The sequence below is a fragment of the Myodes glareolus genome, chromosome 8, assembly GCF_982192425.1.
Source record: "Myodes glareolus chromosome 8, mMyoGla1.1, whole genome shotgun sequence".
Taxonomy (NCBI): Eukaryota; Metazoa; Chordata; class Mammalia; order Rodentia; family Cricetidae; genus Myodes; species Myodes glareolus.
This window is the reverse complement of record NC_142033.1, coordinates 19,155,079-19,227,167: the sequence shown is the minus strand read 5'-3', so window position 1 is coordinate 19,227,167 and position 72,089 is coordinate 19,155,079. Positions and strand designations below refer to the sequence as shown.

At 34.9% G+C, this 72,089-nt stretch overlaps 1 protein-coding gene across 1 annotated transcript; it reads left to right on the top strand.

The window, feature by feature from the left end:
* Positions 1-53,425: 53,425 nt before the first annotated feature.
* Positions 53,426-66,251, top strand: LOC148121104 (alpha-S2-casein-like A). Its single transcript, XM_087909478.1, has 7 exons — positions 53,426-53,467; positions 54,579-54,641; positions 59,432-59,476; positions 60,830-60,952; positions 63,142-63,165; positions 64,228-64,254; positions 66,117-66,251. The coding sequence occupies exons 1-7, from the start codon at positions 53,426-53,428 to the stop codon at positions 66,249-66,251; spliced, it is 459 nt and encodes a 152-aa protein (XP_087765604.1).
* Positions 66,252-72,089: the final 5,838 nt, after the last annotated feature.

Below are 72,089 nucleotides of genomic sequence, written 5' to 3'. Positions count from 1 at the left end.
ATTTTGTCTTATAGCAGTCTGGGCATTTTTTCATCCTTATGAGCATTTGCTTATATATTATGCTTTCTGAATTTTGTGACATTAATCAATATATCTGTATGTGAAAGTGTGTCTTAGCATCTATATGTATCTCTTGTGCTTTTCTTTGGTTATTTTTCTGTTCATTTGTTTGTTTCATTATTTTCACGTGATTGTTTTTATTTTACCATTACTTGGTTGTCTTTTATTTCTATCTTTTCACCTTTTTTCGGTGTTTGTTTGCTTTCTTTCTTTCTTTCCTTTTCTCATTCTTTCTTTCTTTCTTTGGTTTTTAGAGACAGGGTTTCTCAGTAGCTTTGGAGCCTATCCTGAAACTGGCTCTTAAGACCAGGTTGGCCTCAAACTCACAGAGATTCACCTGCCTCTGCCTCCTGTGTGTTGGGATTAAAGGCATGCACCACCACCACCTGCTTTCTAAAGAGAAAGATAAGAAAGGGTGTGAATTTTGAAGGGTGGGAGAAGTGGAGAGTCTTTGGGAGGAGTCTGAGAAGGGGAAATGATAGAATATATGATATAAAAGTATTTTACCTAAAAATTAGACATATTTAATTAATTTCTATACACTGTGCAATGTTACGATCCTGAGAAAGTTCTAGAGATGTGTTGCCTGTGGAAAAGAAAAAAGTGTCTGTGATACTCAGAAATAAGAACAGTAGCCAGCAAGTGGATTTTAAAGTTTCCTAAGAATATAATACACAGTATTTTCCTTCTTTTTCTCTACTGTGTAAATATATGGCTCCCATTTAGACGCATGAGTGCATAAAAACTCAAAGGCAGTGGGTTAAATACCCAATTGTCAGGGCAACATTATGTTTGAAATATATAGTACCAAGCTCCTAGAAGATAATTTTTGTACAAGGTCAACAAAAGAATAATGAATTGGGACAAAACTGGTACCTAAAATAGGCAGAAAAGTACTCAGGTGCTCTAAACTATTTAAAGGTATAATTTGAATGGTTTTCTGCAGGAAACACATTAGAAATAAATAATGGGTTACAACTCTGTCAAATTCATCAAAATTTTTACTGAGGAGGAATAAAAGATGCTATGTCACTACGCAAAAGTTCCAGAAAGACCTCCCTGATTTGTGTTACATGACACAGAGATAATGCTAGTGATTTACAGAAACTTGACTTTAATATTTCCATTATTTCTGCACTCTTTCCTTCAGGGTGAAGTTTCCTGATTATTCACAACTGCCTGGAAGGGTTAACAGTGGAGGTCCCTTTCCTGTTATTTCCTGGTCATCTGCTCTTCACAAACTCCTATTGTAAAATCACCTTTTCAAATTGATTACTGGTGTTTTACAGAGACAGATTCTGGACATTATTTTCTGGTTCCTTAACATGACCTTTTTATTGGCAGTATTTGAATAGTAGGCTGGGTATGTCGGTATGTTTAAATGCGAAGCCTTCCAGGCAGGCTCATCATCTGGAGGCTGCACTTGTGCTGCTCAGACACTAGGCTCAACCTAGGTAAAGGTAACATGATTGTTTGCCTTCTATGCTGCTGTCTTTTCTAAATTCTTTCTTTGTTACAACTTATAAACTAGGGTTCATCCTATCAACTTCTGTAAATTTTTATTCAGAAAGAATTTAAAATGTGGTTGTTCTATCAGCATCTATATGAGTTCCTAAGAACAGACTTCAGAAATCTTTCAAAGAATGATATGGAGTTAGGATTGGTGTATTACTTCTCCCCTGTTTCCTAAAAATCACTGTGTCTTTCTTATTGTCATTCTTCAGTAGCCAATATTCACTTTCTCAGTAATAATTTTTCTATTAACCTGAAACATTAGCCTAAAATTCATAGGTAAACTGCACAAGTCCCATTGGGAAAAGGTTTATGTTTGTAAAAGTCCATGACAGAAGGACACTGGGTGATGTTTCTGAGAGACATAATAACAAATGGCTGCTCATACAAGGTACTGCACTAATCACAGATCACAGAGAAAAGGAGAGAATCCCCACATGCCTCTTTGGTACTGATATGAACACACTAGAATTACATACCAGAACTTTTGTGGGGATTCTCACAAGAGCATGTTGGAGGGTGTGTCAAAGGCAACTGTGCTGCTGTAAATCCCATCTCTGTATGGCTGAGAACTCACCACATCTGCATTTCTGTAGCCCTCTGTCCAATAAACGAACTCCATCTAGGAGCATCATATTCTCTGGCACTTACTTGCTGCTCCTTAAACTAGGGGAGTTCCAGCTCCTTCTATATTTCTGAGATTCTGGTCTTAAGATGTATTAGGACCGGCGATCTGCAATCCAGGCTTGCTCATCAATCACGAGGGATATTTCCAATATGGATGAAATTGGTGCACAAATAACGACTTCTCTAAGTTATTCAATTCTATACAATCAACTTTCTTTTGTTGCCATTTCTCTAAATTCATACTAATTTTTAGCATGGAAAACACACCCTTCATTCTTCACTTATATTATTAATGATGCACAAAATACATGCACCATAAATCATTTTCATTTAGCTAATTACTTTTCATAAAAGAAAAATATTTTGGTATTTCAAATATTCTATTTCTGTTTGGTAAGTATTTCTTCAACAATATGTCAATTAATGTGCGTATTGGTATCAGACTGTGTGTGTTTGTGTTTCTTTGTGATTGCTTATCTGTCTGTGTGCTCATCTGTCTGTCTGACTTCTATCCTATTATTGAAACACTTCTCATTTTATCTTCCCTCAATGGTCTCATTTCATAATTTATGGTAAATAACTGGTTAAAAGTAAATTTTCCAATGTAACTATGAATGTATTTTATTTCATTCCCTTTCAAACTAACTTTTATTATTCACTATTGTTAATATCAAAATTCTAAGTAAGCATCCTTGAATCAGTTTAATTGGCAATATTATTAGTCTGTATCTAATATTTTTATTTAAATTTCTAGAAAATCCTAAATGATTCATCATGCTGCAATTAGTGTGTCTACACTTAACTTTAGCGTTCTCTTCTCAGCTCACATCTAATTAATCTACTCCTCTTTGAGTCATTGCGAACACTGAGGCTAATAACTTAGTCCCACTGACTAAGAGCACAGCATGGTCATCAATGTCATTGTATTGAAGCTAAAAAGGAGATGATGATTAAATTTTGCCTGTGCTTTTACAGGGTTCCGTAAGCATGAGGTTCCTTGTCTTTGCCTTGATCATGGCTCTCATGGTCTCCATGCTGGTAAGTACATCCAGAAAGTGTAAAGAATGTGTGTTTAGCAGTTTTAGCCAACAACCTGCTCTGGTTCCACACACTCTGAGTGATGTTTACTTACTTTTGAAGGAAACTTTACTACTTTGAATGTTTTCATGGGCTCACTTTTTCTTGAATCAATTTTTGTAACTTTATACTTATTTAGAAGTTCTTAGTAACTTGTCGCAGACATATAAGTATACATTCACATACACAAAATGTAAAAATAAGAAGAGCACAAATAATGGATATATTAAAAGCTGCTCGAATTATACTTGAAAAAGAACCTTTGACACATATAAAATAAGGAGACTGAGCAGGGAATGAGGCTACTAAAATAATGAACCACAACCAGTGACCTACAATGCAATGGGAGTTTTGTCTTGTACCTTCTACAGCTGATGAATTTCTGTTAATAAATTTTTTTCTTGAAGTTATGGGCCAGTTTTATACATTCATGAAAGTGAAGACCTGTTCAGTGTAGATATCATAGCTTGTATCTTCCTGCTTTGCCAATAATTAGATCCTGCATTTCTATGGCACCCCACACTTTTGTAATTCTTCCATTGCTTCTACCTGCTCATTTTCTTTTATAATACCTAGGAAGGGAAACTTGGGAAATAAAAATGTGATAATCCTTCCACAAATAATTTGATCATAATTATTTGTAAAATAATCATTTATCACATTTTGCTACAAAATACACATGTAGAAAAAAATCAACTCTAAAAAAATAGGAGAAAGAATAAGAATGTATTTAATGATACATTATTTCAGTATTAGGCAATTTTAACTATTTTCTATTTATCCAAATAAAAGAAAACTCAATTTTTTCCATTTTCATTCTATCATCTGTATGTATTAAATATTACAACACTGCATCCTTTAAAGTTACCTGGACCAAAGTAAATAATTACTAAATAGAATAAATTATTATTAGAAAATTATTTTAATACTTTAAAATAGTATTATATTAAAATGGTAAATATAGAGTCAAAATGTAAAAGTGACATGTATAAACTAATTCCTGTTTCTCATACTTCCCACTAGACTGCTGATCATTCTGGAGAGGTAAGAATTTCTCATTCACTGAAAAATTTCATACTCATACGTGACCTGAAGTGTTTTGTGGATTTTTGAGATAGTGTTTCTCTTTGTAACAGTCCTAGTTGTTCGGGCATCTGCTTTGTAGATCAGGCTGGTCAAACTAACAGATATCCACCTGCCTCTGCCTTCTGATAGCTGGTATTAAAGTTGTGGGCCACCAATGTCCATCCATGAACTGTATTTTTAATGTTTCTTTTTCATTTTTGCAGAAACATCATAGGCATGGTAGGAGAGGTCATGTAAGTACTGTTTTGATTATGTTGTTTAATGCAAAGATGATTCTCAAGAATCTATTCCCTAGGAACAAGAGATACTACTGTGTGAAGAAGCATGTGTATTATTACTTTAGCACAATGTCTTCAGAGATTTCAATGGTTTTTGTTTCACCATGAAACTCCTTAATCTCCTTGAAGTAATTTAGAGAAAAGTTCTATAATGTTACTCTAATGAAGCCAATTTATTGTTAAGAGTAAATTGGCTTTCTCTTGAGTTAAAAGAGTAGGTTGTTTCACAGTAAAAGACTCCAGGCAGAGAGTGGACCTATAGATGAGAAAGAGAAGGTAGAAGATAAAGAAGTCTTACACAAGCTGTATCTTGTGGCAAGCAAGTTTATAACAAAGTTCAGCATCCCCTATCTGCATAGAGGAAACATTGAAGCTTAGCAGAGAGACTCTGTCTCCAGCCAAAGACTATCCTTGCCAGGTCTTCTCCTTGACCAGGACATGGAGTTAAAGCTCCTTTCGTCCTTTTATTGGGGCCTCTGGGAAGTACTGGGTTGTTCAGGGTCTTCACATTTTCTCACTAGTATTTGCTTCACCTAAGTGGTTATATTTATTATTGAACTTTCAGTTCGTTGTTGAACTTAAGATATAGAGAGGACATTGTGATTGTGTTCAACAGAAAGCTGTCATATATCTCCAATATTTCAACTTGACATTACTTTTAGTGTTGTTGATGTTCTTCCCCAAACCCTCTCCTGAAGGACACTCCATTTTCTCTATTGAAGGATATGTTATTTTCTCTTTTTCCAGTCCTTTGCAAAAAGTGACATATACCAGTTGAGGCTAGCTTGTCTTTTTATATGCTGAATTAAATTGTGTCATATCAATGTGATATTTGCAAAATTTCTTCTCTGACACACAACGTACAAAACTTAAAATGATTCAAATAACCATGACAGACAAGGGGTAGAATGCAGTGCGTTCATGGGAATAATAAGAAGCTAGGCTGCATTAAAGACCAACAACTGATAGAACTCCAGTGTTGTGGAGAAGCTCCATCTAAGTTTGAAGTCACCTCCCTACAGATTCAAGGATTGTGAGGTGTCCAGACGAAGATATCATAAAGGAGATTTAATGCTCATTTTCTATGTTTGTCTTTCATCGATAGTCTAATATGTAAATGAAAACCCTAATAAGATATAAATATACTTTTTATCCTTATTTTATTTTCTCTGTACAATTTAAAATCTCATGAACCTACACAGATAGCATCATGTAGTTCACAGTCAAAACTACAGTGACCCCATGATATGGAGTCCATTAATGACAGATATAGTAGTTAAAGTCATATGGTCTCAAATCTTTCTAACTTTCTCTTTTTGTCTTTACAGAGACATCGTGATCGCCGATATGTGCCAACTGAAACAGTAGACAATGATTCTGATCTTCCACCTTATGATGTTAGAATACAACCTTACCCTTATCCTGAACCTTCTGATTACTAACAACAGGAAATTTGCAAGAGGTAAGATGGAACTGGATATGCATTTAGTTTGAAAAATTACTGGTTAACATCAGTTGAAAATGAAAAGAGAACAAACCCAGATCAAATCAGATCAAATTCAAGTTCAATTTAAAATTTCTAGAAATAAAATGGCATTTTGAAATGCTCATACCAAAATATTATGATTAAGCTCTATCAAGAGGTATGTCTGTGAAGGTTATATCAGTTTTTGTCTCCTGGCCTAACAACCATTATTCCTAATACTCAGCTATCCTCAACTCTGTACTATATGTGATATAATCAATAATATATTCAAAGCATATACTGTAATCCTTCAACATTTTCCATAGTGTCATACGGTTCAATTGTGAATGTTTATGACTGAAGTCTCTATAGGCAATAGAGTGGCCTGTGGTTGCGTTGAAAGTTCTACCTCCCAAAACACAAGCTTACAGAAGCTGAAGAGGGAGAACTTCAGAGGAGGAAGTTCTATGCAAACCATGTGTCTTGATATGCATTTTAATAACATATCAATGTGATCTGTAAGACAGTGAGGTTGAGATATTAGATTATAACAATTTACATGAACAATATAAATTTAAATCAGTAACAAAATTACATCATAAAGAAGCATAAATATTAGCAAACTTAATTTTAGAAGGTCAAGTTTTTAGGCATAACATTAAATATAACAAATATTGTAAAATATCAAATATTTATGTACTATTAAAAACTAAATTATCATGCAGGTGAAAGAGGAGTAGTCTTTGTATCAAATAAAAACTATGAGTTCTTTCAAGTTTTAAAATATATTTTGGCATTTCGTTAAAATTAATTATCTGGTTATAATAGGGAATTAAAAACCTCAGATAATATCCTTGAAGCATTAGAGTACAACGTAGATTCTTTTTAATATAGCATGTATTAAAATATCATTAAAAAGCACCACATGAGACTGAAAATAGAGGTTAAACACAGTAAATTAATCACAGATTAATTTGATAGAATTTTAAGTTGTAGAAGTCAGAGGGTGATATTGTTTGATCTAATTCTTATTTCATTCTCTATGTTGTCTTTGGTGTTCATTCAGACAATTGATCAGATTCATTCATACATCAAGTTTTTCTTTATCAGACATACATCTAGAGTATTTTAAGTTTTTGAGATAACTCTTTTGCTTTCTTTTTCAGGATGCTATCAAGTTACGTCTTTGGCTTTCCCATCACTCATGATAGCTTATCTTTCCTCGATGCTTCCACATAATGCTGATAAAGACTACGGCAAATGAGGAAAGACTCTCACCTAAAATTTCTGTATGATTTTAGATTTTCCATTTCATATTTGAACCCAATAGCACTAATGATCCTGATAGAAATACATTTAATTACGCAAGAAAATAAATAGCAATTGCATCATCCCTTGTGTGGTCTTCTTTTTGTAATTTACATCAGAAATGCAAATACACACACTCATTCAGTCACTGTACCTTCCTCAATTTGATTCAGTGAAATTTCTTTAACAGTTTTGGAAATCAGTTAATTAAAATCTACTGCCATAGCCATATAATCTCTTATGCAATGTTCTTAGTAGCTATAATTTTGATTTATTTAGTAAATCGCTGTTGTGCTACAGTATTTCTTCCTGTGAAGGAGACCTCCTGGAGAGGAGCTGTGTCTACAGAGCCCGATTGGCTGACAAGAAATTTAGAAGAACAGAAATGTTAGAATGTTGCACATCCAAGATCTGGTCACCTTACCTTGGCTTGTTCTTACCCAAGAACAATTCTGTGTCAGACTAATATCCCATGGAATAGATAAAAAATCTTTTATCATCTATTAGTTCAGTTAACATCTTGGGCCCCTTAAAGATTTATATCAGTGTAACTATTTCACATGTACCCAGTAATTTATTTCAAATTTTTGACTTGATTTATGAATTTTTTTGTTCTATGAAACTATAAAATGCCATGAAACTACTTCCACAGTGAAATATGGAATTTGGGTTTACCAAACTACATGGTTTTGACTATTACCACTCAGAAAGACTTCAGAATGCGATAAGTATATTTCTCTTTAGGAGGAGAACTGTGGTTTTGTCTGATATACCCACAGTTTTCTATTTTCTACCTATTTATGTCTCACTCCTTTTAGATAGGAAAGTAACAGTTCTTGTCACTCTATCTGAGAATCAAAGTGACTCCCCAAAGTTGCTTCTGATCTTTATATGAGTGCCGCAGCATTCATACACCCATATATACACAGATATCATAAATACAATGGAGAAAGACAATCATGTCAACATATGGTTTGGAAAAACTAAATATTGGAGTCCAGAAGAATTAAATAGAATCTCCATCTCCAAGGTTGTTCATAAACAGATGTAAAATGGATGAAATGCCTTCTTTTAACAACTGGCATGTTCATCTGAGCATGTTTGTGCTAGACTTTCATCTCAGCACTTGGGAGGCAACATGATGTTGTTCTCTGAATTTGGGGCCAGGCAGGTCTAAAGGGCAAGTTCTAGAACAGCTAGGACTACACAGAGAAATTCTGCATCAAACAAACAAACAAGAACCCAAAATCATGGTAACGAAACTTCTAGAGAAATACAGGTAATGCACTGTAAGGAAAGAGGTGTTTGGACAGAACTCTAACCAAATGGGAAATAGTTCCAAACGTAAACAAATATGACTATATTAATTTATATGTTCTAAATAACGAGAAAAATATCAGCAAGACCAACAGACAGAGCATAGAATGTGAGAAAGTCTGGGATTTTTTTTCTTGTCTTGTTTAGGTTCGGTTTTTCAAGACAGGGTTTTGCTGTAGCTTTGCATCCCATCCTGGAACTTGTTCTGCAGACCAACCAGGCCTCAATCTCACAGAAATCCACCTGTCTCTGCCTCCGGAGTGCTAGAGTTAAAAGAATGTGCTACCATCCAACTGGAAGAAATTCTTAACCAGCTGAATCTTCGACTATACAAACTATTAAGACATGCAGTAATTAAAACACAAAAACCTATCAGTCAAAGAATTAGATAACCCAATACCAAATTGTCAGACCACAAAACATAGACATAAGGAATACTATATAATCATAACTGGCTATGTATATATATATATATATATATATATATATATATATATATATATGAAACAAATAAACCCATACAAATTGGGGTCCAAGAACTCTTCCTTCTTGGTGGCCAAGTGCTTACATAAGAGGTACTCCTCTGATAAAGGCAGGTGATGAGAATAATGATAGGTGTCCGACTGCACATTGATCCCTGACCTTGGGGAAAGGATATTTAACATACAGATGTTCTACAACTAGGGCTGAGAATTCTGCACTCTCTTATCCACTGCACTGTGGCAAGTACTGGGTCTCTGTGTTAATTTCTTTCTACTCCAATAGTAGGTTACCTGATTAGAGTTGAGAGATGGATTAATCTATGGATATAATAATTCATTAAGTGTTTATATAATGTCATATCCTACTAATAGAATAATAGTAATAAGTTCTTTCTTTGGGCCTATGACCTGTTTTGTCACACAGATTCCAGGCAAAACAATCACACCAGGAATGTATTTTTTTCTGTATAATAGTACTTACATCCAAGTAAAATGTGATCATTTGCTTCCATGATGATGATGTAACTGTTGTACCAATGACCATGTCATGGCAGTCTACATGTTATTGTAGCTGTCGGCATTAAAACCTAAAAAATATGAGATATATTTACACTATGAAATATTGCTCAGATACTGAGAGAAATTAAATTATGAAATGCAGAGACAAATAGATGCAACTTGAAACACTCATTCTGGGTTAGTTATCACAGACTCAGTAGGAAGATTGCTGGATATTTCATCCCATTACAAGATATTATTATTTATCTTTAAATCTCCTGAAACACTTTTTTTATTTGAAATTTCCATGGAGGTCAGGTAATTGGTAAAAGGCCATGGTGGGGCGGGCTCTCACACAAAGATAGATAGAAAGCATTCATATAAAGGTTTGGAGAGTATTAATGGAACTAGACCCATTAAACTGAAATGGGGAAGAGCTGGCAGGATAGAGGAAGGAGCACAAACAGGAAGAAATAGCACTAAAGACTTCTCTAAAATGTCATAGAAAACTAAGCTGCTGCTTTTGAAGTGCTCTCCCTGTCTGTCAGTCTATCAGATTTTAATCACCATCAATGTAGAAAACAAGATATTCCATGACAAAACCAGATTTAAACAATACCTACCCACAAATCCAGCCCTACAGAAGGTACTAGAAGGAAAACTTCAGCCCAAGGAAGGTACCTGTACCCACAAAAACAAGGAAAAAGATAACCTCACATCAGCAAACCCCAAAGAGGGGAAGCCCACAAACACTACCACTGCAAAATAACAGGAATTAACAATCACTTGTAGTGAGGGGCTGCAGGCAGGCCTGCTTTTCATCCTGCCAAGCTCCCACACGGCTAGCTTAGCCCCAGAAATAATAACACATAAGTTGTATTCATTTAAATACTGCCTGGCGCATTATCTCTAGAGAGTTAGTTACTGGCTAACTCTCACATCTTGATTAACCCATTTCTAATAATCTGTATAGCACCACGAGGTGTGGCTTACCGGGAAAGATTCAGCATGTCTGACCTGGTGGCTGGCTCCATGGCGTTTGCCTCACTTCCCTTCTTCCCAGCATTGTGTTCTGTTTACTCCGCCTACCTTATTTTCTGTCCTATCAAAGGGCCAAGGCAGTCTCTTTATTAACCAATGAGAATAACACATAGAAGGCCTGCCTACATCATTTCCCCTTTTTCTATTTAAACAAAAAAGTCTTTCACTTTAACATAGTAAAATTATATATAACAAAACAGTTATCAAGTAAGAATTATAGTTACAATATTTATATCTATTTTATCTTTTATCATAACTAAGGAAAACTATAACTATAACTAACCATTCTCCAACTCCATCAAAGACTCCAGAAGGATATAATAATACCAAAGTAAACAAGAAGTAAACAACTTCCAAAACTCAAGAAATGACAGGGACATCTTGCTGTCTGGACAGTCACCCAAAGTTCCTCTGTACCGTTGGGGCATCCATCTTCAGCCTAAAAGCCCATAGTATCCAGAGACATTTCCATGAAGCAGGAAATTTCAAAGGCAGTTCAGTCACTATCTGCTGTGTCCTGCAGAATGTCTCGCAGACTCTTACATGAATCAAGAACCTCGAAAGATCATCTCACCTTTAGGCAAGTTCAGCAGTCCTCTCTCTGCGGGTTCTCTGTGTCCAGTTTATACAACAGTCCAGGCAAGAGCAGTTTCTTGCCCATATGGCTAACCAACTCGATAAGGAGCCTCTTCGATGCCCATCTTCCTCTTGATGTAGATTGGTGCTGCCAGGAGCAGACATATCTCATTGTCCTAAGTTATTAAAACATTAAATGCCAAGTTCTGTAGTCTTTGAAAGATATGAAGAATGTCTCTCTGAAATATATCTATGTACATCTAGAAAATCAAACTAACATTACTACAAGCTTGACTATTATCGATGATTATCCATTAACAACCTATATTTTTAATTATACATTGCATTTTTAAATGAACTATACAATCACAATACATCAATCAAGATCAGAAATATATATACATATAACAAAATTGACCTTAAATCCATAACAAAGAAAATTATTCATATCTATACCATATCCCCCTTTAAATGTAAAAGAACATTTATAAACAATATATGGGAATATGGACGTAGTTATTTCTCTCCAAACTTTTTCCTGATGAATAGGGGCGCTGTTAATCAGGTCTTTCACAGTAAACCTGTTTGATAGCTTCATCTCAGTTGACAGTTGAATGAAGTAATTTTTTTGAGGGTGTTCACAGCAACTTTTCAGGAGGGCGTGGTCTATCATACCATATTGTGATAGAAGCAATCCACAGGATCTCATCCTCTGTGAAAAGAAAAGAAGAACTTCCTTTCCAAAGTATCATATCCTTAGATCCAAATTTTGAAGTTAAGGCATTTTTAAAATATCTATCTTGGATTAGTTCAGCAGCCTTTATAAACAAATATCTTTTAGCAGCTGTTGCTCCTTCCTCAGCATTCAAACAATTCAAAGAGAGCATAATAGCATACAGTATCAAGATTCTCTGTATATTTTCCATCTTTATTTTAACCTCTACTTTTTCTATTTTTACTTTTACTTTTTGAGACGAGTTCTCTGTATATCTTTGTCCTGGAATAACTCTGTAGACCAGGCTGTCCTTGAACTCACAGAGATCCTCCTGTCTCTGCCTCCCCAGTGCTGGGATTAAAGGTGTATGCTACCACACCTTGAACTCACAGAGATCTGCCTGTCCCTGCCCCCCAGGCATTGGGATTAAAGGTGTGCACTACCACACCTTGAAGTCACAGAGGTCAATATGCCTCTGCCTCCCAGGCATTGGGAGTAAAGGTGTGTACCACCACCCCCAACTACTCTCTTTCTTTCCTTTTAACTTTAAGAACTTTAACTTTTAGCCTGCATATATTTTTAACACATTTTAAACCATTTAGATGTTTTCTTCATCTTTGACTCTCTCGTTACTGTATATCTCTCCTTTTTTCTGACCACATGAGTCTTTAATTTACTAAGCAATATGGAGAGCTGTGGCTTTGACGGCTAGATCCAGCTCATTCCTTAGCTTTTCAGCCTCAAGGCTGAGGTACCAGCCAGAGCTGTGTTCACTGCCACAACTCTATGGCGTTTCAAGGTCCTTGCCAGCAAGCTGTAGCATTCTGCTCACAGACCACAATCAGTAGGACTGCCTGCCGGAAAGAGTCAGAGTTTGCCCAGGCAGGACAGCCCAGAAAGCCGGCATTTTAAAACAGTGCAGCTTTTTTCCTGCTACGACTGAAAACCGAAAAGCATGCATTCAGTTTTTCACCAACACCATTTAAGTCTTTCGTGGCAGGACCTCTTAATGAGCTACAAAGTTTTGCAGCTAAAGCTGAGTCTGGAAGCCTCTCTTAGATGAGAGTGCTTGCTTGCCTCTAGCAAACAGAGCAGACCCGAGAAATTGCTGCTACCAAGAAAAGATGCTTTACTCTATTCTTTCCCGAGCTTTCTCAGACTTTCTGTGGATTCAGTTATACACATCTGGGCGCCATATGTAGTGAAGAGCTGAGGGCAGGCCTGCTTTTCGCCTCACCTGGCTCCCGCACGGCTAGCTTAGCCCCAGAAATAATAACACATAAGTTGTATTCATTTAAATACTGCCTGGCACATTATCTCTAGAGAGTTAGTTACTGGCTAACTCTCACATCTTGATTAACCCATTTCTAATAATCTGTATAGCACCATGAGGTGTGGCTTACCGGGAAAGATTCAGCATGTCTGACCTGATGGCTGGCTCCATGGCGTCTGCCTCACTTCCCTTCTTCCCAGCATTGTGTTCTGTTTACTCCGCCTACCTTATTTTCTGTCCTATCAAAGGGCCAAGGCAGTCTCTTTATTAACCAATGAGAATAACACATAGAAGGCCCACCTCCATCAGTCACTGGTCATTAATATCTCTTTATATTGATGGACTCGATTCACCTATAAAAAGACACAGGATAGAGAATGGATATGAAAGCAGGATCCATCATTCTTCTATATACAAGAAACACACCTCAACCTCAAAGACAGAGATTACCTAAGTAAAGAATTGGGAAAAGATTTGTCAATCAAAGGGATCTACGAATCAAGTGGGTATAGCTACCCTAATATCTAACGAAATAGACTTCAAATTAAAATCAATCAGAAAAGATGATGAAGAAGACACTTTATATTCATAACAGGAACAATCCATCAAGATGAAGTCTCAATCCAAACATCTATGCACCAAATACAAGAATACCCACATATGTAAAAGAAACATTACTAAAGCTTAAATAACACATCAAACCCCATACACTAATAGTAGCAGATTTCAACATTCCACTCTCCACAATGAACAGGTCAACCAGACAGAAACTTAACAAAACTCAAGTCCAAAAATATTGAATATATTAACATAAATCTGACCACACAGTACCATATAGTAGAGAGAGAAGGAAGTAGCCCACAATGCATAGGCACAGGAAACCACTTTCTAAACATAACCCCAGTAGCATAGACACTGAGAACAACAATAAATAAATTGGACCTCCTGAAACTGAGAAGCTTCAGGAAAGCAAAGAATGTAGTCAATAAACAAAATGACAGCCTATTGAATGGGAAAAGATTTTCACCAACCCAACATCAGACAGAGGACTGAAATCGAAAACATATAAAATACTCAAAAAATTATACATCAAAATTCCAAATAGCCCAATGAAAACTGGAGTACAAAACTAAACAGAGAATTCTCAACAGAAGATACTCAAATGAATGAAAGACTTAAGGAAATATTTAACATCCTTAGCCATCAGGGAAATGCAAATCAAAATGTCTCTAATATACTATCTTATACAAGTCAGAATGGCTAAGATTAAAAACACAAATGATAGCTTATGCTGGAGAGGATGTAAAGTAAGGGCAATGCTCCTTCATGGCTGGTGGGAATGTAATCTTGTATAAACACTCTGGAAATTAGTATGGTAGTTTCTCATAAAATTGCAAATCAACCACCTCAGAACCCAGTTATACCACTCTTGGGCATATATCTTAAAGGATACTCAATCTACTAAAAGTATATTTGTTAAACTATTTTCATAGTAGCATTGTTTATAGTAGCCAGAACCTGGAAACAACCTAGAAGCCCCTCAACCAAAGAATAAATAAAGAAAATGTGGTACATTTACACAATCGAGTACTACTATGAGTAGTAAAAAAAAAAAAAAAAAAAAAGAATGACCCCTTGACATTTATATGCAACTGGATGGAACTAGAAAAAGACATCCTGAGTGAGGTAACCCAGACCCAGAAAGATGAACATGGTATGTACTCACTGTGAATACTAGCTGTAAAGCAAAGAATAATGAGCTTATAGTTCGTAACCCTAGAGAAACTAAGTAACAAGGTGAACTCTAAGAAAAATATTTGTAGTTCCACCTGCAAAGGGGAAAATAGACAAGATTACCTGACAAAATTGGTATCATGGAGGTGGAGTGTAGAATGGGGGGGCAGAAGAGGAGGAAGAAGGGAAGAGGGGAGAAGAACTTAGGGAATGGGACAGTAAAGATGGAGGAAGGTCAGAGATGAGAGCTAGGAAAGAAATACTTTGATTGAGAGATCAATTATAGGGCTAGCAAGAAACCTGACACTAAAGAGATTCCCAGAAATCTGCAAGAATGATACTACCTAAGAACCTAAGCAATAAAGGAGAAGGTGACCAAACTGGCCTTGCCCTGTAGTCAGATTGATGAATATCTTAAATGTCACTACAGAACCTTCATCCAGCAATGAGAAAACAGAGGCAGAGACCCGCATCAGAGCACTGGGCTAGGCTCCCAAAGTCCAGTTGATGAGTGGGAGGAGTAAAATATGAATTAAGAAGTCAAGACCATGATGGGGACACCCACTGAAACAATTTGCTTAAGCTAATGGGAGCTTACCAACTCCAGCCATAGAGGGAAGGAACCAGCATAGACTATCATTGGAGTTTTTGATTTTAGCTATTCTGACTGGTGTAAGATGGTATCTCATAGTTGTTTTGATTTGCATTTCCCTGATCACTAAGGAAGTTGAGCATGACCTTAAGTGTCTTTTGGTCATTTAAACTTCTTCTGTTGAAAATTCTCTGTTCAGTTCAGTATCCCACTTTTTAATTGGGTTAATTAGAGTTTTAATGTCTAGTTTCTTGAGTTCTTTGCATATTTTGGAGATCAGACCTTTGTCTGATGAGGGGTTGGTGAAGATCTTCTCCCAGTCGGAAGGTAGCCTTTATGTCTTACTGACAGTGTCCTTTGCTTTACAGAAGCTTCTCAGTTTCAGGAGGTCCCATTTATTCATTGTTGATCTTATTGACTGTGCTACTGGGGTTATACGTAGAAAGTGGTCTCTTGTGCCCATGTGTTGCAGACTACTTCCCACTTTCTCTTCTATCAGGTTCAGTGTGGTCAGATTAATATTGAGGTCTTTAATCCATTTGGACTTGAGTTTTGTGCATAGTGATAGATATGGATCGATTTTCATTCTTCTACAGGTTGACATATAGTTATACCAACACCACTTGTTAAAGATGCTTGCTTTCTTCCATTGCATAATTTTAGCTCCTTTGTTGAAAATCAGGTGTTCATAGGTTTGTGGATTAATATCCGGGTCTTCGATTCGATTCCACTGGTAAACATCTCTGTTTTTGTGTCAGTACCAAGCTGCTTTCATTACTGTAGTTCTGTAATAGAGTTTGAAGTCAGAGATAGTAATGCCTCCAGAAGTACTTTTATTGTATAGGATTGTCTTGGCTATCCTGGGTTTTTTGTTTTTCCATATAAAGTTGATTATTGTTCTCTCAAGATCTGTGAAGAGTTTTGTTGGGATTTTAATGGGGATTGCATTGAATCTATAGATTGCTTTTGGTAGAATTGCCATTTTTACTATGTTGATCCTCCCAATCCAAGAGCATGGGAGATCCTTCCATTTTCTAGTATCTTCTTCAATTTCTTTCTTCAAAGACTTAAAGTTCTTTTCAAATAGATATTTCACTTCCTTGGTTAGAGTTACCCCAAGATACTTTATGCTAACTGTGGCTATCACGGAAGTTGATGTTTCTATGATGTCCCACTCTGCTTCTTTGTTCTTTGTATATAGGAGGGCGACTGAATTTTTGGAGTTGATCTTGTATCCTGCCACATTACTAAAGGTGTTTATCAGCTGTCATAGTTCTTTGGTAGAGTTTTGGGGGTTGCTTATGTACACTATCATATCATCTGCAAATAACGAAAGTTTGACTTCGTCCTTTCCAATTCGAATCCACTTGATCTCCTTATGCTGTCTTATTGCTATTGCTAGAACTTCAAGCACTATATTGAAGAGGTATGGAGAGAGTGGACAGTCTTGTGTTGACCCTGATTTCAGTGGAATGGCTTTGAGTTTTTCTCCATTCAATTTGATGTTAGCTGTCGGCTAGCTGTATATTGCTTTTAGTATATTTAGGAATGAACCTTGTATTTCTAATTTCTCCAAGACCTTTATCATAAAGGGGTGTTGAATTTTGTCCAATGCTTTTTCAGCATCTAATGAAATGGTCATACGTTTTTTTCTTTCAGTTTATTTATATGATGGATTGCATTGATAGACTTTCGTATGTTGAACCAGCCCTGCCTCTCTGGGATGAAGCCTACTTGGTCACAATGTATAATTTTTTGAATGTGTTCTTGGATTCAGTTTGCCAGGATTTTATTGAGAATTTTTGCATCGATGTTCATGACTGAGATTGGTCTGTAATTCTCTTTTTTGGTTGAGTCTTTGAGTGGTTTTGCTATCAGGTAATTGTAGCTTCATAAAGAGTTTGGCAATGACTCTTCTGTTTCTATTATGTGAAACACATTAAGGAATATAGGTATCAGCTCTTCTTGGAAGTTCTGGTAGAATTCTGCATTGAAACCATCTGGTTCAGGACTTTTTTCGCAGGGAGGTTTCTGATGACAGCTTCTAATTCCTCGCAACTTACAGGTCTGTTTAAATTGTTCACCTGGTCTTAATTTAATTTTGGTATATGGTACTTATCTTGAAAAATGTCCATTTCTTTCACATTTTCCAATTTTGTGGCATACAGGCTTTTGTAGTAAGATCTAATGATTCTCTGAATTTATTCTGCCTTTATTTTTTTTAAATTGAAAATTTATTATTTTCTCATGTAATACATTTCAACCACAGTTCTCCCCACTCCTTGCAGCTCATTCTCCACCACTTCTCTCCCCCAGAACAAATCCTCCCCTTTTTCCTCTTCATAAAAGAGCAGGCTACCAAAGGATGACAACCAAACAGGACAAAGCAAGATACAATAAAACAAGTCAAAAGTTCTCATACTGAGGTTGCATAAGGCAACCCAATAGCAGGAATACTGTCTCCACACCAAGCAAAAGGATCAGAGATACAACTCCCACTTTTAGGAGTCCCACAAAACTCCAGGCTAACAGCCATACCATATACACAGAGCCTATTGTGAAGACCCATGGATTCACCTTACTTGCCGCTTCAGTCCTTGTAAGCCCATATGAGCCCTGCTTAGTACTTTCAGTGGGCCATGTTCTCTTGCTGTTCTCCATTCCCTCTGATTCCTAGTACGCCCCCACCACCACTCTTCCATGGGATTCCCAGATCTCAGAATGGAAGGACCCAGTGGAGACCTGCAATTTAGAGTCTCAGTCAAAATAATTCCTGACTGTGGGTCGCTGCACCCAGTCCTATCTGCTGCCAGAGGAAGCCTTGTGATGACTTTTGGACAAGGCACAAATCTGACTCTAGCAGAATATCAGTAGGATTCACTACATTGATTTTCTTTCTTCCATTCTTTCTTTCTTTCTTTCTTTCTTTCTTTCTTTCTTTCTTTCTTTCTTTCTTTTTTTCTTCCTTCCTCCCTCCCTCCCTCTCTCTTTCTTTTTTTCTTTTTTTCTTTCTCTCCCTCCCCCTCTCTTTCTTCGTCCCTCCCTCCGCCTTTTCCTTCCTTCCTTTCTTTTTTGCCAATCTTATTTGAATCTACCCTAGGTCTCTGACTATCCAGTCTCTGGTTCTTGGCCATTCTGGCAGTATTTGGCATGGGTTCCCTCTCATGGAATGGCTCTCAAGTTAAACCGAGCATTGTTCTGTGCCAACATTGTCCTGACACATATTTCAGGCAGGGTAGGTGGAGATACCTTCTTGTGCCCAAGAAGCTAGAGTGTAAGGGTAAAGGCTCCAAGACTTCACCAGCTCACCCTCTCTGTGTTCAATGAACTGTGAGTAGATTTCCTTAGCAATACAGCCCAGCTGTCAGTTTTCAGAAAGGGTCTTTCTGTCCTAGCATCAGCCTAGGTTATTTAGGCATCTCCAGGGCAATTCCTCAGTCAACAAGTCAAACAAATGTAACTCAGTCCTACCCCGGGAAGCTTTGTTTGTGCTATAGTGAACTAGCTAAAACTCACAGAAGTCTTATTTCTTTATTTCTATCTTTTGAAGAAATTCCATACTCATTCCCACAATGGCTATCTATGGTCACACTACTAACAATGTATGAAAATTCTACCTTGCCCATATGCTGCCAGCATTTATTGGTTTGGGGTTTGGTGACATCATCCATTCTAACTGGAGTGATAAGATAATCTCACTGTGATCATAAGCAAATGTCCATTGTGAGTATTGTCACATGCTTTTGAATATTTTGTGAGTCTTATTTTGAGAAACATTTATTCAGTAATTCACCTTATCAAAATACATCCCTTGTTTCTTGGTTCTACTTAAGCTCCTTAACTTTGGAAATGAATCTCCTTTCAGATGAATGATTTGAAAATATTTTCTCTTATTCAGTAGGTTGCCCACAATCCATAAATCCACTACTTTCTGTGAGCAATATATTTTTGGTTGATACATCCTTTTGGGAAACTTGCATTGGTGTGGTTTCATTTGTGGTGGTGGTTTCTCCTTATTTAGGTAGTTAGTCAGAAATTGCATGATCCTCCTGCTGCAGCTTCTTTGCTTACTATCTCCTTTAATTTTACTGTCTCTTGTACTGCATTTCTAGGGAATGAGTTGTAATGCCACATTTTATCTTACTTCCTATAATGAGATACTCTGACAAAAACAATAAAAAACTTAAGAGTGGAAAGGTCTAGTTAGCTGACAAAGCCAGAGTAGTCCATCATTGCATGGGCATTAAGGATTCCTTTTTAAATTTTTATGATTATGTCCTAAAGTCTGTTATGTTTAATGAAGAAATTACTGTTTTTGCATATGTCTGGTTTCCATTTGATTATCTTCATTTTTCTATACTTTTATATTTCCTATATATATTTCCTCAAAGGAATTTACTTCTTGAGATTTTTCATGTTTTATTTGTATGGATATTTTGATTTGTGGCATTAATTTCTGTTTATTCAAAATTATTTTATGTAAGTAAAGCATATTAGGTAATATGATCTTTATTCCCTTGCTCCTAACTTGCTGTTTTAGTTTGACTATTCTGTTTTATTCCTTTTGGAGTCTATCATTAAATGACTATTGTCTTTCTTCAGAAGATTCATGCTACATACCTGTTTTTCAAATTTCTTGTATTCTTAAGCTAGTGTCTCTCCATCTGACGGTTGTGTTTCACTACATTCAATAAAAGCAGATCATTGGTAGAAAAGTTTCATTGTCCCTGATGTGTCCGTTGGGTGTTTTTAAATATATTGTGTTGGATTGGCTAGAATGTAAGCACTTTATTACAGTTTCTATGTACTTCTTTCCTTTATAATTCAACTGGCTGTTGTCAGTGTTTTTCAGTGGCATAGACATGTGGTTCACTGTGGTAGGCAAGACACTCTATGAATTGTTTGTAGAGGATTCACTGGAAGTGAATCCAGGTACATGTATGTGGTGTCTCAGTTTTCATTAGTTGGTGAGTATAGTATTCATGGTGTGCATAGCAACATGGGATTCATCTAGCATCAAAAAAACAAAAAGAACTTATGAATCCCCTCTGCACCACTGGGCTCAGAGTCAACACCTGTAATTATCAGGACTTTGTAATACACTTGAAAAGGCCCCAAAGAGCATCACATTCTTATACTTCTCCATTCACAGTTCCTAGTATTCAGAAAGGTTAAGGATTTAGAGAAACTAGTCTTGAAGAGCGGTACCCTGATTTTAGGGAACACACAATATGTGACAGGCCTGTCCTTTGGATCCTGGATAAGAGAGTCAGTCAAGTCAATTATAAAACTATTAAAGTGCTTCCTATACATACAGCTATTGATACCACCACCAAAAAAATACCAGTTATACAGCTGTTGCAGATTATAAAAGACAACATAGTATCCTTACTTATTGTGGAAGGAAAGAGTAGAGATGACAGCAATGTGTGCACAGTTGTTCTGTTACTTTTTGGGGTTTCTGTAGGTCCTAATATTCAGTAGGAGTATCCAGATTTTCTATAATTCAAGGAGAGTAGATCAGTGTCCCTGTGACACGATTAGAATGTTTTGAAAATGTAAGGCTGTGAAACTTCTTGAAGGTTGCTACCTGACAGCTTTGTTGGAGCATGAATGTGTAACATTTTATGTCCTTAATAATCTTTTTATAGGTTAATCTATTTATTTATTTTGGTGTATATGTCTATGTAGGTGTTGTATGTACAAATACTGGGAATTGAAGATGGTGCCTTTAAATGATTTTCCCAGGAAGTGTGGGTACATATTTTTGAGATTACGTTGTATAATACTAACCATGGAACATGACTAAGGTAGTAAATATGGTCTTGTAAATTACAGTTATCACTAGAATACATCAGTTCTTTAAATGGCACTCCTAGCTGAGAAGTAACCACTATTGATGGCTAATGGCTAAGTCAGTTTTATTCAGCGATGTGGCTGCTGAGAGGCTGCCCATGTCCCAGGAGATATTCCTACATTCATGCACATATGGTCAATACTAAGTAAATTCAGTGGCTAAAACCTATAGCAGATGACGCTGTGAGTAGAAAGCTGTGAGTAGAGACCCTAGGAAATGAATAGAAGTAGAAGAAGGAGAAGGAGAAGAAGAAAAAGAAGAAAAAGAAGAAGAAGAAGAAGAAGAAGAAGAAGAAGAAAAAGAAGAAGATGAAGAAGAAGAAGAAGAAGAAGAAAAAGAAGAAGAAGAAGAAGAAGAAGAAGAAGAAGAAGAAGGAATAGATGAAGTCAAAATGCTTTATATGTATTATAAAATTCATAAATATAAGTTATTAATGTTAAAAGTGTAAAAAGAGGAGAAAGTAGCCTGTAACTAGACAAAAGCTCAAATTAAGAAATCAACTTAATTAACACTTTATTTCTACACATTATTACTCATTCGATCCTGATAAAAGAAAGATATTCTATGCCCCAGTTAAGAGACTTGTCTGGGTTTGAGGGCAAGAAGATACCTGTGTTTGTATCTTAGCCTGTCAAATAGTACTCAACCACAAATTATTTTTAAGTTCATTAACATTGGTTTAATCTCCATCCACAGTATATGTATGATAATGCAATATGTAATATACAGTTAAAGAGATTCTTGTAAGTTACAGAGCATGAACGGCATTACAAGCATTGTGAGTGCTCTGGAATTCTGGGTTTATACTTCACCATTACTGAATCCCAGTGAATGAAACACCTGTGACTTACTGACTTTTGAAACAGAAAATAAATGAAATATCACATATTCCAGGCAAACCAACATCAGTCTTGATGGCTTAAAATTTAACTGCAGATTTTAACTATTACTTTCTTTGGAAGGATGCTGTTGCTAGTCAGTGCTTTTGGAGCTTTAGTTGGTTGTTGGTCCCTAGGTCAAAGCAATTGCAATTAGATTATAACACTGCTTAATGATGATGTCCTGGTGAAGTTGAAAAGAAGAAAGTAAGGTGGAAAGTTAGAAGTGAAAGAAGTAAGGAAAGAAAGCATTTGACATTCAAGTGTAACTACAGCAGGACAGCTACAAAGAAAGAGAGAATTTGAGAACAAAGAGATGTCTCATTGCTTAAAGGATGCAATACAAAGATGAGGACACAGCACCCACAGAAAAAGGCAAGTGTAACAGCCTGCACTATTAGTCTCAGATCCAGGGAAGTGGGCACAGAATGCCTAAAGCTCACTGCTCAGTCATCCTAGCCTAAAAATCGCAAGCTTCATTTGTTATTAAGATTCCATCTCAAAATGTAAAATGGTTGGTTGTGGAGATTGCTCAGTTATTAAGATCACTGACAGCTCTCACAGGGTGTACACTTTGCTTCCTAACATTCACATCATTCTTCAAAACCATCTGTTAGTTTAGTTTTGAGAAACCTGTGTCCTCTACTGACTTATGAAGAAAAAAAAACTGGAACACATGTGAGATATATATTTATAATACATGCACATGTATATATATGGCATTTCACCTTCCAAGGAATGAGTCTGGTTGCTGGCCTCTGCACACACGACCAAACATACACAGACACACATAGAGTCACGCACACAGACATACACAAAGCATGTCTCACACACACACATACACACAATTAGAAACTATAAATGCCCCTTAACTGTAAGAGTCTGCACTTACAATGGATACCCACGCCCGACCCAGGCTGCATGCTTCCTGAACTCTGGCCCACGAGAAGGGACGATTATCCTGAGGGTTGAAAAAAGAGACATAGACAAAAGAGACTTGGCTCATCTACAAGAGTAAATGGCAACTTTATTAAACTCAAGTCAGATATTTATACCAGTGGGCTAGAAGAATGGAAAATGCAAGGCCTCCTCCCATCCAGAAGCAGGAGAAGAAGATTAAAGCTTCCCAGCAGGGTCAGCTAGGGGAGGCAGGCAGGCATGGGCCCACTGCTAAGACCTTGAATACAAGTGGAATCACCATAACAAAGAGAACCAGGTTCTAGCTAGGTTATCCCCTCAAGCCAGAGCTAGTGCAGAGTTTCCAGGAAGTCGGAGGTCACAAGGCCCTGGGAATCAGGGGAGAGAAGGGAAGAAATTTTGGTAGCCACACTTAACTCCTTCCTGCTATTCATCCATTTAGAGCAATAGGTGTGGTTGGTTTTTTACATGCAAAATAAATTACGCCAAATGGCCTGAGAACATGTAAAAAAGAAAAAAAGTAATTCAAAATTTATTTTCATAAGAAACTATTATGTTGTCACTAGCCAGAGACAGTGAATTCCAGTGGTAATCCTGCAATATTATACAGATGACTAATATAATAATTATGTCTCCTAAAAACTTAAAACACATAGAAACTAAAAGTCTATTGATAGTACTAATTTTAAATGCTCAGAATGCATTTAATTTTTGCCATAAGGTTGCTCCAACTTCCAGATCCAAAGAAGTCATGTGGCATTGTGATGTACAGGTTCTTGGTGCACAGTCAGGATTTCCTAAGAACCTTCCTGAAGGAAAGCAAATGTTTGCTTTCACCAGGTTCCTGCATGGTTCTCATGTTGCGACAAGATGTGCAATCACTCTAAAGTTTACCAGGCTCCTGCATGGTTCTGATGTTGTGATGTGTTATATTCTGGGGGATGTTCACTCACTCTAAAGTTTACATAAGGAACAAGTCATTCCTCAATACCCAGATCTGAGAGCAGTGAGTTGCCCAATAAGAAAGAAGTGAGTAGATTCCTGTGCACATTTTCCTGGCAAGAGGATCTTTTTCTTTTGGTTAATGTTCATGTTAACATCTAGCTTCACTGTTATAAGCATTCAGAAGCAAATTTCCCATTATTGTATAAGGTGTATATTGTGATGCTCCCAGGAGCATTTGACTTTGAGAACTGTTTTATCATCTAATTTCCAAATGTATACTCAACTAAACAAACATTTCACTTTAAGAAATGGCAAGCTATCATCTTAGTATTTTTACGGGACTCCTGACTGTGAGAACAAGTGTGCCTCTGATTCTTTTGCTTGATCTTTAGTCTCTTTTCCTCCTGATGGCTCGCTGTGTCCAACTTTGTGTGATACTTTTGGCTTTTTAATATTATATTTTATTTTGTTACTTTTTTGCTATGTCTTACAGCCTGTACTTTTTCTTTTTTATTACTTTAAAAAAATAACAATCCAAATTACCACTCCCTCCCCTCCTCCCACATTCCCCATCCCTCCACACACCTTTCCCCAACCCCTCCAATCCTAAGAAAGGGTAAGTCACCCTGCCCTGTGGAAAATCTGTACTTTTCTAATGAGAGACAGAGAGTGGCTCCAGATAGGAGGAAAAACAGGAAAAAAAAACTGGGATGAGTAGAAGGAAGAGGGCTATAATGAGGATATAGTGTATGAGGAAAGATTATATTTCCAATAAAAGAAGAATTGCATTATCGTATTTAGAATCTTTATTCAAAGTAATTGTTGGTAACCATTAAACATCACTGAGAGTGTGGCTTCAACATCTCATTAAGTTTTAAATGTCTTGTTTATCAGAACAATTGAAAACTATTAGCCTATATTGCTAAACAATAATGTTATGAAGGAAAAGACCAATAAGCTAAAAATAGCAGACTACTTCAGCATTCAATGTTGTGATTTTTATTGTATTTTCTAAATTCTAATCCTTTGTTTTCAATGTACTTTCATGTATACATACAAGTTTTTAATCCTTATCAGAGTTGCTGTTTTATATTGAGACACTTTGCATTTCTATTTGAATATTAATTTTCAGATATTTACTGTATTTTTCCATTGGCAATTATCTTGCTTTTATTATATGCTCAAGTAATTATCATTTTAGTGTGACTTTATTTTTGTTGACTTTATATCCAATAAATGACTAGTTTTTAACAAAATTTTACAGATCATAATATATTTCTTTAGACATTTTTTCCTATTGTATTGGGTTAGATAAAAACCACAAGAAAATAGTGAAGATCAAGGGCTGATGATCATCTTTGCTTACTTCTTGTTCTCACAGTAGATATGTTATTTTTCACAACAGTATTTTCTCTGAATATGTATTGAAATTGTTTGTAGAGTTAATGAATAGTTAATAAAAGAAACAAAATGACATGCAACATTCTAACATAGTGGGATAAGATTATAAATATAGTGAAAATAGAAATCTTGAGAAAAATATATAAATTAAATATATATAAATTAAATAACGACTCTATCACACCTTTATCATTATTCAGGAAATGACATTAAAATTGACATTAAAATTGACATTATCAGCTATAATTTGTGACACAGTGTTCTGCCATTTGAATACACATCCTGTAGTGGGTGTTGCTGCTACTGAGAAACACTTTCATCACTTCCCTTTCTGCTTGTTTGGCTGCAGCAATGTATTTCTCATTCTCTTCTTTATTTTTGCTCTCATTTTCAGAGGGATTGACATATGATGTTTACATTTGTTTCCAAGTTACTTGATCTTAAAGATGCTATTATTGGATAATAATGACAAGTTTGCTCTATATATTTCAGAAGACATATATAAGGTGTTGGTTTCATTTTCTGTAGCAAGGTCTAACCACTGGCATTCAGAAAACAGGTAGTATTTCAGTAGGAAGTAATAGAACCTATTACCCAGAGCTCATAAACAGGGCTTGCATAGGATGTTGAAAGCTGTTTCTCCCAAAACACAACCTTATAGGCACTTGTAGCCTCTGGGGATGTGGGAGAACATGGTGGTGCTTCTGACTACTGTTTTCCAGATAAGGAAAGATGAGGGGGAATGGGAGAATTTTAGTTGACTTCAATGGATAAGAGAGAAGATATCAGGGACCGTAAAAGTCCAGCTTCTAGGGATCCCTCTCAGAATTAGATATAGTTCTCCACAGTATGTGAAGGAGGCTAAGAAATCTGGGGATTAAGAAATCTGCTCACAATAGCATCTATCTATCTTTGGGGGTCGCTCCATGCCACGAGGTCAGCATCACCACCCACCTCCCACAAGTTCTATATTGTCCTAGGGGTTAAAACACAGACTCACACACACAGACAGAGTTTTTGAGTCATCCTCAAGAAGAGAATGCCCAATTTATTCAGCTTAATCTGGGGTTAATACACCCTTTTGCCCCAGTAAAGAAAAACTCCTCCCACCCAGAGGGGGCTGGGGAAACTGGCGCCTGTGAGAGCTTCTCCACAGGCAGGTGGTCAAGGGTGCAAGGCAGTGTCAGACAGGTAAGATGGGCCTTGGCACCTGGGCTCTTCCAGGAAGGTTGAGAAATTACCATTTTAAAGTAATACAGAGCCCTAGGCTATTATACTAGGCTATAGCAGAAGCAAGCTTGGAATTAGCAGGGAACTTAGCTGGTTAGCATAAGCATTTCTTGCATCCTCTGCTTTGAAACAGGGAAGACAGGGCCTCACATCTATCCATGTTTCTTTATTCTTTTTCCTTATTCCTCCTTGGTTTCCTTCCGTTACAAATGTTCCCAGTCATATATACCCTTATAACCAGTAATTCCCCAGTTCTAGCAGGTTCCAGGGCCCCATAGAAACCCCCCCCACACACACACACAGAGAGAGAGAGAGAGAGAGAGAGAGAGAGAGAGAGAAAGAGAGAGAGAGAGAGACATACACTCAGAGAGGGGTGAGGGAGAGAAACAGAGGGAGAGAGACAGAGACAGAGATAGACAGAGAGAGAGTTATCTCTGGTTGTCACATAAAGGTGGGAGTGGCTAGTGCACATCTGGTAAACTCCTTAATGGAGAAAGTTAGTTAAGAAAGGAATTAAATCATGGAATTCTAGAAGGGAAAGGCAGTGTGCTACACTAGATTTTTTGGTGGTTAGAAAGAGTTAAATGGTTTATTTTCAGTAAAATTATGAATGGTTATGAATTATTTTTTGAATCATGCATGGAGGATGGTGTGTAACTAGCCAACCAACTTAAACAGTCAGGGGGAAGCTAATGGCTCCTGCTTTCATTAGTGCATTCACTAGACACTGAAGGTTTTACAGGCCTAGGTCTGGAGTTTATGCTTATTGCTCTAGGCAGTAGAAACAAAGAGGAGACCCAGGCCTCTAAATTATAGCTTCCAGGGAAATGCTACTGTCAGCCATTCTGATCATAGGTGTAGGGGGTCTGTGGCTGGGTAGCAGTTAATTATCTCTTCTGTTGTCCTTGAGAGTAAAACACAAGCAGTCAGTTTCCTGAACTAAAATCCTCAGTAAACACAGATAAAGGTGAGCTTAAGGAGGTTAGAATCTGTTAATAATGGTTAGTTTGGGTTCATTATATTTCTTATCTATATGTAAGGTAAAGCCAGGATATGCTTATTCTATCTGTCTAAGCAGATATGAATCTGTGGCTTGAGCAAGTAGTAATTCTCTGTCCTTGGATATCTGTGACTATTTTAAATGAAATAGTCTTGTCTGAACACTGAACACTGACCAAATGCCTGCTAATAAGATAATTACAGGAAGACAGATCTCTGTTTTTATCTTGGAGAGAAAAATGAAGGCCTGGCAGTGGGAAACTGCTTTTCACACATAACTAGGGGAGTGTGATCAGTGAGCCCCAAAAGCATGAGAAACAGTTCTAAACTGTGAGAATTAATCTCCAAATATATAGCAGAAAGGGAGTTAGCTACAGAGACTACAGCAATAAACAGCTACTTTATTCACAAAGCAAGAGCACCAAAATTTCCTTGAAGTATGATTTAACTTTCACCAGAGCCTTGCAAGTCGCTCTTGATAAGATGGCTGAGCAATTACTGTATAATGTTGTGACTTATAGCAAGAAGAACCTATGTTCTGTTTCTCTTTATCAGGACTTCTTCGTTCATCTCCATGATTTAAAATAGTTCTACCACATTTCCTGTAAATTTGATCATCTGCTTCTGCCTTGCACAACCCCACACCCCCTTCCCCCCCCCATCTGCACTCTATGTGCTAGAATCCAGTTCGCATACTTTGGGCAAGGGGCTGGAGGTTGAGGAAAAACAAGCAGAGACAGACCAACAGACAGACCTCCAATCGCTGGTACAAAAGCCCTTCTTTAATAGCACCATGGAGGCTTAAATACCCTGAAGTCAATGGACAAGAGGTGAAAATTCCATCCTCTGATCCTCTAGGCAAAGCACAGCTTTTAGTAACTTCAATTAGAAGGCTCTAGACAGGGAAGAGCAGCTGAAGTCCAGGATTCAATTAGTCCCAGCATGCTTCAAACACTCCATTGAATATATGCTTTTTTTATTTCTTTTTTAGTTAATTGTTATGGAGTAAAGTGTGTAGGCAGAAGCTGCTCATTCATTCTGGGCACTTAGACCAGAAATAATCACTCAGAAACTATATTATTGCAATATTGTTTGGCCAATAACTTAAGTGTATTGCTAGCTAGCTCATATATCTAAAATTAACCCATTTCCATTATTTTATATTTTAGAATGAGGCTCATGGCCTACCTGAAAGCCGGCAGCTCACATCTTTTTCCTGGTGTCTACGTGGCATCTCCCTGACTCTGCCTACTCTCTCTAGGTACGTATATCTCTTCTCGTCTGGCTATATTCTGTTAAACAATGCCTGAAACAGATTTATTCAATAACTAATAAAAGCAATACATAGACAGAAGGACTTCCCACACCATTTCCCATTTTCTGTTTAAATAAAAAGGAAGACTTTAAATTTAACATAGTTAAATTATATGTAACAAAACAGGTATGAAGCAAGAATTACAGTTACAATATTTATATCTGCTTTATCTTATATCATAACTAAGGAAAATTATAACTATCTATTCTTCAAATCCATAAAAGACCCCAGAAGGATATATTACCTAAGTTAAAAGGAAGTAGCTTGAAAGCAACTTCCAAAACTCTAGAATTGACAGAGACATCTTGCTGCCTGAAAAGTCACCAAGTTCTTCTGTGATGTAGTGGGTTCCCATCTTCAGCCTACTGGCCCATAGTATCTGGCAGACTTATTCATGAAGCAGGAAATGTCAAAAACAGTTCCACCTATTTTGGAGTTTATCAGTCACTTTCTTCTGTGTCCTGAAGAATGTTTGGCACTCTTTTATAAAGCAGGAACCCCAAAGGACACTCTCACCTATTTTAGGAAGTTTCAACCGTCATTTTTCTGTGGGTCCTGCAAGTCCAGTCAAGCAGTTCAGGCAAATCAGCTTCTGGCCCAAATGTCTAATAAACTCTATAAGGAGCCTATTTGATGCCTTTATTCCTCTTGAAATAATTGGTGCTCTCAGGAGCAAAAGTGTCTCATTGTCATGAAAAGTCAAAGTTCTTAAAACATTTTAAATTCCATATTCTGTAGGTCTTTGAAAGGTTTGAAGATTATCTATTTAACTGAATATATCTCTAAATATCTAGAAAACCTAACTAACATGACTACATTCTTGACTATTATAGAAGATTGTCTATTAATCTAGATTTCTTAATTATACATTACATTATAATGACTTGCTCAAACACAATACCTTAAGCAAGAGCAGAAATAAACATATAGCAAAATGGACCTTAACTTTGTATCACTAAACTGAGATCCAAACCAATGAAAATCTCTATAGCATATTTCCCTTTAAATGCAAACAAGCATTTATAAACAATATTTGGGAATATGGGGATAGTTCTCTCCTAACTTCTTCCTGCTTTTTGTTGGGCAAATGTATTTTGAGGGTGTTCATGGTGACATTTTAGTGGGTCTTGGTCCATCAAACCACATTAGTCTGGAAGGATTCCACAGGTTCTCATCCTCTGTGGAAACAAAAGACAAACCTCTTTTCCAAAATAACATATCTTAAGACTCAAATTCTGAAGTCATGTCACCTTTAAATTATATAGGTTGGTTTATCTTAGCAACCCATACAATGAAATGTTTCTCTGTACTTAGTTCCTTCAAAGTCAAGAATTCAAAGAAAACACAATAATATAGATAATCTGGACACTTTATGTGACTTATTTTTCGTACTCTAATTCTTTTTCTACATATTTAATATTTATTTTATTATCTTTCTTCTTTTAATCTATGACTGTCTGTAATCTTTTATATTACGTTTACTGTCTCTTACTCTTTTTCTTTTTTCTTCCAAGCCTATGTAAATTTTTTAAACACACTGTGTCTAGTTTAGAGGTCTTTATGTCTGAATCTGTGCTATTGAATATCTGAAATCCTTTTCTGTCCAGGAGCATTTCTTAAAATACTCAGCAGTGGTATGACTTGGACTAAAGCTGCTTTGCCTTTTGCCTTCTCGCAGTTGAACAAGATCAGTAATGATGTACACCTTGAGTGTGTTTCTGAGAGCATTTATAGAAAGTATAATTGGGTGCAGAATTCTTACTCTGAATGTAGGTGGGACTGTCCCATATGTTTGGATCCTGGGTTAGATAAGAATAAGTATCTGAGTGCAAGATTCATTCAGCAGATAATTGCTCTGCTCTGCTTTGTAATGACAACATTCTACTCCTAAGCATGAAAGAACCTGCTATCATGCCTTCCCTGACATGACAGACCATGCTCTCAAACTGTGAGACAACAGAATTCCTTTTATCATTTAGCTCTCATTATCTACTTAGTCCAGTGATGACAATAAAACAACTAATCCACGAACTTTAAGTATGTCCTTCCTTCTTTTCATGATGTAGTTGGTCGCCATCATGCTTGAATTCCATTCACTTAGGCAGGACAAAGAGAAACTATTCATGTCTATCAGTCAAAAGGAACTGAACACTTCCTTCAGTGTCTAATAATGGTGCTTGATTGTTTTTTCCAGGAATTCATACCAGGAAAATAATTTAAACCTTCTCTTGTGAAAAGCTTCTATTATGTATATATGGAAAGAAGACAAAGGTTAAGAAAATATTCGTTCACATTACGGAGTTATGAGCTTAAATCTCCACACACTTAATTGTATCCTGTGAAAAAAATTCACTCTTTTTTAATTCATGTCTTTATTTCTATCATTGTGTACATACATAAAACATATAAAATTAATCCAATGAACCTCAGGATTTAAGTAACTCTAGAAATACACACATATTTTATATCCTCTTCCAAAATTTAAAACTGTAAAAATAATTTTTTTTTCAAGACAAGGTTTTGCTTCATAGCTCCAGCTGTGCTGGAATTCACTATATAGACCACCTGGCTGCAATCTCACAGAGCTTACCTGCCTCTGACCTCCATATGCTGCAATTAAAGAGATGATCCACTACCCCTGGGATTTTCATGTTTTTAAAGGTAAAGCTAAACATTACTGACTACATTTTTCCTGTTACTTTCTCTTCTTATATTTTTTCTATTAAATGCTAATTAGCTACCTTCATACGTGCTTAGATATATGAAATGCTTAATTTAGCTACCCAACAGTCAATTCCAGAAGAAACTAGTGAATACACTAAGATCATTTATTACAGCAGTGTTAAACTTCCCACTCTCAACATCACGTAAAGGAATCTACATCTAATCTAATTTCTAACTTTCTCCCAACATTGAAACTTAATATATAGCACATGCCATCTGTAAGCATTAACCCTCTCACTCATGCCTTCTATTACTCAATGGAGAGTTGTTCCCATAATCATTACTTTGAAAGAAGTCTATGTGGCATCAAAATAATACTAACCATTTAGGTTTGTATACATCTTCCATGGAATATAATGTAAGGTCATTCTTATATATATTGTATTAAAATTTTAAATTCCTACCATTAAGAATTATCCAAACTTAATGTAATATTGCTTTACAGACATCTAGCTTTCCTTCTTGAAGCTTCATTTCTGCTGCTTCCAAAACATTTACATAGTCTACAAATTTTTCTCTGGTCTCAGATTCTTGTCCATCATATTATATCACGGTTATGTATGAGATCTATCTCCAACTACTTCACTCATGATTCCATGAAGGATTTTCTCATAGACTCTTATATTTGAAGGGTTTTATCTATATTCAATAGATTCATAGAGGCCCAAATACAATCAAAAGTATAAAATTGTTGCTCCAAAATGAAAACATGTGTAACTGACTTTGTTATAACTTTAAACTGGTTGCTATAACAGGCATATTTCATCAGTTGTATGATAATACATTAAAACCAAGAACAGAGTTTATCACCAAGTGTCCTTAGTACCAGAGAGACTGTATAATATTTATCACACAGCTATAATGCTGTATATTTGTCAGGATTTTCTACTTCATGCTTTTGAATAGGAAAATAATATATTTGAGGTTAGTAAGCCTCCCAAGTATTCAATACTTCCTGTAACATTCATCAGTTCTCAGGATAAATGAAAGAGATGAGGAAAAGGAAGAAGTACAACTTATTTAAATATCACTGTTAACATCAATTTCTGTGCTGTAATCTGAAACTACCACCTTAGTGTCACACATGTATTATTCCTGTGCCCTTTTATTGATATATTTAAAAAACATGATCTGGTATTTTCAAGGAGTATGCTGTGTAGTGACAAGAAAATGATGCATATAGGTTTTATTAATTATAAACACCAAATATGTTCAATGTCATCAATGTACTCAAATGACCTTTTATTATGAATTATGAAATGATAGTTGACAAAAGAAGGTCAGTACTATTTAGAGCCCACTATTTCAGTTTTCTGGGTCATGAATAATCTCTGATCTGCTTTACTGTTGACACAGAAAATGGGTATTAGAGTAATAACATTTTATACTTCCTGAATAAAGACAAAGTGATTCAAGTATAACCAAAGTGCATAACTGTGTGTATGAACTTTTTCTTGACAGCTCCTTTGAATCTTTAACTTGCTATTGTTCACTATGTTGTACATATCATATTTCTGTTACAACTATACCAAATTAGACTGGCTAAAATTATTATAAAATATAATTGAAATTATAGAAATTAAGAATAAAACAATATAAAAAGGGTGAGAAGGACATCACTGACAGTTTAAAGATGATCAAAGTAATTCTTAGATTTTATCATTAGTTTTATTTTAATAGGTATTAAACACTATCAGTCTTTTACACATTGACATTATTCTATCGATTTGATTGATTTTATACAGTTTGTTTTAGCTACAAATTATATTAGAAAATCATAAGGATGATAAAGTCAAATGCTATTGAATTAAAAAGCGATTTTTGTATAGATTTGCACATGTACGTGTGTGTGTGTGTGTATGTGTATACAAGGTCAGACTAAATCATTAAATGTTGTATTGTTCCTCAGGTACTGGCAGTTTCTTTTGCTTTTATGGTTTTATATATATATATATATATATATATAAAACCATATATATGATATATATAACAAGTATATGTTGTGTATAATGAATATATGATATGTATATAAGCAATATATTAAAACAATAATTTCTTTTTAAATATAAGTACATAACTTTCCTCTTCTCTTCCTCTTGACCTTGTTTATGTACCCACCTTTGTGCTATCTCAAATTATTTTCATGCCTTTTCTATTGTATTATATACATATATGTATGTGAATATATATACAGTCCTAAATATATTAATACAACTTGTTAATTCCATATCATTTTACTTTTATGTTTATGATCCAACGTTGACCACCTGACTTTAGATTATTGGGAGGCTCATCCCTGGGGAGGACTATTTCTTCCCCTCTCAGCATTTCTTTGCAGGTAGTTCTTTTTTACATATATAGAGTTGAAGCCTCCTTAGCTTTCCCCCTTTCACCCTAGCATGTCTACTCTTCTATTCTTGTTCACATTTTGCTTAGGGAGGCATCTTGAATTCAGTTCTAAGTATGAAGCTGCAATGACATTTCTAAGAGAAACAATATCACTGCCAACTTCCTGTTTCTCTGTTCTGATCCCCCTCCTCCCTGCTGTTCCCCAGGATCCACTAGTTTAGATCCAGGAACTGTGGGGAGGCAGGGTCTCTCACTTTCCTGGGGTTCCTCTATTAGACTAAGCAGGCCCACTGGCAATTTTCCTGCCCTTTCCTTTTCAGAGCTGGACAGGAAAGTGTACACAAACACATTCTTCCCCATGTTGTTTGGGGGAAACACAAATCTTCACGCTTTCAAGTCAAGTGCTTTCCAAAATGAGCCGTCTCTGAACTATTGCTTTAACACATTAATAAAATGTAATCATACACCAGCCAGAAAATAAGCAAGATTCTTCTGAAAACAAATCAGAGATCTGTTTTATATTCATTTCCTTGCAACACTTAACATCAAAGTAGATTTGTGTTGATTTATGACATCCATGTTAAATATTTAATGTTTGTGCTAGTTTTAATTCACAGAGTTACCTGGAAATGTTATTAAAATGAAGATTCCTTTTACACTCCCAAGTTCTCCATATCGCATTAAGAAAAAAGGCTAAAGTTTTCACTCCCTGCAGGGTCCAAGCTTATTCTGAGTATGATGGATTCATATGCCTCACTCAAAGCAAATGCAGGAACCATAAATTTTAACTTAAATTTGAAAATCATCACATAGCATTTAGTTATGAAAATAATTTATTATTTGGCAAGTTGGAAGCTGGTGAACTGCTTACTTTTTGAATTTGTAAAGATCAGGTTAAAATTTTTTGGCTACTATAATTTTGTCAAAAAAGGACTACCTTTAAAAACCTGATTTCCTTAAAGACTAAAATAAGTTAATTTAATTATTAAACTAAGAACTCAAACACAACCACTACTACATGAGATTTACCATACAACATTCCTAGAATATGTAGAGTCATTTCACATTAAGAACAATATTAGATAAAATATTTATCTATTACTAATTTTTTAACTGTTGGCATTTTGCTTATTCTGTGAGATGTTCTGTACAATGTTAAAATGAGAATTTCAAGAAAACATCTAGAAAGTAGTTTTGTAATATTTAGGGTTGTGAATATGTCTCAGTGTATTAAGAAATCTGTGCAAGCAAAGGAACCAGAATTTGTATCCCAACAGCCATCCTAGATGTAGATAGGCATGGCAGGCTTCCTGTAATCTTAGTGCATAAATGTAGGGGACAGAGATGCCCAAGGCAACCTAATGCGCTGGATTAACTGAACTATCAGGCTCTTGGTTCAAATCAGAGGCCATAAAAAGTGGAATGCAGTCAAGAGAGTTATCCAAAGTTAACCTCTGATTTTCATGCACTCACATATACAAATGTGTTCATACACATGGCAACACCCATAAACACATACACGCTCAGACACACACACTTATGCACACACACAAACACACACACACACACACACACACACACACACACACTGCACAGATATACACATAAAAAGAACCATTAAATTTGGTTTACAAGCACTGTTTTAAAGTAATGACTTTAATTCTACGACACCTTGTATTATTTTACAGGGAACAAGTAAGACTTTGGTAAGATTACAACATGACCATAGAGTTATACTGCTTTGAAGATGCCCTACAACAACAGTTGGTATGCAAAAAGTCTTGTATTTCAGTCATCTTAATAACTTCTGAACTCAATTGCTGAAGTATTTATTTCACCTGGACCTTTTTAATATGCATAATTTGGTAGAAGGATTAACACTTGAACAGGCTACTTGTTTCTACTCTATAGAGAAAGTTTTAGATGCTTTTCTGCAGTCACACAGCTTTAATATCCTAATTTCATTTTTATTTTTCTTATTATTTTTCTCATTATTATTATTATTATATTTTATTATTCTTATTCTGAATTATTTTTCTTTTTAAATTCCTAAATTATAGCTATTTAATAGTCGAAGAATATTCATAAGTATAAGTACTAGTCGTTAATTCCCAGCAGACGGATTAATTGCTTATGTGTCCTTTTCTATGTGTTTTCTAGTAACTTGACCTTGATACGCATCTCTTGCTAAAATATCATTCTTAAATTAATTCTTGGCATTTCCCAAGACAGAACTGGGCACTCTTTTTAGTTCCCTAGACATGATCTCATACTGGCATCATGTAGAAAAACAAAGGTGCTATTTCAGTGAGTTTAAATACCTCAGCCCTCTGAGGAAGGCTTCAGCTCCACTGATCTGATACTTCAGGCTCACCTTGGATAAAGGTAAAATGTTTTGTACAATCTTCCACAATGTGTCAAGGGAATTATTTGTGTGATAAAATTGTTTGAATTGAATGATAATTCTCAGTTTATGAGAATGATAATTAAAGTAATTCAAATGATTTATATAGGTTTATAATGGTTTAAACTGGTATAAATGTTTAAAAAGGACAAAAAAATGTTGAGATCTGAAGGTGAGTTCCAGTATCAGCTCCTTAAGCAACCCAAGCTATCAGTGAATCAGTAAAGAATTGAAACTATGAGGCTATCCATATTACTTATCCATATTCAGTGGCAGGACCCAAAAGTTTCCCTTTTTTAAAATCTTCTAAATACTGATTTTATATAGCTTGTGTATTAACTCAAAATTCCAAGGAAAAGATAGACAATATTCTTATCAAACTTTATGAGGTTGAGTGTGGCAAGAAATAATCAGTTGTAGTGATTTCATGAAAATCAATGAAAATTATGATCACCTTTAATAATAATGTAAACACATATCAATCCTTAAAATGAATACTTTTAGAAGTCTTCTACATATTAGCTCTTTGTTAACTTGAGCTTTTCTCATCTCCATCTCAAGATTATAAAACCTCGAAAAACTTGGGTGTTAAATTTTTCAAAGTTTGTCCTCTTCATGTGCTGAAATATTTGAGAATTAGTGATGTATCTCCTGCTATTTTTTTCTGATGTTTCATGATATCCACTTCATTGTTTGTGAGTAAACCAACTGAGATTTTCCTCTCTTCTTTACTTATGCTCCCATTCCTTAGTCACTGTAAGATGCTCATTCATGCACCGTCATCATTAAGGTTTTGTTTCCATGACATCCCTTCATGCACATCAATATCCCTAACTAATGCCTACATTGCTGGAGTTGGGCAAGGTGTTTCACTTGTCTTTATCTCCAGTATGTTTTGCAGGGTTTTACAGTACACTGTATGACAAACGCTGTGAGTGTACATTTGGGGATGAATGATGAATGTGTTACTGACTTTTTGCCTGTGTTTTCCAAAGGACTCAGCCAAACATGAGGCTTCTTTTCTTCGCCTTTATCATGGCCGTCATGCTTTCCATGATTGTAAGTACACAAGCCAAGTGGGGAGAACATGTTCTCAGAAACTGTTTCTAGGTTTCGTCCTATTCCGAATGACCTGGATTTTATTTTGATTTGTATGGATATGTCTGTTTCATTTAATCATTTCACCAATCGGTTTTCCTTGAATTAACTTATATATACAAGGTGTAGAACATACAGTACTTATTCCCAGGCATCACATTGCAATTCTAAATTAAAAAAATTAACATCCACAGTACTAAGGATGGTTTCTATCATTTACTGTAACAAAGCCTACAAGCTTCTGGAAGGCAGTACCACTGCTCTTCCATTTTTCTTCATTTTTATTTTTAGTTACTGAAATTCATGTCATAAACCAGTCTACGAATATTGTAGGTCATCAATTGCTAAAAGAACTCAATTTACAGCTTTTTGTTGCATTGTGATAGAAAAAACTTAAATTTTACAATATGTGTGCACAATCATAGACTAATACAAATAAACATTTTAATTATCAACATTTTCTGAGAAACTTAAAACATATTTTAAAAAGAGCAAGACTTTAACCTTGATTTTTATATTTTCAGCCATGGTGATGAAATTTAATATGTTTCACACATTCACAGAAAAACTTGAAAGTAATATAGTTTTTAATAGTTTGTTTTACACCCTTCCAAAATGTTATCAAAAATAATTATGTAGCATAATCTCTTTCCACATATTTTTTGTTCATTTTTCTTGTTAACTGTATTAACAATTAGTTAATTAGTGAAATTTTACATCTATCTTTAAGTAAAAAACTGAGCATAAAGAAATTCTTACATTCTGTTTGGTTTTTTTTTTTTCACCCAGAGTGCTGATCATTCTGGAGAGGTAAGATATGCACATTCACTGGACAAATTCACAGTTAACATCATCAAACAAGCACTAACTTTGAATCTTTTTCTACTTTATGCAGAAACGTTGGAAGAAAAAATTCTATGAGGTGATTATGTTGTACAGTACTTTTTTTCTGAATATTTATTCTATAGGAATAACTAATACCACTCTATAAGTGTCATGATTGCCATACATGACTAACATGTATGTTGCATTTTATAATTTTTAATGCTATGAAAAATGTTCTGAGAAATTATTTAGATAAAAACATATACTAGATTACAAAAGGCCAATTATTCTTAGAACTCAACCAATAACTGCATCATTGATTGTGACTAATCAAATTAATTGTGTTAACTTGATAACACTTAATGAAAAAATTCTTTTATGTTTTACATCTCACTAATATGTATTTTCTTTATCCTATATTGTTTTACTATTTTGTGATTTTGATCTTTAACATTTCACATATGTATATTCTGAGTCATGAGTGTTCTTAAGACCCCATTCTATACTCTCTTTCTCTCCTATGTTCTACAAAATCCCTCTTTCCCACCCATACACCTATTTTGTTGGTGGTGTTTTTTTCCCCCTTTCTGACACAATGAGTTTAATTGTCCTTGCTTACATGAGCATGAGTGTGGGTTATTACTGGAACATGAGCAGCTTATCAGTAGCTACACCACTGAAGAAAATATATACTCTCACACAGTACCGGGTAACTGCCAGGGTTTCTCACTGAAAAGCTTGCTCAAACCCGGCAAAAAGAAATGATGACATGTTCTATCCTGAGAAGTTCTCCTGCAGGTAAACACAATGAAGTTCATGGATTCAGTAGCTATGTCACTTCCCGAGGCACTGTCTTGCATTACTCCTCATAATGCCCTGGCTCCTACGTTCTTTCTGCTCAGTCTTCAGAGATGTTCCCAGAACACTACAGGAGGTGATGTGGATAAGCCATTTAGGGTTGAGCTTCCCACAGTTCCATGTTATTGGCACTTTGAAGAGTTGTGATCCTTTGCATTAATCATGGTCCAATTTTGCTTCTCTAAGGAAGGTAGAAAGCAGCATTAATCTCTGAGCATATAGTTGAGTATTAAAAAGATAGCTCAGCATCATGTCCATTAAGCACAACAGCAGCAATTGTTATCCTCTAGGGTCTATGATCTCCACTTAATCCCCTGCTGTATTCGTTGACTAGGTTTAAAGTAAAGGGCATGATTTCCCAATGTTGGAAGGGGCCTTGAACACAATCAGAAGTTTGTTTCTTCCATAATAGTCAATGTTGCACTTTCCATCCAAGTCAGCATTGTAGCTACAAGGGTCAACAGCAAGGCAGGATTTAAATTGTACATGTTAGTGAGGTTTGATAGGATTTCCCACTGCTTGCTTACAATGTGGAAGGAGAAGGTCAATATATTATGCATATTTTTTAACTCAAACGTGTATTTTCTTTGGGTAACATTAAAAATGTGTTCGATATATGTAGTGACACTTCAGCATAGAAAACTAATTTTCCTTTTCCCAGAATATAAAGATTGTAAATAGGGGTGGAGCACTGGGTCTTCTTCCTCTGCTCCACGCTGGGATTTTCTCTGGTTTGAACTGATGCAGGTCTTGTGTGTGCTATCAGCCTCTGTGAATTTGTATGTGCATCAGTCCTGCCGTGTGTGGATACTATTGTCTCTATGGAGTCATCAAAGAGGAATAGAGACAGGAAAAATAACATGACTTAAAAATAGTAAGCAGTTTTGAAAATTATAATAGTAGTATTTGGAAAATTTCCATTCTCTTTTGCTTTCCTTCGTTTTATCTTAAGATGCAATGGAATAGAGAAAATTTTTCAACCTCCTCAACCTACTCTAGTGTCCATAAACCATCTCCTCTCATCCCTCTTACTACCATATGACCCCTGATCTCTAATAACTACTCTTGTTTACTTATTTTAAATCAACTTTTTAGTTGCTGTTTAAAAGTTGGAAGATGTAATATTTTTCTGGGTTTCATACTTGCTTCTTTTAAAATAACACATTCAAGTTCCATACTACCATATATGACAGAGTGTTACTATTTATGACTGGAATATATCTTATAGTATATATATATATATATATATATGTGTGTGTGTGTGTGTGTGTGTGTGCATGTGTATATATGTATATAATATATACATATATGTGTGTTATACATATATATGTTATGTTTGATCATAATATTTTAACAACATTCAAGAATTTCTGTGATGAGTATACATTTCTTTTGTTTTTCTTATATATTTATTGTTTTGGGTTTCTATACAGAGGCTCGTTCAACAATATTATCTAAATTACCTACAGGACGCACAAAATCCAGGTCCATATGTAAATGGTTATCCATAGCCAGTTGCTTACTAACCATGGAAAATTACTAAACAGGTAAGTTGGGTGTAGTGAAATAGTTATCAGACTTCAAGTACCACTTCTAGGTAAAAAGGTACCAGCTAATGACTACAGCTATTTAAATCCATTTGCTCTGGTGATGGTGCTCCTCGGAGACTACCCACACTCCAAGAGATGAACCTACACTCATGCATATACAGGCAGCTCTACGTGAGCTCAGCACATGAAGTTATGAGTAGAAACTTTTAGATGACATGGAAGAGGCAATGAAGAAATGGAAATTTATTGTATTTATGTGTGAAATTCTCAAATACTAAAAGGGATCAATGTTAGTAGTGTTAGAGAGAAAAGAGAATGAAGGCAGTAACCAGGATAGAGCACAGTTTTTAAAAAATCAATACTTTATATCGCTGCTGTAGAGTTTATTTATCTACCTGACTAGAGAATTTTCTCTGTCCTGTTTAGAGGCCGGGTTTGGGGAAAAGGAAATACCTGGGTTTCTGTCCTGGTCTGCCAATTACTACTCAACATCAAATAATTTCCAGGTTTGTGAGGCTAAGTTCAAACATCCAAAATGGCGGTTACAATGGAGCAGATAATGCGCAGTCAGAGAAATTCTTACGGGTTATAAGTCTGTAAATGCCATGGTGAGCATTAGGAATAAATCTGTGTACCAGATGTGTGGACAGTGGTGGTTTCCTGGATGTTTTTCATAATTTCCCCTCTTAGAATACAGTCTTTCCTAGAGCTGCAGTTCCGTCTGGGGACTTTTTAGGAGACAGAGTGAAGGAAGCTACCTTCGCACTTGAGGAGTCAGCATCAGTACAATAGCATCTCCCGTGTGGTTCATGACACAGTTTGTTAGAAAAAGGCAGAGCCTAAGCAATATTAATGAGAAATTTAGGTTGAAACCAGTACAATTTAGGTCAAATGAATCAAATAAATCTGATATGAAGATGTATAAAATACAGAAAGTCAGTTTTATAGAATGTCTATTCACCTATTTAGGAACAGCTTAAATAATTGTAAATTATAAAAAATATAAATACTCAGTACTACAAAGTCAAATAGAAGAGAGATGTCCTATATTTCAAGGACAAAAGCCTAAATTTGTTTTTTTAAAAAAATATTGTCCTTTTCAATCTAGTTGATTTAATGTTATAATTAATAAAGAAGAATCAGAAAATGAACATTTAGTCATCGTATTTAATTTTAAGTTGCTATGAAACTGTAGGATACATTAAAATGCTATTTGAAAACAAAGAAAAGGAAGATAATGATCGGGCTCTTTTATAGAATGAACTAGGTTATTGATGAGTATAAAAGAATTTTAAATTGTAGGAGTTAGGTTATGTAAATGTACTCTAATTATTTAATATTTTATTTTCTGTTCCATGTAAAATTGCAATTGCTGTCAGTTTTTAGTCAATAACGTTATTTCTGTATTGAGTCTTCTAACTATACTGTATTTTAATTATCATTATAGAACCTCATTTCTTATTATAACCAATTGTCTTCTTCTCCCATTCAGGTTTGATTCAACCCAACTACTAATGTGGCTTCTCATCTCTATGTTCACTAATAATTGGCATTGTGTTTCAACTGAATAATCAAAGTAATTGTTTGGAATGAAGATCTCTGTTGGTGTGTTCTCTGCCTTATGAATTGGCTTTCCAATTCATGTTGAGTTAGACTTCTTTAACTTCATAATTTTAGACCTGATGTCACTAATGATTCTACTTTACTAAAATTCATTTCTAAAATAAAGCAATAAATTTCAAGTTCCTTTTATGGTTATGATCTTTATTCCTATGTTTCGTGCTTGTCACATAAAAAGAATGAAGGCAGAGTCTCTATCCCAGGAGTTACTTCCAAATTACCCTACAGTGGTTTATTTTAATTTTAAATGCTCAATTGACAGCTCAGGCTTATTACTCTTAAATTGACCCATATTTCTATTTCTGTCTGACTACTGGCCTGTCATCCTTTTATTAATCAATAAGAGTAATACATATTCACAGTGTACAGAAGGATTATTCTACAACAAAGAGACAACATTTCTTCACTTATTTTCCCAGATTAGAAGGTAATGAAAAAATTTATGGGAGGTATATGAAGTCATTTCATTCCAATGTAGTCTAGTCTAAATTTTTCATAAAGTCTTCCAAAACTTCTTATTTATTAGCTTTTTTATTATACAATCTTAAGTGTTTTATATCTGAACAGGGAAATATTTTGCTAAATAAATAAACTTGTTTTATTTTTGTCTTATGGAGTAGCAATTTTTAGATGTTATGAGAAACTGAAGGACACATACTTAAAGATGAAAAACCAAGTCCTGTTTAATTACTAATTAGATATTCTTAATCCGCATTGTTGATGCCACACTGATAGCAAATCCATATCCCTTTAGTGACTTTTCTCTTATAAGTTAAGACCATAAGATACAAATGCCGTGTTGTGGATCAAAGACAATAAAAGACACCTGCAGTGCTGAACTGTTTGATGTGCTTAGCCATCATCTTCTGCAAGGATCTTTCTTCTTTTTGGATAGTGGTGTTAAGATGCAATAAGGTTAAGTCTATATTTATAGTTCCATACTCTTGGCTTCAAATACCTTGAATATTCCATGACCTTCCATCTTTTTTAAGCAAAAAATAAGTGAAATATGTATTGTCCCAATGGATCAAGCTAAATATGAGTGAGTAAAATTTAACAGCTGATTTTAACTACAACTTTTCTCTGGAAGGATGTCATTATTTCTCAGTGCTTTGTGAGCTTCAGTTTGGTTGTTGGTCTCTAGGTCAAAAAGAATCATAAATAGATTACAAAAGTGCATAATGATATTGGCTGGGTCAATCAAAAAGAAGGGAATGGAGATGGAGAGAAGGCTCAGTGGTTAAGACCACTGGTTGCTCTTCTAGAGGTCCTGAGTTCAATTCCCAGCAACCACAAGATGGCTCATAATGGAAAATGAGATCTGGTGTCCACTTCTGAACAGCAGGCATATCTTCAGGCTGAACACTGTATACATAATAAGTAAATAAACCTTATAAAAAGAAAAAAATAATATCATATATGCATCATCTTTAAAAAAGAAAGAAGGAAGTGAGGTGCAAATTAGAAGAGAAAGAACAAAGTAAAATAGCATTTGGCATTTAAAAATAACTAATATAAGACATTACTGGTAAAATTTGACAATTGGAGCTGGAGTTGGCTTGTTATTTAAAGTGCATGCAAAACAAGGATGAGGATTAAACACCCTCATAAGATTACATAGATTACTAATGGTCTACACTAGCAATCTCAGAGCTAGAATGGTGGGTACAGGTATCAGACGCTCACTGCTCAGCCATCGTTCCTCAAAATTACAAATTCCACTTGCCAGTAAGATCCCATATAAAACTATAAATTGTTTGGATAGGTGAGAAGACTCGGTGCATCAGACCACTGACTGCTCTTGTGGAGCTAAACTAGTGAGTACTAAATGTTTTTGTTTTATTTGGTCTTATATCACTCTTATTAAATGTTAATATCTAGCCTCATCAATAATTAAAAATGTGCAGTGTGAACTCAACTTACCTAGCAGTCAATCATGGAAAAAAAAACTGTACATTTTGAGCATAACAAGTCAAGCCACACAGCCTCAACATATATGCAGAGGACCTAAGTCAGTTCATGAAATCTCTTTGGTATGCAGTTCCGTTTCTCTGAGCCCCTGTTAGCTCAGGTTAATTCTGTGGTTTTCTTGTGGTACCCTTGACTCTCAAGATCCTCCCCCTCTTCCACAGAATTCCTGAAGTCTGCTTAAGGTTTGGCTGTGGGTCTACATCTGTCTACATCTGTTGCTGTCTCCATCCTTTCTGATGACAATTGGGCCAGGCAACAATCTACAGTTATAGCAGAATATCATTAGGAATCATTTCTTCGATTTTTTTGCCAGTTCTGTTTGCTTCTATCCTAGGTCTCTGGGCTCTCTCAACTTTGTGTTTGGGAGCAGGGGCTATCTCTGACTCTGTTTTCTTCTTTTAGGACACTTTCTGCCTCTTTGGGGCTCATTTAGAAAGAGGAGGTGCCTAGTCTTATTGAAACTGGATAGACCACGGCTGGCTAATATACGTGAAGGGACTTAGTTTTTCTGAAGAGATTGGAGGAGGGATGGATTAGGGGCTGAGGGAGAAGGGAGGTTAAGAGAAGAGACCGGAAGTAAGGGACTGGAGTAACTGTGATCAATCTCAAATTAATTCATTAATTAAGAAAAATAAATTTAAAAAATCCGAGTCCATTTAGTTCAGTTAGTTTAACACTGTTAAACGTGCCAGTCTCAATATCCTAAAAAGAACCTACATTTGATGTTATCTCTAATTCATCTGCCACATTGGGAGTAGAAAACAATACCATATGTTTTCTGCAGACATTTTATCTCTTAATTATAAGGTTAATTATAATTATATTATCACTTAATTATAATTATATTATCACTCATGGAGAACTGTTTTCATGATCATATTCTTTGAAAACTGTAATGTCACCCAAATAATAGTTGTTCTGTGAAATATGATGAATGGTCATTCTTGTGTCTATTTTACTAAAACTTTAAATCCATGACATCAACAAACCTCTGAGGTCACTGCAACATTGATTTACAGACATCAAGCTTTCCTTCTCAAACTTTCATCTCTCTTCCCTTCACAATATTTACAAATTCAACAAGTTCTCATCTATTCTCACACTCTTCTTTACTGTATTACATCAGGGTTACCTATGAGATCTGTTTTCAGCTAACTTAATCGTGATCCTAAGGAGGATTCTATTATGGGATATTCAATTTGCATAATTTTAACGATAGCCAATAAATTCATGCAGGCCTAAATAGAATAAAATGCATAAACATTTGCTCAGAAATTTACACTCACGTGCTTGATAAAGTGTTTGTGGTAACTATGCGTGCCTTGCCAATGATACAATAAGAGGCTGAGACCAAAAACAGCTTATCAACAAGTGTCCCCTGTAAAGAGAGACTTCATAATATTTATTACTCAGATATAATTCTGTGTATTTGTCAGAATTTTCTACTTCATGCATTCCAACAAAAAATAATATATTTGAATTTTGTAAGTATCTAGAGTTTTTGGTACATCCTGCAGCATGCTTCAATTCTCTGGATAAATGAAAGAGAAAAGGAAAAGAACTACACCTTGTTTAAAAATCACTGTCAATATCACTTCTTCTGTTACAATCTGAAGCTAACAATTAAATATCACAATGCTGTTATCTCTGTGGCCTCTTCCTCATGTTTCCATTAAAAGGGTGTTCTGGCATTTTCAGTGAACATGTTCTGTGGTGACAAGAGAAAGAAACGTCTCTGTTTTCTTAATAATTATTGCCAAGTTATGATCTCTGCCACCAGTATACTCAAATGACTGCACATTGTATATTACATGGTAATAACAAACCTAAGAAGATCAGTAATGTTGAAAGCCCACTATTCCGATTTCACCTCTCATGAGTAAGCTCTGACCTTCCTAACTTGTGTTGAGTGATAGAGTAATAACATTTTGGACTTCTAGAATAGGTACAAATGACTTAAGTATAATCAAAGTGCTTAATTGAGTGCCCGACTTTCTTCTTAGCAGCAAAAATATCATTAGTTAACTTATTGTTCACTAGGTTCTACATATCATAGATCTGTTACAACCATACCAAATAATGAAGAAATAAATGAAATGACAAAAAATGAAGAATAAACATTTCAGCACATCTACCTCCGGCCTCACGGATCTGTGGCGTCTCTGACTCTTCCTTCTTCCCAGCATTCAGTTCTGGCTTCTTCACCTACATAAGTTCTGCCCTATCAGGCCCAAAGCAGTTTCTTTATTCATTAACCAATACAAGCAAGACATGAACAGAAGAATCCCCTACACCACACAGCATTAATATTTCAATTAGTTTACTTCAGAGAGGCCTTTTCTCTTTCTTCTTATGATGCACAGAATAGCATTAATTAATAGTTAACATATGTACGTAAGGATGAGCAATCATTGTTAGTTCCCAAGAGGAATTTGCAGCTGATGTGCTCCTTTCCATTGGTTCTTACATTCATTTCATCTTTATTAATTTCTATTGTGAAAATCTTCTTTTAAATTGATCCTTGGAGTTCAAAGAGGCAAATTCTGATGATTCTTTTTAGTTCCCTAGATTAGAAAAACAGAGGTGCTGCCCCAGTGAATTAAAGAATCTCAACCATTGGGCAAGGCATTGGTTCACTATTCTGATTCTTCTAGCTCTCCTTACATAAAGGTAAAATGTTCATGTATATCTACATGATATCTGGTGGAATTGATTTGAAGATAAAATAGATTGAATTTTAGGATAAATTGTGAGAATGATTATGAAAGTAATCAGAAAAGTTTATAAAGAAATGGATGAGACCTGAAGCTGAGTTCAAGTTTCAATTCCTCTGTACCAATTCTAGCAATCATATCAATGTATATCATATACACACATATATGTAACATATATTTGAAGACTGCATATTTTCATATTCTATTAATACTCTATTTTCAGTAAATGTGTGTAAAAGTATTTATATATAATAATAATAATCTATCTACAACTAGTTTTTCCACACATTTCTTTTCAATTAGCTTTGATTTATATATCATCAATTCATTAATATTAAGAATATCAAGGTTTAAACTAGAATTTCAGATTTTTAATCATATTGACTTATTTAAAACTTCTTTTAAAAACTATTTAAGAGTTTGATTTTTCACTCTTTTTGAAATGTTATTAAACAAAATTAACAAGTTTATCATAACCTCTTTCCAGATTTTTGTTTTTTATTCCTCAGTAACTGTGCTTATAGCAGTTAAAGCAATTTTATATCTATCATGCAGCATAAAAAAATGACAATTAAGAAATTTTAATCTTTTTTTCTCTAAGAGTGTTAATTTATCTATAGACCTAAAATACCCACATCTACCAAGAGGCTTCCTAACAAACATAATCAAACAAATATTGACTTTGAATCTAGGTTTACTTTCTGCAGAAATATTGGAAAAAGAGAAATAAATGATAAAGATATTCCTTTGATTATTTTTACTGTACAAATATGCTTTCTGAGTATCTATTCTATAGAAATAAATTTTTAAAACTGGCATGATTAGCCCGAATGAATAATTTGAACACTGAAGTCTATAATTTTTGATGTTTTGAAAAAATGTTTTGGGAAATGGTTCCAACGTCCAGGAGCACCAGTTTCTAAATGATAAACTGTAGTTTCTAAACAGTTCCTAAGCAGTTTTCATCTGTTAATTACAAGACTGCCTAATGAAGAAAAAGTCTATTAATTTAACACATGATACATTTTCCACTTGTGATAACCTAAGATTACCCATTAACTGCTCACTATTTCCCATTGAGGAGCCTGACTTTGTGTATCCCTTGCATTACGTGAGATGAATGGTGACAGGTCCCATCTTATGGCGTTTTCTGTAGGTAAACACAGTGTGTTCATGGGTACAATGGATATGTCATATACAGAAGATACTGTTTTGCTGAATTCCCCATAAAGCTCCAGCTCTTACATTCTCCCTTCTCTCCTATGAGCTGGTATCAGCAAAATTTAGCCTCTCTGAGGAAGGCTGAGCACAGCGCTAATCTGTAGTTATAAGCTTGAGTATTAAGAAGACAACTCGACATCATGTCCATTATCAAAACAGCAGCAATTGTTATCCACCAGGGTCTATAATTCCTTCTCAATACCCAATCATAGACTCTTGATCATGGTATGAGCTCCCTTTGGTGGTATGGGCTTCAGATCAAATCAGAAGACATTTTGTCATTAGGTTCAATATTAAGATTTTAAAACTGTGATAGTCCTTCAAAGAATGGAAGGGTAGTAGCTAGGCTTTTATATGAGAGAGTGAAATAAATTGTACATGAATTTAAAGAATATTAAATTGTAGTAATTAGATAATATTGTAACTGTATTTCATTTATTTCATATTTTATTTTATGATCCATGTGAAATAATCAGCAGGTTCTGAGTTTTATCAATAACATTTTCTGTGTACAGAAACAGTTTCCTATATTGTAACTACCAATATAGCACCTCAGTTTTTATTATAATTCATATTCTTCTTTTATTCAGATTTGATTCAGTTCAGCTACTAACATGACTTCTCATCTCCACAGTAACTTATTATTGGCATTGGGTTTCAACTGAATGATCAAAGAAATTATTTTAAATGAAGAAATATTTCTGATGGCATATTATCTACCTTAAGACATTTTCTATCCAGGTCATGTTGGGTTAGACTTCTTCAATTTCAAACTTTTAATCTTCATTTTACTAATGATTCTAATTCACTAAAATCCATTTCAAAATTAAAGCATCTAGGTTGTTTTCAGGTTCTGGCTATTATGAATACTGTTGCTTTGAACACAGTTGAGAAAGCATTTAGTTTCAATATTTGTTTAAATCATTATAGAAATATAGCTAGTTTTTATATTGACCTATATTCTACAGCCTTGATAAAGTTATTTATGGCTTCTGGAAATTTTCATTACAGATGCTGTTGTTTCAGTTAAGCACTCATATTACCTGTAAATAAGAGAAAATTTCATTATTTTGATTTATTTTACTATTTTATTTTAATTATTCACTATCACCTTGACACCAAAATGTCCAATAACAGCAGTCAGAGCACATGTCTTTGCTCTGTTCCTCACTTATTACTTATTGAGTTTTTGCTCTTAGACACAGATGGTTAAGCTTAGTTTCTTTACATGCCCCATTTGCTGATGTTTCTTCTTCTCAAAATAAACTACTCTATATCCTCCAGTGTTTTCCCTTCCATTAGTGACATGACCAGAGATTTCTTATTTTTGAATCTGTCAACCTACTTACTTGATAATTTTGAAATGTTAAACATGAACTACTTAAACCAGCTCTTTTAGTCATAATGTGTTAATATACACGTGTAAAATCTATACAAAATATAGGCTATATATATATATATATATCATTTTGCTTTTGCTGATTTTATAAGGTACACTGTTTTATACTCTATCTCTGATTTATCTCAAGTTTTCAGAAGATGTCTTACAATTTTGTTTGTGGTTTAGCTGTCAGAATAATTTCAGTGGTGTATAATGACTCTTATAGGGATGTGAAGGAATCAGACAAACAGGTGCAACCGTAAAGACCAGTATTTAATCTGCTTGATCACTGATTCCATGATTTGTCTGATTCTGGGTCTGCTTATATCAACTTTCTTCATTATAAGCCTTTTTTCTATTTTTATCCTATAGTTTGATTTTACAATGGATGAAAGACAATCTAAATTTATCATTTATGGGATATCATGTATTTTTCACTTCAAATATAGTTTGAGTTCAGTTCTGAATCATAAATGAAGGTCTCTGAAACAATTTTCCCACATATAGTTTTGCTTCCAGCCTTGTTAAGCAATCCAGAACAGGGAAGTGTTTTTGTTTAAAGTGAAATTTGTTCTATTAATGAAGCTACACTTTTCTAAGAATCCTAACAATGCCCTGTGCATTATACGTACTTGTTACCCTGGGTGGTGGCACCATAGTCTAGTCCAAGTCATCCGTGAGCTCTGGGCATTATCCCACCTGTTCTTTCCCAAACTCCACGGGAATTCCCCACATTCCATCCTTGCCATCAAGTCTTAGAAAGATCCCACAGTACTGCTTCAACATTCAGAAGTCCTCGTGTGGTATCAACATTTCCTCCTTTGTAGCATTCAGTGCCAATTTGTGATGCTGGTCTTTTCCTGTATCATGAATGTCTACCATAGACAATCAACCCCTGTCTTGAGGTCTTTTCTCTTTCTCTTGGCATTTGCAAACACTTTCCACATAATAAGCAGAGAGAACCACTGTGCTTAGCTTGGTTTCTTCCTGATCTTTCAGTGATTACTGTTCTTATTAGTTGCTATCTCAAAACCATGTCTCATATGTTTTGACCTTCTTTTAGTTATTTAGTTGAGGTATGTTTCTTCCTGATCTTTCAGTGATTACTGTTCTTATTAGTTGCTATCTCAAAACCATGTCTCATATGTTTTGACCTTCTTTTAGTTATTTAGTTGAGGTATGTTTCTTCTCTGATATGTTCTCAGTTACAGAAGTGTAATTTCATAGTGAAAGGCTTGAAAAGTCCTAAGAATGTTTTAATATGACTGCATCCTTTGACTCTGTTTGTTCTTTTGAGTTCAGGTTCAGTACTTTCACGCACTTCCATCACCACTATTCTGTTAGCTGTTTTAAAAGATCAAGGTATGGTCTTATTTCAAGACCTGGACTAGAATCTTTTGTCAGCTGTCTACCTGTTTCACTCACCTGCATCTCTCAGTTGTTATGCTCGGGAAGGCCTTTCTGGGCACATTACTTCAAGGGATTCCATCTCGACAAAAGCTTTCTATCTCTTTTCTCAAGTCAATTTTCTGCTTAGAACATGTCATGAACAAACCAAACAGAGATAGACAGTATGAAATATGACTTTATGTCTCCCAGTTATAGAAGCCACCTCCTACATCCTGGAATTTGTGTTCGTGATTCCATTCAAAGTATGCAGAACTCCCAAAATATATTTGACATCCTTAACATTTATTCAATCAAGTACGCATTATCAACATACACTAGACATAATTTTGTGCATTCTTGTAGCTAGGTATATGAAGAAACAGACTAAGGCAAAGCAAGGAATTATTATCAAATGAGATTTTCAGGCTATATTACAGCTGTTTGAAAATTTCAGCTGAGCTTAAGTGATGCATGGCTGTTTATCATTCATTATCTGAGAGAATGCCAAGGTAGGAACTTCATAGTCAGAAAAAAAAGATGAGGAGTCCCCAGAATGTGGAATTTCATGGTGCTCTCAAGAAAGTGCATGACTGTGTCAAACAGTACCAAGGAATGAGACTGTGGGGCTGGAGGGATGCTGTGCAGTTAAGAGTACTGACTGTTTCTGCATAGGATCCTCATCAGATTCACAGGGGCCACCATTACCTGTAACTGTAGCTCCATTGAATCCAACTCCTTCTTCTGACTCTGAGAGCTGCTGCCTGTACCTGGTACACATACATGCACCTGGGCCTACACACATATACATGAAATAAAATAATAAAATGAGCTTCAAGATGGAAGTGAGATCACAAGTATCTACTGTTCACAGTATGATAATAAAGGGAGGAATGCTTTCTCAACACTAGAATCAGAAAATGAGTTCACAGAACAGGTGAAGTTGCACTCAAATACAATTAACCATTATACATCGCAAGCTTTCCTTCCCTGTTATCATGGTCTCAATCAAACTGCTTAAGGACTCCTTGGAATCTGTGAAACACAAGTCAGAAGGACAATTTCTAATCATAGTGCTTTCTTAGAATTTGAATGTCTCTTTAGGTATTTGAAACCACAGAATTAGCATATCGTGATGGGATGAGGTTTAAATAGTGTGAGACTGATGCATTGCAGACCATCATCTACCTATTCCTCTGGTCGTCCACTTGGGAGACAAGGTAACAGTTCGCATATTCTTTCTCTTATAGAATATCCTAGCAAAAAATTTGAAACTCTGTTTGTTCTCTTCTACACAATAAAAATTAAGATATAGGTAAAAACAAAATTATCAACACAGTACACATTGCTTGTGGTATTTTAAATTTATACAAATTTTAAATTTATATAAATTTTAAATTTATACAAATTATACATTTTTCTCCTTTCAATTTTTAGTCGTTAAGATGTAATCATTAAAAACTTTATTATGATACTGTATCTTGAGGTTGTATTCTAAAGCCGGGAATAGGTAAGATAATGTGGCTTCTTAAAAATCTACCAACTGTTTACTTTGCTAGTGGGTTTTGAGCCAATTTCTTCAACTAGAAATTGGAGGAGAAAATCCCATGCCTGCCAACATTGTAAAATTCTTCTAAAGATTGCGAATGATAAAATGTCTAGCTAGCACGGTGATTGTCACATAACCGTCACTTTGTAAACATAGCTAGGAAAAATGTACTTTCCTGTCAAGCTAAGAAAATACCTAATTAAGAACTAACTTTCAAAATATATTTTAAAAGTAACCTTTAAAAATATGAATCTCGCTGGGAAGGGGAAACAGGAGGGATGTCCTGGGTGGACTGGTGGTAGGTGGGGATGGAAACCTGAGGGACCGGGTTGGGGGTGGATGGAAAGGGAGAGTACTAAAAAAGAAGACTGGAAAGGCTGGGGTCATTTCCTTGTCAGTTAGAAACCTGATGCAAGGGAAACTTGCACGAATCTATAAGAATGAGCCCAGCTAAGACTACTAGCAATAGTGTATGCATAGCCTGAACAGGACATCTCCTGTGTATAGACTACCTCGATTGTCATAAGAAAGCCTTCATCCAGTAACTGATGGATACAGATGAAGAGACCCACAGTCAAAATTAGGCCAACAATGGGGATTCTCGCTGAAGAGAAGATTGTGGGAGCCAGAGGGGTAAAGGACATCACAGGAAAACCCACAGAAACAACTGAGCTGGCTCATAGGAACACACAGTGTATGAACCAACAACCAGGGAGCCTCCATGGGGAACACCTAAAACCTCTACATACATGTGTCATCTGTGTAGCTTGGTCTATTTGTGAGACTCATAACAATGGGGTCAGGGGCTCTCTCTAATGTTTTGAATGGTTCTTGAACCCTAGTCCTTATATTGGCTCACCTTGCCCAGACTAAATATAAGAGGTACTTCGTCTCACTGCAGCTTGATATGCCATGTTTTGTTTTGATAACCATGGGAGGTCTGCCCCATTTCAAACAGAAATAGAGGAGGAATGAATTGAAGGGAAGCAGGTGGGGGTGGGGGTTGGGAAGGGAGCAGGAAGAGTCCTGCATCAGGATGTAAAACAAATGTATTAATTAACTTAATGAATACATACAGAGCAAAATGTGAAAAGAAGATGTTAGAATAACTTTCAGTTTTGTTCAATGGAGATAAGGAACTGGTTCACAGGTTGTCAAGAGACCTTGTAGACTTACTTCTCTGTAGCTATCGTAGTGGAGGTGTCTCTAGCTGGGTATAGTCTTGGAGACTGTGGACTCCGGTTCCACACATTAGGCATGTTACATGCAAAAGGATGATACTGAGGAGCTTGTCTCGACTTCACTCTCTTCCAGAGTTGATGCAGAATGTTTAGGATCCCCGACTCTCAGCCCAGTCTCATTTCCATCTACTACTTCTTTTTGTTAGGAAGCAAGGCTTTAGGCCTTAGTTCCCCTAAAATCCAATTTCAAAAGGAATTTTTGTTATACTTCATCCTTCTGACAATCATTCTTCACAAAATGTCCATCTATTGAGTTTATTTCTAGGAATTTATGATGTCTCTGAATGAATCATTCACATTTTAGTAAGCGTGGTTTCAAGTATCACCTGTCAGGGAAAAAAAGTCTCAATATCAATCGTGATATTTCTATTTGTATTCATAAAATTCCCCCAACATATCATATTTTATTCAATTTATTACGTTTCTCTATTACATGTACAATAACAGATAAATGATTATTTCGTGATAAAATGAATAATAATTTTCTATACGTAATTCTACAGGACCAAGCAACCATGAAGTTCTTCATCTTTACCTGCCTTGTGGCTGTTGCTCTGGCAAAGCATGTGAGTGAGCAGGGATACACGATGCTATGACTTCACTTTTGAATTATGAGAAGAATGAACCTTTTACTATAAGCAAAAAATACAGGCATCATCAACAATGAATAGAAACTGAGTCTGTTACCTTGGTATCTATATCAGTGGTAATATTGATCTTCCCTTTTATAATACACAAGGGAGGACAATCATGCTACAAAGTGTCAACATGAGAAGATGCAGAAGTGTAGACAATAGGAGAAAAGATTTGCTTCCCTTCCAGAGTATGTTGCAATTTTAGTTAGATCTTTCTGGAGAAGCCATTTCTACTTGTCATGTGTTCTGGAAGTATAAGAAAACACCACCATTATAATTTGAATTTTCAAAGCCAGTTGTCATTAAATTGATAGAATTTTGTCATTCTTAATTAAAAGAATAGTTTAGAATTCATGGTGACAAAATATACATGAGGACATATGGATATGGCAAATGGATTCATAGATAAAACACTTAGCACACAAGCACAAAGATGGACTTGAAATTCCCTGGACCCATATAAACTTCCAGTGGGCATTACAGCTGCCAGCCTGGAATTCAAGCATTTGGAAAACAAAGACCATAAGACAGTGAATTCCAGAACAAGCAGACTTGCAAGAGTAGTTCACATCAGGGAACTCTGAATTCAACAGAGAGATATTGTCTCAGTGAATAAGGTAAGACAATATCAGGGAAAATGCCTCAGGTTAGCATGCAGGCACTGACGCTCAGATCACATATGAATGCATGCCCCTGTCTGCATATAAGCACATGAATACACACACACACACACACACACACACACACACACACACACACACACCATAACTATAACAAAAAAATGACTTGAAGGGAAATAAGTATTACTAAGCTTGGATTTGATTACAACTTATTTGCCAAAAAATGAAAAAAGATGATAATAATAATGATGATGATGAAATGACGATGTGATGATGCCATAAAATGAAAAGCACGTAGTAAGAAATACATTTTAAAATATTTGATTAGCACAGTTTGGAGTTCAGTCTACGTATATGGTAGTACCAATAATTTTTGCTTTCAACATTGTCTCAATTCTCATTCTGAACATAGACTTAACTCTCTAGGACACAGAAGGTAATGTATAGAGATAAAATAATAAGATGCATTGTAAGTGGTATACAGGATCAGTACCTTTTTCTTACATTTCGTAATTAGCTTAAACAGTTTCTTTTTAAAAATCACAATAAAAACTCATTCAGCTAACAGTGTATTAATGTAACTAGCAAAAGAGAGCTAAAGTTCTTCAAAAGTGCTTGTGTTGGAGTAGTTCTGTACTGATATTTGAGACTTAGATACCTTTTCAAAGAGAGTTCTTTTGAAATAAATTTGTCTAAGAAATTTTTTTTTATCTAAGTCAATTTTATTTATTCGTGTGTGTGTGTGTGTGTGTGTGTGTGTGTGTGTGCATGCCACAACAACATAAGGAAGTCACAGGACAGCTTATGGGAGTTGGAAAACAGTTCTTGCCTTCCACGTGGTCCTGGAGATGTACTCAGGTAGTCATGGTTGGTAGCAAGCACCTATGCCTGCTGAGTTACTTCACTTGCCTCAGCTTTTGTTTTAAATATCCCTGCAATTTGGTATTAAAAAAGATACACCTTGCCATTTTAAATAAGCTATAAAAAATTAAATCATGCTTTTTTTATTTACATAGGTGGTAAAGGATCAATCCAGTGAGGTAAGGTATTTTATTATGAATACTAATTCTAGCGCCTAATAGTAAATTATATGTCTTTGCCCATTCATATTTTTATGAGTAGCAATAACACCCTACAAATTCATAGGAAAATTAAAGTTTAGCCATTGAAATAAAAAATTACGAGGAAAATAAGCCAAAATATACAACACCATCAAACTTGCATACCTTCCTTCCCCATGCTGATTGTCCCGTCATTCAATAACTCTGACGTCAGTCTAGGACTCCCATTTGTTGTGAATAATTATGGTTATTTGTTACATTTACTTCTGGACTATTAAATACAGACACATTTGCACCTACGTAGGGCTCCAGTCGTTGGGTGCCTTCTTCACATGCTCCACTAACAGATTCTAGTTCAATGGCACCCAACAAATAGCTGTGCTGTTCTGCCAAAATTTTACTTAAAAATAAAAAAAATTCAAAAGATTAAAAAGAAAAAAAAACTGTTCCTCCTCTTTTTGCTGCTGTCATCTCAAAACTCATTACTCTAAAACTCTTGTATTCAGTAGTCAGTGCTCATCAATACTTCTTTGAGAAGTATGGGTAAAGAATTAGAAAGTAATCAAAATGCATTTTCATTTTTTCCTAAGGAATCTACCAGAATCTACCAAGGAGTAAGTCATAGTTTCTTATACTAAACACATTTTAAAGTATTTTCAATTAACATGGCTATAAAATTAATGTCATTTATTTCTTTTCAGAACTATAAGCAGGCCAATGATGCATTCTTCCAAACAGCTCAGGTAAAATTCATTTTTTAATATCTGTGCTGCACATTTGACTGTTATTTGTTCAACTTCGAACTCCAAAAGGTCAATGTATTTACAATCTTAGGCAGCCATTATGCACTAATGTGAAAAGATCCCACAAGGACATCTGCGTCTCATTTCAAAACCACGTTTTAATGGGTTATTTTTATATAACCCCATAAGATGGAGATTGTTAGTATATTTCTTCCTAAGAAAAATGGGTTTTCTCTTACTTCATAAATGATGTAGGGGTAATTTGCATAATTCTTTGTAAATTAGAAATCCCCAAATAAAAATAGGTGAGATAGTGGAAGATTTTTTTGTTCTTCTTAACTATACTTGATTAACAGTGCTTCTATGTGATGTGAAATATCGCTACTATCCCTCAGACCTTCCACAACACCCCTCCTGAAATAAGTCAGAAGGTGGTATCTGGAGGCATCTGAGCATTAATTTGACTCTAGCTGCACTGGAGTCATGTTATTCTATGTTCACAAAAACCCATTTACTTGCATGATTAGGTGGATCCTTCCCATACATTTTTCTGAATGTGGTTAATAATCAGTGACTATAAACCATGATTTAATGTGTACATGGACATTGCTCCGTTCATTTCCCAGCTGTCCAGACCCAAATAATCGCACAGAAACTATATTAATTACAACACCGTCTAGCTCACGCATATTTCTAGCTAGCTCCCATATCTTATATTAACCCATTTCTATTCATCTATGTATCACCAACTGACTGGCTTACAGGTAAGGTTCCAGCATCTTTCTCCTTTGGCAGTTACAGAGCACCTCCCTGACTCCGCCTTCTTTCTCGCTGTATTCAGTTCAATTTCCCTGATTTGCTCTATTCTACCCTGCCATAGGTCAAAGCAACTTCTTTATTAACAAATGCTAATAAAACATATTCACAGAATATACAGAGGAATCTCACATAAGTAATGATTTATCTTTATCCTCTTTCTCATTTTGTATATTAGTAACCCAGTAGGAAATCAATATTTGCTTCTGGAGGGATATTGTTGATAAACCTATCTTCATGTCACTAATTCTTTTGTTTTGCTTTTATTTATCAAGGTCTCTGCTAGCAGTTCATCCAGTGAAGTAAGTTATTATTTCTTCTGTGCTATTTTTGAGAATTAGTGACTTAACCATAGTGTTCTATAATAACTTGATATTACCAAGAAGAGAGATACACATACAAATATTCAATGGAAGAATAGGGTCTCAAAAATATTCCACCATACCTTAAATTGATTAAATTCATAAGATCATTATCTCTTATACCCTGTTCTTTGCTATATATGTGAGTCCATGAGAAGTTGACTCAGGAACTCTGGGTTGGACCAAAAACTCCACATTTTTACTAAAACTTCGATATGATACTATCATATTAAATGTTGAGAGTCATTTCATAGAGTCAAGAGAAGGTTTGGATTGGATATTATGTATGTTGCCAATACCTTCTATGCCTTTGGTTGATAACAATGTTGACAGATTGAAGTATGTTTGAAAAGTGCTGGCAGCAATAAATTAGGTCATAATCTGGAGCCTTATGACCTTGGGTGGTGCCTAAACTCTTCACAGCCAATGTCTCAGGAAATAGGTCTCAGCCTTTCTTTAAATTTAAGTCTCAGTCTCAGACTGGGAGCTTCCAACAGTATCTGTCATGAACCAAGCCCCCAAATGCTTAGTTGATCCACTTTCCAACATGCAAGCCCCATCTGCTGGTTCCTCTCTCCTACATTATTCAGGACGGGACTCAGAATCTAAATCTATAACAACATAACCCAGGTTGGCCTGTATAGCAATCCTACTGCCCCTCTTTACAGGGTTTGCTGGGTTACAAGCATAAGTTAACTTCATGGCTGGTCTTATTTATTTATTTTTATCACTTGCTGGCATTTTTTTAAAAAATTATGACTAATGTAGTACTAATAAAGTATTGAATTAAAATGTATTTTAATTATGCTAGTACATTTGTAGAGATAAAAGAAATTTAGAAAGTTCTGATAAATATTTAGCTTATTTCATTCTTAAATGTCTTAATATCTTAGTACTGGGTGGTTGGATTCTGAATATTTAAATAAGTGCCCCTGACGGCCTACTAAAATCATTTATATTTAACTATTGCTATATAATTCAAGTAAAGCTACTTTCATTTTTTTTCCTTTAGGAATCTGCTGAGGAAATCAATGATGTAAGCATTTATAATTCAACTAAGTTATTTTATTAGCAACATTTCTGTCTGTATCTCTCTGATATGTGCAATGTTTTCCACAGAAAATTGTGCAGACTGAAGAACAAAAGGTCAACCTGAATGAGCAGGTAGGTTTGTCATGATCGTGTCATTTCTTCCCAATAAAATATTTAATATCAAATTTTGACAAAACTGTTACCATATATGTGAATAATATCTTTAAAATATGGAATTTAAACAAAAAACAGACAGTCTTACTAAATTTTAAAACTCAGAAAAAGTGTTTTAACTGTTTTCCCTCAGATATCTACATAACAAATCATTCATATAATTAGTCAAAATGCTTCTCTTTGAACAAATAAAAAGATAGATAACTTAAGGTCAAAGGCTACTAAATGTTCTCATCCTGAGGAACAAATGGTGATGAAGCCCATTGCCATGAGACATCAGAATGTGCAGAGGAAGAAAGAATGAGAGGACTGAAACCAGGCAAATTCCTTCCCAACGTTAACTCCTTGAGCAGTTACTGGACTCCTCCAGCTCCATCTCCTTAGCCCAAGAGAACCATGGTCACCACAGCAGCAGGTTTTTCAAAGGACGTTAGAGGACAGCTGCTAGCTGTGTAATAGACATTTACAAAGATAAATAAACAAAAACCCAGTCATTGTTTTTATACAAGAAGGAAAATCCTTTTTAAGACTATTGTAGCAAAATAGCACATTGCACTATTAAAAACAAGGTAAAATAATCTATTCTAAACAAATAGTTATCTTAAAAACTCTTTTCTCACACCATGTCTAGACCCTGAGAGTACTGTACCCTTATACCATTTCATTTATCAGTGCATCTGACCTGACAACCAAAGATACATCGACGTTCTTCTACACATATACTCTATTATTATCTGTGTGAACTGAAAAGTCTCTGAAAATAAATGCACTTTTTTATGTGGTCTCATCTTTAACACAATATTTGTAGGCAACTAGCCACAGCCAAATAAAACTGTATCATTCCAGGAGGGGCATTTAGATAGGTGTAGTATATAAGCCACTGCATCCATCAGCTCACATGATTACTGAAACAGTGATGCTGTAAGATATTCAGAAGTTACACTATAACAAAGAAAATAGAAATATCACTATTTCAGGGAGCAGGCATCACACTTCCTGAGACAAATGTAAAGAGAAAAAGAAATAGCAATGTCTACTCCCTAGACAACTCTTAATTTCTATATTTTTGTAGCATTTTGCCCTTTACGTAAAAACTTTCTTCTGGAACCCTAACCTAATAATGACTTCCATTCTAAAATTCACTTCATTCACTTTTACATTGCATTACGAAACAAAATGTCTTTTGCTTAGTAAACCTTAGTAACTAAAAATAAAGTTCTGATATTTATATAGATTTGATTTCATACAGATACACTCTGACCCATAGAGAACAGTCGCTACATAAATGCTGGTACATTCATTCCCTTCTAGAAAAAAATCAAGCAGTTTTCCAAGGACCTTTCCTGCTCCCAGTTTTGCACACCTGTTTCCCAACAGCAGATCAATTTGAACCAGTGGGCCCAGGGTAAGGCCATCCGTAACATTCCCAACCAGGTGAGTGGAGCATTTTTATTTGTGTTGTTTTTGCTACTACTTCCACTTGAAAACTAATTAGCTGAAGTAAAAAGTTCCAATCTGTTTAAATACAGAAAGTAAAAACCAAATGAATTTTCATAACATTTTCTGGAATGTAAATTAAAACAAGCCATAGAGACAAATTGCTATTTAAGCACTATTAATAATTTTTAAAAAGGTAAATTATATATAAATCTCATAAATATGCATTTATGTATGATATGATGTGGTTATGACAGTACATCTGAGAAGCTGAGAATATTTTGTTTTGAAAAGTAATCATCCATCCAATTGTTAAAGTCCTGTTTGATGTTGCCATTTCAATAAGGCTTTTGGCATAGAGAGGTCTTTGAAACGGAAGTAATAAGTGTCATGTAGCAAACAATGCAGGAGGTAGGATCTTACCTATAGCTGAGGTATGAAATCTGGTGTACAGGGAGTCAGCTGCTGAACTACCAAAAATAAGCTATAAGGTATATGACCTTGCAGACCTGACCACCCTCGTCTGTTTCTTGTGTTTGGAGTGTGCATTGCTTTTCTAACTCTCCCCTAGAAAGTAAGAAGACATCACTATCATTAAACCAAATAAGCTTTGATGTATTGTATTGATTGCCGGATGATTATGAAACATCTTAAACAATAAAATCCTGTGCATCTGAAATAGAAAGGTTTTGGGGTTTTATTATGTCCAGGAGATGGCAGCATTGGGAAGAAAAGACTGTAGATCTCAGCTGTTAGCCAACAATCAAATGGACGATTTTCCCCCTCCAGAGCAGAACAAGAAATTAGTTAGTGCATAAATCCTTCTCACAATAATAATATTGCATGTTTTTGTGTTTGAATATCTCATATATGAGTAATGAGTTTGCATCTTTTCCTTCCTTCTCCGTCCCATTCCTCAAATTAATGAACTTTTAATCTTTAATAAATTGTGACTTACAAAGCATAGACATATATTTATGTACATATGTAACCTCCTGGATTTTGCTACCCCACTGGGAGGTTTTTCTTGTATATATACAACTTTAAAAAGAAGGTACTTTATGATATTTTATAGGTAGTGCATTAGTTTCTTCTTTCTCGGTTACCACTAGTCTTAATAACTGCCTTTTATGATTCTGTTTGATATTTGTCTCTTAAAAACTGCTTTGCTTGATTGGAGTAAATATCAGTTTATAAGCAAGTAGTAAATATTCCATTGCTTTGTCACATTTTAATTCTTAAGCTACTTATACCAATAAAACGTTTGGTCGTTTCTTCTAGACTCGAGAATGTAGGTGATACCTGCTTCATATCATTGTTTTCAACATTTATTTAACTAGGTATATATTACCTTAACTGTGAAATATATAAGAATGTTAAAATGTTACAGCATTCTTTATCGTATTTCCATAGACAGGACTCTACAATTTTAAATATGGCAATGCTATCATACATAACTACACCCTAAAAGAACTCTCAAAATAAGAAATACATCTGGAAAAAGTATGTTTTTCAAATGTAGAATCATTTGTATGCAGTTATTACACTTGGCAATGAGTTTGTTTTTTTTTTAAAGACAGCACCAATTGAAGTAAGTTACCCCAAGAAAGGGATATTCTACCTGTCTATCTAAGTAGGTCACACACTGAAGCAGTTATGTGTTTTTAGAGCAAGAATAAGACACCACCTCTGAGTTAAATTTTTTCCCACAATGAAAAAAATTCAATACCAGATAACTCCACTGAAGAATTCTTTATTAAAATTATTTTATGTAAACGGGTAGATTTATAGAAACATACAATTTTATATAACATTGATAAAAAAAAACTCTATGGGGACAGAATAAAGCAGTAACATTTAAATTTGGCAAGAGATAGTTACACAGCACTGGATCAGAAAGAAAATAGCCAGTGCTGCCTCTTTCGTTGGCAGTCACTGAACAGAGTTATGGCGTCCATCCACAGCTTTCTGAGCTGTACTTCTCAAATCTGGAATCAAGTTCCCATATCAGTGCTGGTTTCAAAAGCTTTCTACTGATGTCATGTGCCCCTTGCCTAAAGGCACCTGGAGTGCCATCCAACAACTGACCCCTGTGCCCTACTTATGATGAGTGAGAAGGACACTAAAATAAGTAATATTTTACTACAGAAATAATTTGGTGTATTATTTTTATTTCTTTTTCTAAGGAATCCATCAGCATCATTGTGCAGGTGAGTCATGACTATCAAAATTTCATAAACTTTTAAAGTTTTGTTTTTAATTTTGTAGTTGCTTATTAGAATAGAGTTGTAGCATGAAAGCCTGAAGAATTAAGTTGATGAACCAAGTTATTTCCCATGAGAAATGAAATCTTGTTTTTTAGTGGTTTTAATAGTTATAAAACCCTAACAGTTTTAAACGTATTGTTATTAGATTTTCTTTTTTTGTTGTTTTTTTGTTTTTTTTTAGTTTGTAATCTTTTTTTCCCAAAGTTTATTAAATTATAAAAGTTTCCATGTCCGCCCCTCCTCCCAACACCCTCCCACTCCCCCTACTCCCTCTCCTCCTCCCTCTCCATCCCTAAGAGCAGTCAGGGTTTCCTGCCCTGTGGGTAATTCAAGTTCCTCCCCGCTCCCTCCAGGTCCAGGAAGGTGAGTATCCAAACAGACTGGATCCCAAAAATACAGTATATGCAGAGGAAACAAGTCCCAGTGTCATTGTCAATGGCTTTTCAGAAAGACTCCGGGCCAGCCACATTCAGAGAATCTGGTTGGATCACGTGCTCGTTCAGTCCCAGTCCAACTGGCCTTGGTGAACTCTCATTAGATCAGTCCCCTTGTATCAGTGGATGATTAAGCAACCATTTACCAACTTTTTCTGAAATTGTCTCTCATACAAATTGTACATAAAGATCACTCAAGGCATAGATATAGATATTTCATATGTAAATACTTATTTAGAATAATTGAAACAAGAGGATGCTATTTAAAATGGTTTCGTATGCTAATAAAAATAAACACATGAATTTATCCATTTATTTAAAGCACAAACAAGCAATATTTCACCTAAAAGATTCTAGATATTAGGAAAAATGAGTAAAATAGGCAAACTCAATTTAGAGTGAATACTCAAATAAAAAAAGTGCTTCTATTATCTTGAGAAACTCAGACATAATTCACTGAACAAATCATTATGCATGTGTGTGTCAGATGGACAAATGTTGCTGTATCTAAGAATAAATTTGGCAAAGTATAATCAGCATGTATGTCACATATGTGTTTGCTTTCTTTAAGGAAATCCTGAAGAAGATTATTGATTTGGTAAGTTTTTTTATTTTAGTTTTATGCAGTCGAATGTGGCTTAAAATGTTTATAATATGAAGGAAAAGCATGCATAGAAAGGTCATTTATTGATAATATTATTTTAGATGTGTTAAAATAAATTTTTACTCGTTTATTATTCAAAATCTTACCTTTAGTTGCCTATGATTCTGTCAATTAAAATTTTAAATTATTTGTACTTGTATACATTTTAATTTTCAGTATTTTACAATTGGTTTTATTACATTCTTTGTTGCTGGCTTCATTTTACCTGCCACAATAATGATTGTGTTGGTATAAGAACTTTCACGTCAGGTGAAAGTTTATAATTCTGAGTCATTACAAATGTAATTATCTCTTACCCTCAAACTTTTATATCCGATTTATTTCTGAAGGACATTTCTACTAATTCATCTAGTGAAATGATTACATCTTCTGATAAATCAAAAATTAACCAGTAGATTTAAAAGATCACAGTTTTCTGCATTTACAATTTCTAATAAATTTCCCATCTTACTAATATATATTTATATCATATATCAATATTGATTTATATATTTATATACATGATATAAATATTCCTGATAATGAGAATTCCTTGTATAATTCAATTAGTATATACATAATCATAAATCTCATATTGCACCTTTCAATTTCAAGAAAATATTCAAAACCAAATTCAAGACAATAAATTACATTTTATTTTTATTTTAATATGAATGTGTCTCTGAAAATAAATATGTGTCTATTTTTTAAATTAGTACTTGAGAAAATATCTGATGATCAAAGAGTAGTTAGAAATCTCAGGCTAGACATATTTTATTTTAAATTATTTAGATTTTAAGTACCCACATAATAATACAGCCTCTATCTAATAGGTTGACAGGACCTAATTTCTCAAAATTAAGATGTCTCAGTGATTAGTGTCAAACTCCAACATTTACTGCGTCTAAAGCCATCGGTGCTCCAGTGAACCAATGCAGGCTTTGTAGTCAGGAAAGTGAACTACCTGTCCTGTTACCCTACTCTTTACAATACAGTGCTTTTAATTACTTCATTCTTGTTACCTACCATATCTTTGTCTGAAAATAATATAGGAATAAACTAGATACTCTAAAGATTTTTGTGTCATATAAACTGTGCAATAGAATACTGGAGACACAAAAGTGATTTCATCAAATCTACCTCTCTACCAATGATGTGTCACAACTATAGATCCACCATTCATTCACTCACTGGAAATTAAAAATAAAACTTCCCATTTGTAAGAACTAGAATGCCCCAGCAGGAAGTTGTATTTATCCTCTGAACTTCTGATGTTAAAGTAAAGTCAGAAAGCTTTAAAGATCTTGAGAGGAACTATACACAAGGTTTATGGCATGGGCTATTCTGAAAGCATTACAAAATATTCTAGATGGTAATTCTGTATTGCAAATGATGCTAAGAGACTAACAATCATATCAGAGGCATAGATCCCAGGGAATAAGTCATGACACATCATTCTGAAACTCTCAGATTATAAAGGTCATACACGCAAACATAAGTGAAAAGTTGAGAAATTCATCAGGATTATTAAAATGTTCTTATTTCATTCTGACATACAAATTTTCTCCTTAATCTTTCAAATTTTTGTGTCTGTGTATAATTACTAAGATTACTTAAATTTTATAGTACACTCTGTAACACAAAAATGGTTACGTTGATTTTGATACTGGAAAATTTTTTATTTAGAGGGTTCTTGAAATAATTTAGAAAGTGCCTATGAAGCTGAAGTTAGAATTTACTAGCTTCTGTTCCTCTGTTTTTGAAGCTAAGAGGAGAGTATTGAGTGGTTTTTTTTTATATGTTTATATTCCTTTTAGATCGAGAATAACCAAATTCATCAGTTCATCATCCCCCAGTTCCCCCAGGCTGTTCATCAACAGCAGATGCCTGTGACCTACTGGAATAGGCCATACACCTACCCATATGCTCCCTATGTGGTATGTGCACTGTGAAAACTGATAAAACATAATATTAGCATATAAATCATACAATTAAATACAATAAAAATTGTAATTGTTGGCTTTGCAAGAAAAGTTATGCAGTAACATGAAATATTCTTTACACAAAATAAAATAGTTTAAATTTAAATTTTCAAGGACATCTAAAAATCATATTATTTAATCTAAGTACTTAGAATTGTATCAAGAATAGTAATTGTTGATTGTAACAATCATCAATAACAAAGACCTGCATTGATATTGTATTTGATTTCTTACATAGAGCATTTTCCAGGAAAATGAAAGACTAAGAAGTAGACAAAATTCATTCCTTTTAATTTGTATTATTTTAATTATATGTAGCTTGTATGCCTGTGTGGATATGTGCCTGTGAATGCACGTGCCCACAATGAGTGGAGGCACTGGATCTCCCTAGTACTGGAACTATAGGCAGTTATGAACTGCACAGCATGGTTACTCTGGTTCTTTGACAGAAAAATACAAAGTCTTAATTATTGAGCCTTCTCTATATCTCGAGTTTTTGAGAATTAATATCCTCTAGGTTACTCTAGCTATTTATTGAGGTAGAAACATTGAGTATTATTAATTTTAATTTTACAAAAGACTTCAAAAGTTAAAGGAACAGAGTGAATGTGAAGTTGTACTAATTGGTTTTACCTCCAACCACTTAATAAAAGCCCAGGGCTTGGGACGCTTTTCCTCCAGTGCCAAACAGAGTAAACTATGGAACAAGAAACTAAAATTTTGTATAAATATTAGCGATTTGACTTTAAAAACTTTAGATTTGAGTCCCATATGTGACAGTTATCTTCAGCATACTTCCAACTTTTGCTTCTTGGATTGTGTTCCTGGGCATGAAGTAATCATTAGACAAGCTTTAGTATAGAAAGTAAAATTCATACTTTAGGTTCAATGTGTTAGATGCTTAAAGAAGATGTAAGATCCATTAGGTGAAATACAAATATCCTTAGGGAGTTAAAATGCTTGTACTTCCTTCTTGTTTAAGAGATACTGCTAAGAATCTTGAATTAACTTCTGCATCCGAGCCATAGGTAATACATTTTGGCCCTGGACATAAGCAATGCTTTTAGCAACACCTAAAGCTTTGCATGCAACAGCAGGAGAAAAATCACACTTCAACTGTGTACCAAAACTTCACTGATGTATTTTAAGTTTTGTTCTAAATTTTTGATTTGCCAATAAGTTATCTGTGTAACTTGCATACATATGCTAAATATGGGTACTTAAAAATAAATTATACAAAAATTCCTTTGTTGAACAGAATTGATTCAAACAGAAGTAATTACATCGGGCAGAAATTGTCAAAAACATAAGTGGCCATATTTGTATATACTTGATATTTTCTCTTTACATTTCACACAAAATGTTTTCCTTGAAGAAGATATATTCATCCAGCTTTTGTACAGAGACATTGATAGGTTGTTATGAAGATTTATTTCTATGTATTTTCTTTTTTTTAAATTTTAAGCCATGTATAATAATATTTCCTTCTTAGCATCTAAGTGATGGATCTGGTAGTGTAAATATTTCTCAATTATTGGAAAAATTATATATAATACCTTTTATAAAATGTATTGAAGAATTTAGACCCTAAGTATCATTTAGACAATCAATAATTATTGATAGCTACTTTGACAGCATTAGTATATCAAATTACTTTGTCATCAATTAGTGTTAATTATGAAGAATTATATCTGGTCACTCAGTATGTTTGAATGTTCATATAAATAAGAAATATCTATGCATATTGTATATATTTTGATAGTACATATATTTTAATAATCTATTATTTTCTCTTTGTTCATAGGTTTAAGTAGAAAATTGATTTCTGCATAATTTCCCCATCCATCATATCATCTCCTATTACCAACATTCCCTTATATGCTTCTTTAAAAGACAACAATATTGAGCCAAAATAAAGTGTGAGAGTGTGATATTTTCTGTGTTGTTAATTCTCTTTCTTTGTAAATTGCATTGGATGTGCCAGTTTTAGATTATGGAACTATTTTGACTGTGTTGCCTAGTTGAGGTTCTTTCAGTACCAATTCTGAGATAAGAACCAAAATATCTCTTGCCAAAACATCAAAATTTTAAATGCATTTCACTATATGATCTTTTCACTCAGTTTCATCATACATTGAGACCAGGTTACTCTTACTGAAACAACCAGTTCTATGAAAATACAACTTAACCAACCATGAAGGGAGAGCACTGAAATAATTCTGTAAAACTGGGGCCATTAATTATAAGTGGTTCTATTTTATCTTTGAATGCTTGCAAATTTATTGGCTTCAATCGATTCCATGTCCTTACCAGTGGGCACCGATTCTTTAATTTTCCTTCCTTCTGCATCTATAAATACCACCGTACTCCAAGATTTTATCAGAGTTCTCACAGTAGCCATACCCAGTAGTTGAGCAGATATGAACCTGAAGAAATGAGTCAGTATCTAAGAACTGAAACATTAAAAGAACTCTCAAGAGTTTAGACTTCTCTGAACAAACATTAAGTGCCTATAATATGGTGAGCAACTCTGCAGATGTTTTATGTCATAAGCACAGACTCCATCTCATCATGCTCACATTTTAATCACTGAAATAAAATAACGAAGAAGAAGAGCTAGAGGTGATGTGGTATGTGGTGCTGACATCACTGAGGAAGAACACACAGAGCAACGGGAGGCACTTTTAGAAAATGCAAGCAAGTAAAATGTTTACAGAAGCTGGGAAAACTTGGAGAAGTGAAGTGAGAATTATATCTGAAGGAGCTAGGAATATAATTCCAACAAGAGAAACAGTGAAAGCAAATTCATACAAGTATATGAAGGAAGTACATGAAAAATGTTGGTAAGCCCATTGTCAGAACATTAGAGAATAAAAAGAAATTTATAAAAATGCATCAGTGAGGCAGAGGTGTAAATCATCATGGCATTGAAACTGGCATTAATAAGCTGATTTGATGTGGTATATCATTAAAAATCATTTCCAAAAGAAAGTTGTTAATATAATATTCATTTTGGGAAAGTGGAAAGCAGGAGGCTACTGTCCAATTACTTAAGGTTTCTCCTCTCACATTCACTTGGTTTTGTTTCCCTTTCCGTCATCTGGACTTTACCACAGACTTTTTAAAATTAGCTTATTTAATAGTGCACATTGCCTTTCTACCATTGATCAATTGAAGTATTGAATATTCCTGCTTTCATAAAACAGAATTCTACAACACTATAAACCAGGCTCTAAATTGCAAATCATAAAAATAATCTTCTAACATTACAACTATTACTCTGCCCATTTGAGTTTTTGAAATATTCCTGAGCATCAAAAAGTTTTAAAAAAATATTTCCTCACTGGTGCTAAAACTAACTTCCACCTCACTCTTTTCTAAAACATTTAACAGCTTCGCTCTTCTCATAATTTCATTAGGCTCCATTTGACTCAATCTCAGAAAACAATCTTTGTGTTTTGGTGAAACTATCAAAACCACCCAGCATAAGTCACAGCAGACTCTCAATGCGACTTCTCCATAGCATAGGATAAGCATGTATTCACTCTCCTTCAATGAGCTGATACATCACATCCAAAGTTCTGTTTCTCTCATTTAACTCCACACTAAAGCTAGTTCTTCTGATGGGAAGGATGGTGATAAGAGTAACAGAGTAGGACCTTTAAACTTACCTAGCAACTATAATGTGCACTGTTGTTAACACACATGGACTCAACCACAGCAATTAACAAGCAGGCAGTAGAGGAAATTGTAGTTATGTCCGATGCATTACTGTGAGCATGATCATTCTATTAAGCCTTACATCTTAGTAATTCTCCCAGTTCTCTTTCCTTGAGTGCTTCCTCAGTATTTGTTGTATTGACCCTTTCTTTCCACAGTGCAAGGTTCTGCAGGGGTGGCTCATCATTTCTTGATTTTGTGAATATGTCTATTTTTCATTATTTTTCCATTCTAAGAATTTTCATCATCTGCAATCTGATAATACCCAAATCTTTTTTTTATAAAATACTGAGTTTTTATCATCTTTGTTTTAGCTGGAAATAGTTACTTTATATTTCTCAAATTAAAATAAAATCAACATGAATGACTCTTAAATTTCTCTTATGTAAGCTCCTTCCATATAAATTTGTATTTTATTGAAAACTTTCAGATTCATATTATAAAAAAATAAAACATGGTGTTTTATGAATTTATTTGTGTATAAGAGAACAAACTTTGAGGGTCTGGACTACATTCTGTGACCAGATTTCAACTTTTTCATTGGTATAGATAGAAAGCAAAATTTTTCCACTAATTAAAGTAGGCTACAAATAAAACTGAAGTTAGAATAAAATCTTGGCAAATATTGATGTTATGAAACCAATTTTTAAAATCACAATAGCTCTTTGCGGAGTATTTGTCTCTAAATGAAACACTTTTTTTTTTAATTTTCAAAGCATGGAATTGAATCATCAAGGTAAAAACTCTTTCTTTGATTGCAAAGTAGGAAAAAGTCCTTAGCCATAATTCACGCTCCTGAAGCTTCTGTTTATGGAAGATAAAATCTCAAACAAAGAAATGACACTTTATGCTGACTGTCCATTTTTTTCTGGCCATCACATTTCCTGTAATGCTGAATTTCAAAGAGAGAATATTGGGAAACTAGAAAGGGGTCACAGGAACAAAAAGGGCAATCTAGGAGTACGGTGAGGGTAGAACAGATGTGATGTGAACGCAGAATGGAAAATGCCGAAGGGTGATGGTTCAAGCAAGAATGGAGATGGAAGTAAGAGAAAAGAAAGGTTGGATATGGGCTAAGCAAAATGAATGATATATGAGAAACACTGTGGTAGTCCACTACTCTTATGTGGTGTTTATCACAGCAATTAAAAGCAAACTAAGACAGTAACCAATCATGTTTGGACTTGACTTGAAACCTGCTCCAGAGAAGAGAGTTTATGGCAACACTGTAAACCTGTCAAAAGTCCATAAATCAGAGCTAATGGATCCTAGGGAGTAGCCTCCTGCTGGTGATGAAATGGTCATGCTGTCAAACTGCGTTTAAAAAATATTTAAAATTTATTAATGTTTAGACTCATAGATTAGTGCTGCCCTCACCTGGGCAGTGAACCTCCTTCTGTAGTGTTTAGTGTTGAGCATGATAACTGGTAAGAATGCTGAGCATACATGACCATTGATTGAGTGCTCAGCAGTAAATGGGGTGTCTATATCAACACCCTCACTGTCCAAGATTTAAGAATAATCACAAAACAGGGGTGGAAAGAATGTAAGAGCCAGAGTATGGGAGGAGTTCTATGAAATATTGTCTTTTGGACATGTTATGATTGCTGCACTAGTGAACTTACTGCAGCCATTATTACCTATACATGCCATATACACAATCAAGCCAGCAAGATCAGTCAACATTACAACAGGAAGTACTAATTAATTCATTAGTTACATAAAAAGGAAAAAAATAAGCAGAGAAGATATATATATATTGTGTGTATGGGGGTAGTAAAGAAATAAATTATAGGTGGACATGATCAAAATACATTGCTTATATACATGAAAATTAAATTGTCAGAGAATTAACAAAAGGTATTTTATTTGTAAATGGTTAAGCAGAGTCACAGTCTTAATGCTTAAAGTTAAATAGGAACTTAACTGCTTTTAAATCAGTTAGGAAAGTTATTCACAGCAATAGAAGTTTACTTTGGAGTTTCACATCCAAATGCCTTTTAGAATCTTAACTTTTATATAACCTTTTGTCCCATATAACTACTGCCTTGAAGAATGCTTGATACATATGTAAAGAATAAGTAAACA

Excerpts from the sequence above, each read along its gene's own strand:
- LOC148121104 (XM_087909478.1), top strand. The coding sequence starts at position 53,426 with ATGGGGATTCTCGCTGAAGAGAAGATTGTGGGAGCCAGAGGG. Across the intron at positions 53,468-54,578 it reads AGATTGTGGGAGCCAGAGGG|GACCAAGCAACCATGAAGTT; the intron begins GTAAAGGACATC and ends GTAATTCTACAG. Across the intron at positions 63,166-64,227 it reads CCATCAGCATCATTGTGCAG|GAAATCCTGAAGAAGATTAT; the intron begins GTGAGTCATGAC and ends GCTTTCTTTAAG.